The following is a 58075-nucleotide window of genomic DNA, read 5'->3' on the forward strand; positions in this document are numbered from 1 at the left end:
TGCAAGCTTCCACAGGGCTATCGCCACTCGCTTCTCAACTGTGAGGGCTGCTCTCATCTTGGTATTCTGGCGCTTCAGGGCAGGGGAAAGTAAGTCACAAAGTTCCATGAAAGTGCCCTTACGCATGCAAAAGTTTCGCAGCCACTGGGAATCGTCCCACACCTGCAGCACGATGCGGTCCCACCAGTCTGTGCTTGTTTCCCGGGCCCAGAATCGGCGTTCCATGGCATCAACTTGCCCCAGGAACACCATGATTTCCACATTGCTGGGGCCTGTGCCTTGTGAGAGGTCTATGTCCATGTCCATTTCCTCATCACTCTCGTGGCCGCGCTGCAATCGCCTCCTCGGCTGGTCCCGGTTTTGCTTTGGCATGTCCTGGCTCTGCATATACTCCAGGACAATGCGCGTGGTGTTCATAGTGCTCATAATTGCCGCGGTGATCTGAGCGGGCTCCATGATCCCAGTGCTAGCTATGGCGTCTGGTCTGAAAAAAGGCGCGAAACTAGTATCTGACGGACCAGGGGAAGGAGGGAGGGAGGGAGGGAGGGGCGAGTGACGACATGGCGTACAGGTACAGGGAATTAAAATCAAGAAAGGTGGCTGTGCATCAGGGAGAAACACAAACAACTGTCACACAGAATGGCCCCCCCAAAGATTGAACTCAAAAGCCTGGGTTTAGCAGGCCGTTGATTTGACGGAGGGAGGGGGGAAGCAAATGAATACAGAACAAATCTATTTTTTACATCTTAAGACGACGGTGCAGCATGACTGATAGCCCTCGGCATCTTCTGGGTGCTTGGCAGCAAATACTGGGCACTTGGCAGTAGCCTTCAGGCCTATTGCACGATCTGCTGCTCAGGGAAGACTCTGCTAATGTGCGATGATACAACAGGGCGCTTGGCAGAAAATGGCATACTACGACTAATAGCCATCATCGTCATTGTGAAGGCAGCAGGATGGGGGACTGGGGGACATACGGAGTTCCAGCCACTGCTGGACTGAGCATGTCTGCCCAGGTGCCCATGATTGACAGCCACTGCTGTACGACGAGGTCGGTTACCAGTCATAATAAACCATCTACTGACAAAAGGCAAAAGGCAAGGGCTGGTGCAATGCAGCCCTACGGCTGCCAGCACCCAGATCGCCAATGAAGGCTACCAGTCATGCTGCACCGTCTACCGCCAAAAGGCAGTTAGCTGCTGCTGCTGTGTAGCAATGCAGTCCCACGTCTGCCGGCACCCAGATGACATATGGTGACGGTGAGCTGAGCTGAGCGGGCTCCATGCTTGCCGTGGTATGTTGTCAGCACAGGTAACCCAGGTAAAAAGGCGCGAATCTATTGTCTGCCGTTGCTGTGACGGAGGGGGAGGGGCCTGACGACATGTACCCAGAACCCCCCGCGACACTGTTTTGAATCATTCGGGCATTGGGATCTCAACCCAGAATTCCAATGGGCGGCGGAGACTGCGGGAACTGTGGGATAGCTACCCATAGTGCAATGCTCCGGAAGTCGACACTAGCCTCGGTACTGTGGACACGGTCCGCCGACTAGAGCACTTAGAGCATTTTATGTGGGGACACACATAATCGGCTGTATACAACCGATTTCTATAAAACCGGCTTCTATTAATTCGACCTAATTTCGTAGTGTAGACATACCCAGAATGACTTACCTTGGACACCAGGTGGGTCAAGGAACTATCAACCCCCTACAGGCCAAAGTGGATGCTATCCAAATGTGGCCTGTCCCAAAGTCAAAGAAACAGGTCCAATCCTTCTTAGGCTTGGCCGGATATTACAGGCGATTTGTACTGCACTACAGCCAAATCGCTGCCCAACTGACAGACCTAACCAAAAAGAAACAGCCAAATGCAGTTCAGTGGACTGAAGAGTGTCAGAAGGCCTTTAACCAGCTTAAACCAACACTCATGTCTGACCCTGTGCTAAGGGCCCCAGACTTTGAAAAACCGTTCCTAGTAACCACAGATGTGTCCGAGGGGGGCGTAGGAGCAGTTTTAATGCAGGAAGGACCGCATCAAGAATTCCATCCTGTCGTGTTTCTCAGCAAAAAACTGTCTGAGAGGGAAAGCCACTGGTCAATCAGCGAAAAGGAATGTTACGCCATTGTATATGTGCTGGAGAAGCTACTCCCATATGTTTGGGGACAGCATTTCCACCTGCAAACCAGCCATGTTGCACTGAAGTGGCTTCATACCGTCAAGGACAATAACAAAAAACGTCTTCAGTGGAGTTTAGCTCTCCAAGATTTTGATTTTGAAATACAACACATTTCGGGAACTTCTAACAAAGTGGCTGATGCACTCTCCCGTGAAAGTTTCCCAGAATCAACTGGTTAAAATCGTCCTTGAAATGTGGAAAATATTGTTAGTTTTTATATAATCAGTAGTATATCTAGAGGTGCATGTGTGTTATTAATTCTGTTTTCTCCTAGAGCTCCAGGAAGAAATCACAGCCAGTGTGGAGCAGGCTGTCCAGCACTGTCTATGATTTGGGGGGCGTGTCATAAACATACAGCTAAGGGTAGCATAAAATCCCTCCTTACCTGTAAAGGGTTAAGAAGCTCAGATAACCTGGTTGGCACCTGACCAAAAGGACCAATAAGGGGAGAAGATACTTGTCAAATCTGTGGGGGAAGGTTTTTGTTTTTGTGTTCCTTTGTTCTCTCCGAGTCAGCAAGGAACCAGGGCAGGGAAAATACATCTCCCTAAGCCATATCTGAACTAAGCATCTACTATTGCAGAAATAGTAAGTAACAGCAAAGAAATGTGTTAGATTATCTTTTGTTGTCGCTTGTGAATTTTCCCTGTGCTAGGAGGGAGGTTTATCTCTGTTTTTGTAACTTTAAAAATTTGCCTAGAGGGGAAATCCTCTGTGTTTTTGAATCTTTTGTTATTCTGTAAAGTATTTACCATCCTGATTTTACAAAGGTGATTCTTTTACCTTTTCTTTAATTAAAATTCTTCTTTTGAGAACCTGATTGATTTTTTCATTGTTCTTAAGATCCAAGGGTTTGGGTCTGTGTTCACCTGTAGCAATTGGTGAGGATATTATTCTGAAGCCTCCCCAGGAAAGGGGGTGTAGGGCTTGGGGGAATATTTTGGGGGAATAGGACTCCAAGTGGTCCTTTCCCTGATTCTTTGTCTAAATCACTTGGTGGTGGCAGCATACTGTTCAAGGACAAGGTGGAATTTGTGCCTTGGGAAAGTTTTTAACCTAAACTGGTAAAAATAAGCTTAGGGAGGTCTTTCATGCGGGTCCCCACATCTGTACCCCAGCGTGGGGAAAGAACCCTGACAGACACCCCAAGAGAAATGATGTGAGGAGGGGACAGTGTGTCCCTCTTGCTAAGATGCTGAGGTTGGGCGCAGGCAAGAAGGGAGCCGGGGATGTTAGGAGACCTGGGCAGCCTTGAAGCCAGGCCAATCCCCATCACTGAGGCCAGACGGAGATAAGGAACCTGACAGACCAGCCAGTCACGCCCTCCCCATGTTCCGCCATGTCCTGTGTTGGGATGACAGAGAGTTTCTTTGCCCCACTCGCCCATCACTGCATCCCTCTTGTGACTAACCCCTGCGCCCCATGTTCACCACTGTGTAGGGTTTGGATATATTGTGTTCAAAGCATGCCTGGTGAGGGATCAATGGAAAAGTCATGATCTGATGAATATTGTGCCGTTGAAATACATGTAACACCAGTGCATGTAGAACGGTGAGATTTGAAGGTGTTTGTTGCTAGGCTGACCATATTCCAGGTGCCCCAAAACAGGACACTGATGGGGGGTAGGAGCTGGCAGGGGGGTAGAGTTAGGGGTGATGTAGGGGTACGGTGAGGGTACTCATGAGGTGAGGGTAGTGTTGGCTGCTGTCACAGTGGCAGGGCGGTGGCAACACCTGTCAGTCAGCACTGACCTGCGGGACCCACTCCCCAGGGCTGGGAGCCTGGGCCTGGGTGGGCGGGATCCAGCAGCAATCAATCAGCTGTGAATGCAGGGGAATGGACAAATCAGCTGTGGATGCAAGTGAATGGACTAATTGGGAAGCTGACCAATCAGGGCTATTTCTGAGCAGCAGTGCGTCTGCTCTGCAACTCCTACAGCCCCCCAGATATTTGCTGTTATGGGAAAACCCCACTCGGCAGGCTCAGAAAAGAGGATCTGTCGGGAAAAACCCAGACATATGTCAAAGTTTTTGTTACTGAAATATGTCATAGTTCTGGGGATTGTCCCACTCAAACTCCACAGAGACGACAAAGGACCAACCCTTGGAGTTAGAAAACTCTTATCTGGCCATCCATCACCAACAGAAAGGAGGGGGTAAACAAAGAAACAAAGAAATGTATAATTCACCTGAAGGATGCTTTGGAGCTCACACACACCTTGAAGTTGCCTGACCCCATGACTGTTGGTCCCTTACTGAAACTTAGTGATGTTTTTTGGTTGGCCCTCTCCCAGTACCAAAAGACAGGAAGGGCCAATAAGAAATAAAGACCCTGAGAGTAGTCCCCAGGGTCAATGGGGAGAGACCAAGGCTCTAGGTCAGCCTCGTTGACAGGACAGGCAGGCCAATGAAGGAGTCAGGTGCCCGTTCTCTGTGTGAGCTGGAGCTGCCTGCCAGAGAAGGGCAGAGCTAAGGGGAGAGCAGCAGCCTGAGCTGGGTTGGAGGCAGAGAAGCAGAAGCACTGAGGCAGAGGGAAGCTGGGTCTGGAGCAGTCCGGAGCTGGGTGCCATGAGCAGCTGTGGAGAGCGAGGGAAGACCTTGGGCAGTGTGGGATGACATCATGTTTTCCTTTCCCCTTTTTTCTTTTTTATTACTTGCTGTTTAATAAATTGTATTTGTTCTGAACTCTATGCAATCAGGGAAGCGTCCAGAGTGAAGAGAGCACCCCAGACTTGTGATATGAAACCCTAGCCTCTGTCCTGAGTGATCACAACAAGATTGGGGGTGAAGCCCCCTGAGAAATCCTGGGCCCAGCCTTGTTGAGGCTTCAGGGACTAGAGTCGAAGGGGAGTCCTGGAGGTCAGGCAGGCCTCCGGGTAAAAGGAGTGGGAGCGAGGACTCAGATCATTCTGCAATTCGATTCCATCGAGGTGGTGTATAAGCCAGTAATAGTAGGACCGTTCCCCTGCTTAACTCTGTGCATATTTATTGGTTTCTCCTAAAATTAATTAGGATTCTAGGGAAAGTGTCAGAGCGGGCACCAGCGGGAGTTGCTGGCCACACACTGAGGCCACAAAATTTGGACCTTAGAATCCCTGGGCTAGATGCTCATGATGGTCCCTTCTGACCTTAGACCCTGTGAGTGTAACAGGAGCCGGACACAGAGATGCTGTAGGTCGATGGGTTGATCGCTAGGACCCAGGAGATGCTGGGAGGCGGCTCTGCGGGGAGCGATCCCTGGGGTCAGTCCCGGCAGCAGGAAGCGACTCGCAGCCGCTGCGGTGACTCTGGCTCCCAGGCTCCTGGCGAGATCCCCGAGCCCCGGCGGCTGGTGCTGGGAGCCCGGAGCCCTGGCTGCAGCCGGGAGAGGGGAATCTCCAGCAGGGCCCTTCCCGCTGCTCCCCAGGAGCCTCTCCCAGGGCAGAGCCCCCAGCCTGGCCAGGCCCCTTCCCGGCCCGGCCCCTGCCCCTGCCCCTGCCCCAGGGGGGCCCCGCTCGGAGGGAAGGTAAGAGACCCCGCCCAGGGAGCGGTGTCCCCGGTCACACCCGGGCTGCAGCGGGAGGAGGATAAAGAGGGGCAGGGGGTGAGGGCAGGCGGGGAGCGGGATGGGGGCAGGAGGCGGGTGCTGGGGATGCGGGGGACAGGCTGGGATGGGGCGGGGGTGCACTGAAGGGAAGATGGGGCGATGCAGGGGGATCGGGGGGATTGTGGGGCTGAGGGGAGCGAGGCTGGAATGGGGGAAGATGTGAGTGGGGGGCACTGCGAGGGAAGGGGGGATGTGGGGAGGCTGGCGGGGGAAGGGGGGGAAGATGCCAAGGCAGCTTCTCCGCCCCATGGGACACGAGGGGGGAGGGGCGGAGAGAAGCTCTTCTCCTCCTGGAACTGGTCAAACCGGCTTTGGGAGGGATCAGGGGACAAACCCCTCAGGGAGCAGAAGCTACAAGGCAAAAACCCAGACCCCGCCCCCCCACGGCTCCCAGTGTGTTATTGTCAGACACACCCGTGCTGATGGGGTCTGTGTGTCCTCAGTGTTGGGGGCTGCCCGAGCCCTGGTCTGATTTCCGGGCAGGATTCCGATCTGAGTGTCAGACCGGAGTCACTGCTGGCTCTGGCAGGGGGGGAGTGCAGATGAGCCAATGGGATCAGCCTCTGTCTGCCTGTCCCTGGGGGCTGCCAGGGGAGTCCAGGGCAGCTCATTAATCAGGTGTTGCCACCAGAGGGCTCGTGCTGTTGCTAAGGGAGAGGGGTTTACACTGCAATGGGGGCAATCCCCCAAAGTGGCCCCTTTAGTTCTGCTCTTTTTCTAGTGTTTGGTTCAGAGATGCTGTTACTGGGAGGGTCTGAAGAGCCTGGGGGGAATCGGGGTGTGACATGGACTGAAGCCCCTTCTGTAACCTCCGCCATCGCCCCTCTCACTGGGACAGGCTGAGGAATAGGGGAGGAGGGCTAGCTCAGTAGTTGGAGCATTGGCGTGCTAAAGCGAGGGTTGTAAATTCAATTCTTGAGGGGGCCATTTAGGGATTTGGGGCAAAATCAGTACTTGGTCCTGCTAGTGAAGGCAGGGGACTGGACTCGGCTTGACTCAATGACCTTTCAAGGTCCCTTCCAGTTCTATGAGATAGGTATATCTCCATATATTTAAAAAAAAAAAGAATCACATCCACATTTCACTCCAGATCCGTCCCTCTTACGGGGAAGGGAAATGGCTGTGATGGAGACAGCTCAGGTAGGGGATTTTCAGGGAGGGGCTGGGCAGGGGAAGGGGACGGGGAGGGGGAGACAGGGTGTGATAAACCTGCTGTTTTTCTGAGTGGGCCCATTGGTGGCGGGGGAGGCGAGAGGGGACATTCCCCCATTTCTCAAACAGGATATAACCCCCCTCGGCAGGGCTGGGAACATTTTCCAGGCTCCCAGTGCTGGAGCCTGAACCCACTAGCCAGAGGCTGCTGTGAAATATGAAGGGAAGCTGTTGGGATTCCTGTCCCTGTCCCTGTCTCAGAGCTCTGCTTCCCGTATCAGCCTGTGGCTGGCAGGTGTGTGGGAAATGAGAAGACCCTGCCCTGCTCCGTGTGCTGGGGGGACAAGGAGCTCTCACCTTCTCCCCACCCCCTGAAGCCTCCTGGCTGCTCTGAGCAGGGTGGGGGTGGGATTCTGCTACTCTGGCCCTCCCAGAGCTTCACGGTTTTTTTCCTTTCCCATGACTAGTGGGATTGTGGCTGGGGCAGCAGGTTCTGAGTGGGGGACTCTTGTTGTTTCAGATGTCGGTGACCTTCGAGGAGGTGGCTGTGTATTTCACCCAGGGGCAGGGGGCTCTGCTGGACCCCGCTCAGAGAGCCCTCTACAGGGATGTCATGCAGGAGAACTATGAGACAGTGACCTCGCTGGGTAAAGGATTCCCATCCCCTCGGTTATTAGAAGCCGTGGGGTCTGCGTGTCTGAATCTGGTCAGGTTCTTCCCTGGTCAGTTACATCAGAGGCGAGTGGGTTCCATAATGCACAGCTGCCATGTGAGAGAGACTTGCATCTCCATGCCCTCTCCAGTGGGACATGGGTGTCAAAACCCAATGGACAAGTTAAACCATCCCCACCCCTCCAGCTTTCAAAGGGGCATAAATCCAGCATTGTCCTGTCTGTGTTGTTTCTCGGCTGCACACACAATCCCTCTTCCCCCTGCTCCTTGGGAATAGCTCCAGTGATGGGGAAGGCCCCGGGGTCTGCGGGTTTAGAAAGAGGCAGGGTTTTAAGTGCAGAGCTGTGTTTGCGTCAGCAAGGCCCCCAGAGCGCACAGATCCTGGGAACGCCTAGTGAGGGTGTAGTAATAATTCAACTCACCTCCCCAGACAACTTGCTCTGCGCGAGGGGGCTCAGTGACCATTTCCCCATCTTCTAGGATTCCACGTTCCTCCAGCAGAGCACAGGGACTGGTTCCACTCACGGAATGTCCTTAGTGACAAATACTCCACCAATGCTCCACGCACCCTGATCTGGACTCATTTCACCCTCTGCACAGGATTCCCCCTTCCCAAACCTGAGCTGATCGCCCGGCTGGAACGAGGGGAAGAGCCGTGGGTGCCGGATCTCCAGGCCTGCGAGGAAAGAAGGCTTCTGAGATGCAACCGCACAGGTGAGGACTGACACAGAAACCATCTGGGGAATGAAGGAAAAAGTAGAGAATCCCAAAATATGGTGTGAGTAACGCCCTCAGTTCTTCCTCATCTCACCCAGAGCAGGGCTATGGTCAGCAGATATCGCTCACACCATTCCACCCATACTGTTAGCTGCAGGAGTTTCCTTCCCATCTCTCCTTCCCTATGAGTGTTTGGGTGGGATGTGGAGGCAGAATCCAATTGCTCAGTCTTTGTGTTGGGTTTTCCCTCTGTGCTATTCCTCTTTCTCCCCAGCACAATGACTCCTGTCTGGATTGTCTCTCTCTCCCAGCAGGTGCTGAGCGAGGGAGTGAGAAGCAGGAGGGGAATCATCATAAGGAAGTTCCTGGAGAAGTGCAACCACAGGGGACCTTTGTGGGAAGAGCTGAAGGGAATTTTTTCCAGTGCTTGGAGCAGGCAGAAGCCTGGGGAAATTGGCACAGGTCAGAGAGGCTTCTGGGAAACCACCCAGGGAAGAAAGTGGATGAATCTATTAATGGTGGAGGAGGAGACGAAGACCCCAGAGCGCAGCAGACAAATTCCAAGGAAGATACACCCTGTCACTGCCTGCAGTGTGGGAAAGGATTCATTGTGAGAGCACAGCTTGTGACACATCAGACAATCCATACTGGAAAGAAACGCTTTCAATGCTTGGACCGTGGGGAAAGCTTCAATAAGCACTCAGATCTTAATAACCATGGGAGAAGCCACACTGGAGAGAAGCCCATTCAATGCCTTGAGTGCAGGAAATGTTTCAGGTCAAAATCAGCACTAAATTCACATGAGAAAAGCCACACAGGAGAGAGACCCCATAAGTGCTTAGACTGTGGGAAAAGCTTGAAGCGGAAGTCAGACCTTGTTAAACATCAGTCAATCCACACAGGAGAGAGATCCCATAAGTGCTTAGATTGTGGAAAAAGTTTCAGGCGGAAGTCAGACCTTGTTAAACATCAGGCAATCCACACAGGAGAGAGATCCCATAAGTGCTTGGACTGTGGGAAAAGTTTCACTTGGAGATCATCCCTTGTTAATCATCAGGCAATCCACACAGGAGAGAGACCCCATAAGTGCTTGGATTGTGGGAAAAGTTTCACATGGAGAACAGGCCTTGTTAAACATCAGGAAATCCACACAAGAGAGAGACCCCATAAGTGCTTGGACTGTGGGAAAAGTTTCACACGGAGGTCAAACCTTGTTAAACATCAGGTAATCCACAGAGGAGAGAGACCCCATAAGTGCTCTGACTGTGGGAAAAGTTTCATAAAGAGGTCACACCTTGTTAAACATCAGGCAATCCACACAGGAGAAAGACCCCACAAGTGCTTGGACTGTGGGAAAAGTTTCATACAGAGGTCACACCTTGTTAAACATCAGGCAATCCACAGAGGAGAGAGACCCCATAAGTGCTTGGACTGTGGGAAAAGTTTCACATGGAGAATAGGCCTTGTTGAACATCAGGCAATCCACACAGGAGAAAGACCGCACAAGTGCTTGGACTGTGGGAAAAGTTTCATACGGAGGTCAAAACTTGGTAAACATCAGGCAATCCATACAGGAGAGAGACCCCACAAGTGCTTGGACTGTGGGAAAGGTTTCATACAGAGGTCAGACCTTGTTAATCATCAGGCAATCCATACAGGAGAGAGACCCCATAAGTGCTTCGAGTGTGGGAAAGGTTTCATACGGAGGTCGGACCTCATGAAACATGGAAGAAGCCACACAAGATGTAAACCTCTGTGACACATGGCGAGAAAGTGTTAAGCAACTTGCGTGTAATTGACTCAGATTCAATCTTTAGACAGATATTTTAAAAGTGTCCCCACCTTAGATAATCTAGAGTTTGAAATGTAAATGTGTATTGTTAAAGACTTGGAAGAAGAGGGGTAACTGTAGTGGTCTCTGTTTAGCTGTATCTTGTTAGAGGTTAACAATTTATCCCAAAGGTTCCTGTATTCTGTTAATTTAGGGATCAATAATTCAGAGATTATACCCGTTTCCCATGCCACCTGCCCAATTCTAGCTCAGTCTCATTGAAATCACTGGGGGTAGGGCCTGAAGGATGGAGGGAATGTTTATAGCTGAAATCACCAAAATGTGTTTTGCATGGTTAATATTTATGGGATCTCTTCTGCTCTCCTGCTTGGACATTTTCTCTGGGTGTCTCGGAGAGAGAAAGGAGCAGGTGTTACCATCTTGACTACCAATCCCCACGGTGACTCTCTACACTAGCAATTCTCAAACTGTGGGGCAGGCCTCGTAAGGGAGACACAGGAATGTGTCAAGGGAGGCATGACCTCTGTGGGTTGTTGTTTTTTTAAAGAGCACTGGCTGTCGGCCCTGGGTGGCTGGGGCTCATGAAGAAGCACAGGCCTATCTGGGAGGTGGGGATAAATGCTCAGGCTCTCAAACCCAGGTGGAGCAGCAGCACAGAAGTAAGGGTGGCAATGGGGTGATAAGTCTTTTCATGTGGCCACCCCAACTTCTGTGCTGCTATTGGAGTCCTTCAGAGCTGGGCGCATCGCCAGCAACTACTCTGCCGTTAGAGCTGGGTGGCGATGTATGTGCTTGTGAGGGTGGGGGCATAAATGACCACAGACACATGGAAGGGGGGGCGATGAAACACATTTGAGAGCCACTGGTCTACACTATTATGATCACCACGTTTAGAAAATGATAAATGTACAAAGTATGTCTTGTGAGATATCATAGAAAAAGTCATCATCTGCTGAATATTATTGTCTGGTTAAAATGTGTCTCTCAAGATTCCCGCGCTTCCCTGCTCCGGCCGGGAGCATCGCAGAGCTGAATCCAGGGCCCCCCCCGCCATGGCCGGGAGTGCCATGGAACTGAAGCTGGCAGTTCCCCCCATCCCCGAAGCCGGGAGCAGCGGGCAGTCAGAAGGCGGTGTGGCCCCCCCATCCCCAAATCCCGGAGCAGTGGGGAGGCTGAAGCTGGGAGCTCCAACACCCTGCCCCATGAAGCTGTGAGTTGTACTGGGAGCCCCCCTGCCACTACACAGCCCGTAGGTACCCCCTGCCTGCACCCTGAGCATCCCCCCCGCCCATACACAGTCCTTAGCTACCCCACTGCCCGCACCCGAAGCGGTTTTCAAACTTTTTGAACTGAGTCCCCCCCTTTGAGTTATATTTTTTGGTTGCGTCCCCCCACTACCCAAACAGGTGGGTGGCCTCCTGAGTGAGTCAGGGGGTGGAGGTGCCGTGCCCTCCCTGGACCCTGTTATGTGGAACTGGCTTGAGCCCCGCCAGCCCTTGCCCCCCCCAAATAGAAGTAAAACTATGCCTATGCCCAAGGGTGTCCCCCTGGCCCAGAGCCTCACACTCTGCCGCCCCTCCCCCCCGCTTGGGCCCTGGTGTTTTTATAGGATGCAGAAGGGGGCGTCAGCAAGAAAAAGGTTGAGAACCCCTGACCTGAAGGACGGCTGGATGCTCACTTACGCCACAGACTGACTGTTGCCTGCCCCTCAGCTGGGGAGTGAGCTTCAAAGAGGAGAGTGGTATAAAAACATAAGCAAGAATTGTCTCCATTTTTACATCTCCCCCATCTTTACAGAAGGCAACAAGGTGGCTTTAAAGGCAACAAGGGCTTTGCACTGGGGAGGGCGGACCAAGGCTGGAAGGAAATCCAGCCTGGGTACTAAGAACTGTGAACTGCCTGCAACAGCGGGTGGGGTCGGAAATCCTGTTTGCTTCGCATCTTCCTTAGCTTGGTAAAATTTAAGATTTAAAATACGTGTTTTAATTTTATTTTTTTAATTAGTTCTGATCTTTTACATCTTTCTCCCTTGAAAACCCTGAAAACCCCCTTCCTCCAGTTAATAAACTGGTTTTAGTGTTTTGTCTGGGCTGTGTGTTTTCATTGAAGTGTTTGGGGGATTTGACTTGAGAGAACAAGGCTGTGGCCTAATCCGGCCCCTTTGTGGGGGTGACCAACTAACGATTGAGTTTGTCCAGCGCAGCGAACAGACTGAGCAGTCCAAGATGCACATTCCCGGGGTGCAAGGCTGGGAGTAGAAAACTGGCTGATGTTGCTGTGCCGTTTGGTACGTTCCTGAGTGTCTGGCTGGTCGCACTCAGTACAGTGCAGCCAGGAGTGACTGTGAAGGCTGGTGGCTGTGTGGGAGCAGAGCGTGGAGGGGTTTGTTGTTCACACAGGGAAGCAGTGTAAAACATGCCCTGGGATGGAGAATTAAGCAACTCAACAGTCCAGATTGTGGAGTCACTGCAGGCTCTGGCAGGGGGAGTGCGGATGGGCCAATGGGATCAGCCCCTGCCTGTCCCTGGGGGCTGCCGGGGCAGGACAGGGAGGCTCAGGCATTAGCTGCTGCCACCAGAGGGCTCCGGTTCTGGCTAAGGGAGAGGAGGAGGCCGGTTTGTGTGTCTCCCTGCTCATGATTTTACAGCCCTGGAGTGGAGCTCCCTGGGTCAGAAGCTGCTTCCTCCTGAAGTTTAAACTGGGAGCCCAGAGTGAGACGCTGCTTCTTATGTAGCGGGGTCTGTACCGGGCAGAGAACTGCATTCACACACACACACCCCCATGTGCCCAGCCCGGGTGGGGACTTTCACCATGCCTAGAACCAACCCCTGGGGCAGCCCCGGGCTCTGCTCACACCAGCCCCTGAGCCGGAGCCTGCAGGTGATGAGGAGACCTGGGGGAAAGGGCTGGGTCTGGGCAGGAAAGTGACTCTGCACAAAGTGCCCCTTTCAGGGACCTGCTGGTGAGTTTGTACCGGAGGGGGAGGGAGCTCCCCATGCCTGTGGGTCCCAGAGCTGCTGCCCTCAGTGACGCAGCCAGGCTCACCCTGGAGAGCAAACGCCCATGGGAACGGGACAGTCCCCAGTTCTCCCAGGCAGAGGGGGGAGGGAAAGAGACAGGAAATATGGTCAGGATTAGCCGGCGCATCTCTGTGACCCTGAACCGGGTTTCCAAGTATAAACACACCGTGAGCATCTTGCGTGTAAGGCTAAGATTTTGTCCTGGATGTTTTTAGTAAAATCAGGGACAGGTCATGGGCAATAAAGCTAAATTTGCGGAAGCCCGTGACCTGTCTGTGACATTTACTAATAATATCCAGGACAAAATGGGGAGGGAGAAGGCTCCAGCACCCATGGCTGCTGGGGCTCTGGGGTCCCATGGTGGCTGGGCAGCTGTGAGGTTTTGGTAGAGAGCTGCAGAGGCCCCATGCCACCCGTGGCTCAGAGCTGCAGAGGCCCCCGACACCGCTCATGACAGCTAGGAACTGCAGGACCCCTATGGCCTGCAACAGTTCAGAGCTCTGGTGGGCAGCCCTGGGCTGCAGCGGGTGGCAGGGGGACCCCGCAGCTCCTACCTGCCATGGTCTGAAGTCACAGAGGTCTCTGGAAGTCACAGATTTCATGACTTCTGCGAGCTCCACAGCAAAATTGTAGCCTTACTTATGTGCTCTGACCCTCTCTCATGAGCACAGTGATTGCTAGTCCCTGAGTTCCTCCTTTGGGGCCGGATTGTCTCGTTCTCAGATAGTCTCACGTTTTTCCAGGCCATGCTGAAAAGCATTTACTGTCTGTACAAAATGTGGTCTTTGGGCTTCTGTGCTATTTCAGGTGGATGCGGCAGGGCCGCCCAGAGGATTCAGGGGGCCTGGGGTCTTCGGCGGCAGGGGGCCCCCGCTGCTGAATTGCCGCCGAAGACCCGGCACTTCGGCGACAGGTCCCGGGGCGAAGGACCCCCCCGCCGCGGGTCTTCAGGGCACTTTGGCGGCAGGTCCCGGGGCGAAGGACCCCCCGCTGCGGGTCTTCAGGGCACTTCGGCGGCGGGTCCCGGGGCGGAAGGACCCCTCGCCGCCGAACTGCAGCCGAAGACCCGGAGCGGAAGAAGCTCCGGGGGCCTGGGCCCCGCGAGGGTTTTCCGGGGCCCACGGAGCGAGTGAAGGACCCTGCTCCAGAAGCCCCAAAAAACTCTCATGGGGGCCCCTGCGGGGCCCGGGGCCTGGGGCAAATTGCCCCACTTGCCCCCCCCTCTGGGAGGCCCTGGGATGCGGTGAGTCTGAGGGATTCCCTCCTTCCCCCTTCACCGTCATCCTCCACTCTTGACACTGTAACATCTATCCAAGCGATGGAGAGATTTATCCCATCCCCGTTCTACCCCTCCGCCTCCCAAGATGTAACTTACCACTGGGTCCCTGGTTCTACATGGTAAAGAATCACAGTTTTGATGTCTATGATCCTAAGTCAGACTCCGGAGGGCCTAGGAGTGGGTGGGGAAATCCCAATGAACCTCAAAGCACAGTTTGACCTTTCAGATCTCATGCTCTGTTTCCACTTACTGATAAAATTCCTTCCCGGCTTTTTCTAGGCTTAGTCCAGATCTTTTGTAGATGGGAAGGTTTCTCTTTCTTTCTTTTATTATAATGATGCTAAAACTTTTGCAACTAATACAACCGAATAATGAAGTGAGAAATGAAAGCAGTTTAGCCACTTCAGAAGAAAATGGGTCTGTTTATTTTCCTGATTTTTTTGAGTCTTGAAGGATGCTCAGAGATTTCACTTTATGAATGTGAAAGTGTTTTATAGCCCACCCTGGACTGTGGGTGTTTCTCCTTTCATGAAGGCCGTTAGGTCACATACTTTGATATTAGTTTAGTTTGACAGGATGTAGCTCAGATTTATTGCGGACTTCATGAGACAAGTGATCATTTGCCAGAATCGTCCTTTTTTAGATTTTATTTTATTTCAATCTTTATCTAACCCTTTGTCATGAGATTCTTTTGTGTGGTTTGAACAATGATACTGATCAGTATCTCTCAGCAGGAACACAGATGATGCAAACTAGATCGACACTCCAAGAGGCAGAGACTGAAACGGAAATGAAGTTACTGCCTGATCCCTGCAGTGATGTGAGATACTGCTGGGAGGGGGAGAAGGTGAAGGGGAACAGAGCTGGGAAACTGCTGGGTTTGCTCCTCAGAGCCAGACGGCTGAGGCTGAGAACTGTGAACTTGGTGCACCAGTTCCAGAAAGCAACTAGACTTGGCCTGTGTAGTGTGAAGCTGGACCTGAACTCTAAAGGCCCATGAACGACACCCCGAGAGAAATGATGTGAGGAGGAGGCAGCATCTCCCTATTGCTAAGACGCTGAGGTTGGGCACAGGCAAGAAGGGAGCTGGGGATGTTAGGAGACCTGGGCAGTCTTGAAGCCAGGCCGATCCCCATCACTGATGGCAGAGGGAAATGAGGAACCTGACAGCCCAGCTGGTCACGCCCTCCGCATGTACCGCAGAAACATGACAGAGTTTCTTTGCCCAACTCGCCCCACACTGCATCCCACTTGTGACTAACTGCTGCACCCCATGTTCACCACTGTGTAGGGTTTGGATATATTGAGTGCCAAGTGTGCCTGGTGAGGGATCATTGGAAAACTCATGATCTGCTGAATATTGTGCCGTTGAAATGCGTGTAACACCAGTGCATGTAGAATGGTGAGTTTTTAATGTATGTTTATTGCTAGGCTGACCATATTCCAGGTGCCCCAAAAGAGGACACTAAAGGGGGGTGGGAGCTGACGGGGGGTGTAGAGTTAGGGGTGCTGGGGGTGTTGCAGTGGGGGTACTCATGAGGTGAGGGCAGTGTCGGCTGCTGTCAGAGTGGCAGGGCAGTGGCAACAGCTGTCAGTCAGCGCTGACCTGCTGGACCCCCTCCCCAGGGCTGGAAGCCTGGGCCTGGCTGGGCGGGATCTGGCAGCAATCAATCAGCTGCGAATGCCGGGCAATTGACTAGTTGGGAAGCTGACTAATCAGGGTTGTTTCTGAGCTTCAGTGCTTGTGCTCTGCAAACACCCCTGGACATTTGCTGTTATGGGAAAACCTACTCGGCAGGCTCAATAAAGAGGATCTGTCCGGAAAAACCCAGACATATGGCAACGCTTTTCATTACTGAAATACGTCATAGTTCTGGGGATTGTCCCACTCAAACTCCTTAGGGACAACAAAGGACCGACCGTTGGTGTTAGAAAACTCTTATCTGGCTGTCCATCACCAGCAGGAAGAAGGGGGTAAACAAAGAAATTTATAATTCACCTGAAGTATGCTTTGGAGCTTACATACACCGTGAAGTTGCCTGACCCCATGACTGTTGGCCCCTTACTGAAACTGAGGGCACGTCTACACTGGCAAAGTTACAGCACCAGCAGTTATAGCGCCGCTCAGAGAGCGCCGAAAGAAAACCGCTGTTGTGTGTTCACACTGACAGCTGCCTGCGCAATAGCATGTTCACACTTGCAGCGCTTGCGGCGCTATTCGGAGTGGTGCACTCTGGGCAGCTATCCCACAGAGCGCCTCTTTCTCTTTTCCTGCTAAGACTTGTGGCAAGGCGGAAGGGGTCGCAGGGCATCCTGGGTCCTGTCCCAATGCCCTGTCATGCATTGCTTCCCATCCCAGCAATCCCTGTGCTTCCGTCCGCATTTGGCGCCATCTTTCAATGGTTTGTGTACTGCATGCCCTGCCCTGCCTCTTTCTGGCTGCAAGAATGGATCCTGAGCTGTTGACAATAATGCTGTTCGCACTGACCAACACGTCATGAGTGGCAGTGGAGTTATTCCTTAAACTACAAAGGCAAGAGGAGTGTGACATTGATCTTGCCACGCGTAGTAGCTACGACACGAGATTTCTTGTGGCATTTACGGAGGTGCTGACCACTGTGGAACACCGCTTTTGGGCTTGGGAAACAAACACTGAGTGGTGGGACCACATCATGATGCACGTCTGGGATGACGAGCAGTGGCTGCAGAACTTTTGCATGAGGAAAGTCACTTCATGGGACTGTGTGATGAGCTCGCCCCAGCCCTGCAGCACAAGGACATGAGAATGAGAGCTGCCCTGTCACTGGAGAAGCGCGTGGTGATTGCACTGTGGAAGCTGGCTACTCCAGACTGCTACTGATCGGTCATTAACCAGTTCGGAGTGGAAAAGTCGACCGTTGGACTCGTGTTGATGCAAGTTTGCAGGGCCATTAATCGCATCCTGATCAGAAGAACCGTGACTCTAGGCAACGTGCGTGACATTGTGGATGGCTTTGCACAAATGGGTTTCCCTAACTGCAAAGGGGCGATAGATGGCACGCACATTCCAATTCTGGCACCAGACCACCTAGCCACCAAGTACATTAATCGCAAAGGCTATTTCTCAATGGTTCTCCAGGCACTTGTGGATCACCGTGGGCGTTTCACAGACATTAATGCAGGCTGGTCCGGAAAGGTGCATGACGCACGCATCTTTCGGAACATTGGCCTGTTCAAGAAGCTGCAAGCAGGGACTTTCTTCCCGGACCAGAAGATCACCGTGAGGAAAGGTGAAATGCCTACTGTGATCCTGGGAGACCCTGCCTACCCCTTAATGCCATGGCTCATGAAGCCATACACGGGGCAACTTGACAGCAGCAAGGAGCGGTTCAACAACAGGCTGAGCAAGTGCAGAATGACTGTGGAGTGTGCATTCAGCCGTTTAAAAGCCCGCTGGTGATGCCTGTATGGGAAGCTGGACATGGCTGATGATAATATTTCCTATGTAAAACACAGCCAGTACTCACACACCTGACACTAACTGGCTGACCCCAGGCAAGCACACATAAGCCACAAGACCCCAAAAATATTGTGTAGCCACAGAAGCAGGGTAAATCACTGTTCCTGGACCCTGCTGTACACTGGGCACGTGGCTCTTGGGCACTTGGGAAGAGCCAGCACTGTAGGGTGGGCCTGATAATCATTCCTGTCCCCACACTTTCCATAGGAGGTGATCATTTTGGAAGATAACTCGCTGCTGATGGTGAGCAGGGAATCAAGGGAGGGTCTTCTCCAAGCCTGCAGCTTCTGCCCTGCCCCTATGCGGCTAACCTGTGTGTAGCTATGGTCCCCTCTCCCCCCGTGATGGCACAGTGGCGCGGGAAAGTTACCGTTAATGGGGCAAGAAACAAAGCAGCTCTGCCGAGAAACCTGCGGGAGCGGATTGCCCGGTATCTCCACGAGAGTTTCCTGGAGATCTCTGAGGGAGATTCCCGTGAAGTGAGGGAATGTATCAACAGCCTGTTCCACCGCTCAAACTAGGCATGAGGTGGGAGACAAGCCTGCTTTCTGCAACCCTCCTGCCTCCAACAACTCGCTTCAGCAATTCCCCAAATCAGATCCACTTACCAGGGGCCTCCTCTCCTGCTTGCGCTTCGCCAAGCTCCGACACCTGTGACTGGCTAGGCTCCTCCAGGGTAGAAAATGTTAAGCAGATAAAACTACACAGGATCTTTTCAGGGGACAAGGCAATATGCCACGTTGATTATGATAACACAATTTGATTTATAACCAATAGTTAATATCTAATACCTATATACACACACACACACAGCTGCTGTATAGTTACCAGTCCTGAACATAGCTTGAGTCCGTGGCTTGATTTTGCAGCTTGGATTCGTAGCTCATGGTGGCTAACTGGCCAGGAAAACCGGGCACAAGGAAGGGCTGAGTCTCTGTAGGGCAGGCACCGATGCCCTTCGATGTTGGCAGAAGAATGTTACCCAAAGTCTTCCATCTCACTCATCTATTTTATAGGCTTTAGTTTGAATCAAGGGTCTATAGGTCTTGCTGTGTCAGCAATCTGTGTGATTGATCACCCGTCAATTGCAGACGTAACTTTCAACCTAGGACCTGACTTTGATCTTGCTTCAATTGTACCTTTGTTCTTTTCTTTTAGGGTGGAGTCTTCTCACTTTGTCAGGGCTGTTGTCTGCATCTTCAGCTGTTGGTGTTTGCACTTCACTGTGTCAGGACAGGCTGGGGCTGGAGGTTGCGTCCATTATCCATGCATCCCTCATTCGCCCATCTGAACTAAGTTAATAAGGTTACTGCAGGGTTTTGCAAAATGGAGTAAGCATTTCAAAATGGAGTTTTGGTTACAATATGGAGTCTTAATAACAATAGTAATTTAAAACAAATAAACAAACAATTTCATTCTTCAGCTCTACAAAAACAGCTCCTGACTGCATGCATCTCTGGCCTCCGAGTCATCCTCTGCCTCTGGTTTCCCCTCCCCCTCTTTATCCAAGATTGCCTCCTCCTGGCTCGGTCCACTCTCGACTGGCAACGAAGCCAACGAAATATCCACAGGGGACTTCGCAGAGGAGGTGGGATCATGACTGAGTATCGTGTCCAGCCTTTGTAGAACCCGCAGCTCCTGGGCGCAGCTCTGGAGTGGTGGTTTGCCTCCCACGCCTTGTGGTAGGTGTTTCGCAGCTCCTGCACTCTGACCCTTCACTGCAATGTGTCTCTGTCGTGGCCGTTTTCTATCATGCATTTAGAAATCTGTCCATAGGTATCAAAATTCCAACGGCTGGAGCACAGCTGTGACTGCACTGCCTCCTCTCCCCAAATACCTATGAGGTTCATATGAGGCTCAGCAAGTGGGGAATCGCCTGGTGCATGGAGCAGGCGTGGCCACCTGGAAAGATGCACTTAGACCACTGCACGCATCACCGAGCAAACAGGATGGGGACTTTTAAATTTACAAAGGAATGTCTGGGGTGGGGCTGACGGTTGGTCATCTGAGGGCAGGGCAGTAAAGTTCAAACCAATGGCCAGAGAGGTGAGAACAGGCATTGTGGGACACCTCCCGGAGGCCAATCGCAGCGCTGTAATCACCACGGTGTCTACACTGGTGGCACCGCGGTGCTGTAGCCGCAGTGCAGAAAGCTCTACGCCTCTCATCGAGATGGTTTTTTTAGAGCGCTACAATTGTGCAGTTTCTGCGCACTAAGTGGCTTGCAGTGTGTGCACCTGGGGAGTTACAGCGCAGAAAGCTGCTTTACTGCGCAGAAACTTGCCAGTGTAGACGGGGCCTAAGTGGTGGTTTTTGGTTGGCCCTCTCCTAGTACCAAAAGGCAGGAAAGGGCAATGAGAAATAAAGACCTTGAGAGTAGTCCCCAGGGCGAATGGAGAGAGGCCAAGGCTCTAGGTCAGCCTCGTTGACAGGACAGGCAGGCAGGCCAATAAGGGAGGCAGGAGCCCGTCCTTTGTCTGAGCTGGAGCTGCCTGCCAGAGAAGGGCAGAGCTAAGGGGAGAGCAGCAGCCTGAACTGGGCTGGAGGCAGAGCAGCAGAAATGCTGAGGCAGAGGGTAGCTGGGGCTGGAGCAGTCTGGAGCTGGGTGGGGTGAGCAGCTGGGTAGAGCGAGGGGGAACCCTGGGCAGCGTGGGATGACATGTTTTCCTTTCCCCTTTCCAATTTTTTCCTTATTTTTTTTATTACTTGCTGTTTAATAAATCGTATTTGTTCTAAGTTCTATGCAATGCTGAGTGATGACATCAGGGAAGCGTCCGGAGTGAAGAGAGCCCCCCACACTGGGGATACGACACCCTAGCCTCTGTCCTGAGTGATCGCAACAAGATTGGGGGGATCCTCGAGGTCAGGCAGGCCTACGGGTAAAGGGAGTGGGAGCGAGGACTCAGATCCTTTTGCTATTTGATTCCATCAGGATGGTGTATGAGACAAAAAAGTTCCCCACAGTAGTAGGACTGTTCCCCCTGCTTACCTCCGTGCATCTTTATTAGTTTCTCTTAAAGTTAGTTAGGATTATAGGGGAAAGTGTCAGAGCGGCCACCAGTGAGAGCTGCTGGCCACACTTTGAGGCCACCACATTTGGTCCTGAGAATCCCTGGGCTAGATGCTCATGATGGGCCCTTCTGACCTTAGAGCCTGTGAGTGTAACAGGAGCCGGACACAGAGATGCTGCAGGGCGATGGGTTGATCGCTAGGACCCAGGAGCAGCTGGGAGGCGGCTCTGGGGGGGCGATCGTTGGGCTCAGGCCCGGCAGCAGGAAATGACTCGCAGCCGCTGCGGTGACTCTGGCTCCTGGCGAGATCCCCGAGCCCCGGCGGCTGGTGCTGGGAGCCCGGAGCCCTGGCTGCAGCCGGGAGAGGGGAATCTCCAGCAGGGCCCTTCCCGCTGCTCCCCAGGAGCCTCTCCCAGGGCAGAGCCCCCAGCCTGGCCAGGCCCCTTCCCGGCCCGGCCCCGGCCCCAGGGGGGCCCCGCTCGGAGGGAAGGTAAGAGAGATCCGCCCACCCCAGGGAGCGGTGTCACCCCCGGGCTGCAGGGGGAGGAGGATAAAGAGGTGCAGGGGGTGAGGGCAGGCGGGGGGAGCGGGATGGGGGCAGGAGGCGGGTGCTGGGGATGCGGGGGGGCAGGCTGGGATGGGGGCGGGGCTGCACTGAAGGGGAGATGGGGCGATGGGGGGGGATTGTGGGGCTGAGGGGAGTGAGGCTGGAATGGGGGAAGATGTGAGTGGGGGGCACTGCGAGGGAAGGGGGGATGTGGGGAGGCTGGCGGGGGAAGGGGGGGAGATGCCAAGGCAGCTTCTCCGCCCCATGGGACACGAGAGGGGAGGGGCGGAGAGAAGCTCTTCTCCTCCTGGAACTGGTCAAACCGGCTTTGGGAGGGATCAGGGGACAAACCCCTCAGGGCGCAGAAGCTACAAGGCAAAAACCCAGCCCCCCTCTCCCCCCCCCCCCCCACAGCTCCCAAGAAGTGGGTTGTAGCCCACGCAAGCTTATGCTCTAATAAATTTGTTAGTCTCTAAGGTGCCACAAGTACTCCTGTTCTTTTTGCGGATACAGACTAACACGGCTGCTACTCTGAAAGCTCCCAGTATGTTATTGTAACACACCCGTGCTGGTGGGGTCTGTGTGTCCTGAGTTTTGGGGGCAGCCCGGGGCCCTGGTCTGATTTCCCTGCAGGATTCAGATCTCAGTCAGACCGGAGTCACTGCTGGCTCTGGCAGGGGTGAGTGCAGATGGGCCAATGGGATCAGCCTCTGCCTGCCTGTCCCTGGGGGCTGCTGGGGGAGTCCAGGGCAGCTCATTCTTCAGGTGATGCCACCAGAGGGCTTCAGCTGTTGCTAAGGGAGAGGGGTTTACACTGCAATGGGGAGCAATCCCCCAAAGTGATTCTGCTCTTTTTCTAGCATTTGGCTCAGAGATGCTGTTACTGGGACGGTTACTGAAGAGTCTGGGGGGGAACCGGGGTGTGACATGGACTGAAGCCCCTTCTGTAACCTCCCCAATCGCCCCTACAGGCTAAGGAATCACGTCCACATTTCACTCCAGATTGGCCCGTCTGCCAGGAGACAGGGAAGGGTAATGTCTGTGATGGAGCCAGCTCAGGTAGGGGATTTTCAGGGAGCTGCTGGCCGGGTGGGAGGGAGAAGCAGGGAGGAGACAGGGTGTGATGAACCTGCTGATTTTCTGAGTAGGCCCATTGCTGGTGGGGGAGGGGACATTCCCCCATTTCTCAAACAGGATATAACCCCCCTCGGCAGGGCTGGGAACATTTTCCAGACTCCCAGTGCTGGAGCCTGAACCCACTAGCCTGAGGCTGCTGTGAAATACGAAGGGAAGCTGTTGGGATTCCTGTCCCTGTCCCCGGCTCAGAGCTCTGCTTCCTGTATCAGCCTGTGGCTGGCAGGCGTGTGGGAAATGAGAAGACCCTGCCCTGCTCCATGTGCTGGGGGGACAAGGAGCTCTCACCTTCTCCCCACCCCCTGAAGCCTCCTGGCTGCTCTGAGCAGTGTGCGGGTGGGATTCTGCTATTCTGGCTCTCCCAGGGCTTCCATTTCTTTATCCTTCCTCCCGTATGACTACTGGGATTGTAGCTGGGTCAGCAGATGCTGAGTGGGGGACTCTTGTTCTATCAGATGCCGGTGACCTTCGAGGAGGTGGCTGTGTATTTCACCCAGGGGCAGGGGGCTCTGCTGGACCCCGCTCAGAGAGCCCTCTACAGGGACGTCATGCAGGAGAACTATGAGACGGTGACCTCGCTGGGTAAGGGATTCCCATCCCCTCGGTTATTGGAAGCCGTGCGGTCTGCGTGTCTTTATTTGGTCATGTTCTTCCCTGGTCAATTAGAGTAGAGGCGAGTGGGTTCCATAATGCACAACTGCCGTGTGAGAGAGACTTGCATCTCCGTGCCCTCTCCGGTGGGACGCGGTGCCAAAACCTAATGGACAAGTTAAACCATCCCCACCCCTCCAGCTTTCAAAGGGGCATAAATCCAGCATTGTCCTGTGTGTTGTTTCTCGGCTGCAGAAAAAATCCCTGTTCACCTCCCTCCTTGGGACTAGCTCCAGCCATGGGGAGGGCTCTGGGCTCTGCAGGTTTAGAAAGAGGCAGGGGTTTAAGTCCAGAACTGTGTCAGAGTCAGCAAGGCCCCCAGAGCGCACAGATCCTGGGAACGCCTAGTGAGGGTGTAGTAATAATTCAACTCACCTCCCCAGACAACCTCCTCTGCGCAAGGGGGCTCAGTGACCATTTTCACATCCTCTTGGATTCCACGTTCCTCCAGCAGAGCACAGGGACAGGTTCCACTCACGGAATGTCCTTTCTGACAAATACTCCACCAATGCTCCATGCACCCTGATCTGGTCTGATTTCACCCTCTGCACAGGATTCCCCCTTCCCAAACCGGAGCTGATCTCCCTCCTGGAACGAGGGGAAGAGCCGTGGGTGCCCAATCTCCAGGCCTGCGAGGAAAGAGAGATCCTGAGTGGTGCCCACATAGGTGAGGACTGACACAGAAACCATTTGGGGAATGAAGGAAAAAGTTGAGAATACCAAAATATGGTGTGAGGAAGCACCCCCAGTTCTTCCTCATCTCAGCCAGCGCAGAGCTGTAGTCCGCAGATATCACTCTCGCCATTCCACCCAAGCCTCTTAGCTGCAGGAGTTTCCTTCCCGTCTCTCCTTCCCTGTGAGTATTTGGGTGGGATGTGGAGGCAGAATCCAATTGCTCAGTCTTTGTGTTGGGTTTTCCCTCAGTGCTATTCCTCTTTCTCCCCAGCACAATGACTCCTGTTCGGATTGTCTCTCTCTCCCAACAGGTGCTTTGCGAGGGAGTGAGAATGAGGAGGGGAATCATCATCAGGAAGCTCCTGGGGAAGTGGAACCACAGGGGACCTTTGTGGGAAGAGCTGAAGGGATTTTTTCCCAGTGCTGGGATGAGGGAGAATCTTGGGGAAAATGGCACAGGTCAGAGATGCTTCTGGGAAACCATCCATGGAAAAAAGTGGATGAATCTATTAACGGTTTGGGAGGAGACAAGGATCCCAGAGCTCAGCAGACAAATCCTGAGGAAGAGACACCCTGTCCCTGCCTGCAGTGTGGGAAAGGATTCATTGTGAGATCACAGCTTGTGACACATCAGACAATCCATACTGGAGAGAAACCCCTTCAATGCTTGGACCATGGGGAAACCTTCAGTAACCTCTCATATGTTAATAACCATGGGAGAAGCCACACTGGAGAGAAACCCATTCAATGCCTTGAGTGCGGGAAATATTTCAGTTCAAAGTCAGCACTAATTTCACATGAGAAAGGCCACACAGGAGAGAGACCCCACAAGTGTTTGGACTGTGGGAAAAGTTTCCTACGAAGGTCAAACCTTGTTAATCATCAGGCAATCCACACAGGAGAGAGACCTCACAAGTGCTTGGACTGTGGGAAAAGTTTCATACAGAGGTCAAACCTTGTTAATCATCAGACAATCCATACAGGAGAGAGACCCCACAAGTGCTTGGACTGTGGGAAAAGTTTCACTTGGAGAGCATCCCTTCTTAATCATCAGGCAATCCATACAGGAGAGAGACCCCATAAATGCTTGGACTGTGGGAAAAGTTTCACTTGGCGATCATCCCTTGTTAATCATCAGGCAATCCACACTGGAGAGAGACCCCATCAGTGCTTGGACTGTGGGAAAAGTTTCATACGGAGGTCAGACGTTGCTAAACATCAGGTAATCCACACGGGAGAGAGACCCCACAGGTGCTTGGACTGTGGGAAAAGTTTCACTTGGAGATTATCCCTTGTTAATCATCAGGCAATCCACACAGGAGAGAGACCCCATCAGTGCTTGGACTGTGGGAAAAGTTTCATACGGAGGTTAGACCTTGCTAAACATCAGGTAATCCACACAGGAGAGTGACCCTATAAGTGCTTGGACTGTGGGAAAAATTTCACACTGAGATCACACTTCATTAAACATGGGAGAATCCACACAGGATCTAAACTTCTGTGTTTCATGGCAAGAAAGGGTAAAGCAGTTTGCATGTAATTGACTCAGATTCAACCTTTAGAGAGAGATTTTAAAAGTGTGTCCATCTTAGATAAGCTAGAGTTTGAAATGTAAACATGTATTATTAAAGACTTGGAAGAAGGGGGGTAACTGTAGTGGTCTATGTTTAGCTATATCTTGTTAGAGGTTAACAATTTATCCCAAGGGTTCCTGTATTGTGTTAATTCAGGGATCAATAATTCAGAGATTATACCCATTGCCCCTGCCACCTGCCCAATTCTAGCTCCGTCTCATTGAAATAGCTGGGGTTAGGGGCTGAAGGATGGAGGGAATGTTTATAGCTGAAATCACCAAAATGTGTTTTGCAAGGTTAGTGTTAATCGGATCTGTTCCGCTCTCCTGCTCGGACATTTTCTCTGAGGATCCCGGATACAGAAATGAGTAGGTGTTACCATCTTGGCTACCAATCCTAAGGGTGACAAAACTAGGAATTCTCAAACTGGGGGGCAGGCCTCCCATGGGAGGCACAGGAATGTGTCAAGAGAGGTGTGACCTCTGTGGGTTGTTTGGTTTTTTTTTAAAGAGCACTGGCTGTTAGCTCCAGGTGGTTGGGACTTGTGAAGAAGGAGGGATAGCTCTGTGGTTTGAGCATTGGTCTGTCTAACCCAGGGTTGTGAGTTCAATCCTTGAGAGGGTCATTTAGGGAGCTGGGTCAAAAATCTGTCTGTGGGTTGGACTAGATGACTTTCTGAGGTCCCTTTGCACCCTGATAGTCTATTCTATGACAGGCCTAGCTGGGAGGTGGGAATAGATGTTCATGCTCTTCACCTGAAGTTGGAGAAGTAAGGGTGTCAATGGGGTGATAAGTTTGCTGTGAACAGTGATATTGGTGAATATCACTTTTCACGTGGCCACCCTAACTTCTGTGCTGCTATTGGAGACCTTCAGAGCTGGGTGCCTCACCAGCAACTACTCTGCCTTTAGAGCTGGGTTCCGATATATGTGCTTGTGAGGGTGGGGGCGTAAATGACCAAAGACATAAAGAAGGGATGGGGGCGGAGGGAGGGCTGATGAAACACATTTGAGAACCACTTGGGCACCACGTTTACAAAATGATAAATCTTCTCCAAAGTATGTCTTGTGAGGTATCATAGGAAAAGTCAGCGTCTGCTGAATATTATTGTCCCGTTGAAATGTGTCTATCAGCACTGTCCATGGAGCTCTGAGAGTTTGCTGTATGTTTGTTACATGCTGTAAAGCTGGAAAACGCCCACAGATGAGCTCCTCAGAGACAATGGTACCTGCACACCAGCTAGGTGCTACGTGGCCAGTAATTGCTCAGCCGGCCATTCACCAGCTGTGGAGCTGGGAACAAGAGAGTTACAATTCACCGGAAGGACGGCTGGACGCTCACTTAGGCCAGAGACTGATTGTCGCCTGCCCCTCGGCTGGGGGGTGAACCTCAAAGAGGAGAGTGGTATAAAAGCACAAGGGAGAATTGCCTCCATTTTTACCTCTCCTCTCCCATCTTTACAGAAGTCAACAATATGCCTTGAAAGGCAACAGGGGCCTTGGAGTGGGGAGGGCAGACCAAGGCTGGAAGGAAATTCAGCCTGGGTACTAAGAACTGTGAACTGCCTGCAACAGCGGGTGCGGTGGGAAATCCTATTTGCTTTGTATCTGCCTTAGTTTGGTAAAATTTAGGATTTAAAATGCATTTTTAATTTTATTTTTTTAACCCATTCTGACCTTTTACATCTTTCTCCCTTGTAATCCCTGAAAACCCCCTTGTTCCAGTTTAGTGTTTTGTCTGGACTGTGTGTTTTCATTGAAGTGTTTGGGGGATTTGACTTGAGAGAACAAGGCTGTGGCCTAATCAGGCCCCGTTGTGGGGATGACAGACTGAGCAGTCCAAGATGCACATTCCCGGGCTGCAAGGCTGGGAGTAGAAAACTGGCTGATGTTGCTGTGTCGATTGGTAAGTTCATGAGTGTCTGGCTAGTTGCACTCAGTACAGTGCAACCAGGAGTGACTTTGAAGGCTGGTGGCTGTGTGGGAGCAGAGCGTGGAGGGGTTTGTTGTTCACACAGGGCAGCAGTGTAAAAGATGCCCTGGGATAGAGAATTAAGCAGTTCAACAGTCCAGATTGTACCCTGGGCTATGTCTCACACCGACTGTGTCCTGGGACCCAGTTTGGCACCGTTGGGCTTTCATCATCCTGATCCTGAAAGGCAAGCTGAGCAGGGCAAACCAGAGAAGGGGAACCAGCCGACATCCTCAACTGCTTCGGCTTCGGCTAAATCCTGAACTCCCCCTGTGATGTGACACTTGGAATTCTGCTTTCAGCCTTCCCCTCATGCGTCTGTTTCCTTCCCACGCGTCTAAACTATTATGCCACCCTCCCTCCCCCTTTCTACTCTCTCACCTACAAATCTGGCCCAGCCAGCTGAGACAACCAGACTTTTGCACCAGTGCCGGTAGCCTGTGACCAGGGAGGCAGGTTAGAGCAAGGCCTTAGCCAGCCCAATGCGGAGAGAAGTTTGCCACAGACGGGCTGATCAGCCAGTTGCCCGAGCCCAGGCTTGTCCTGCAGGGAGGCTGCAAGCGAGACTGAATGCTGACAGGAGAAGTTTCTACAGAGGACTGGGAGAAGCTGCCTGAGCCCAAGGGAGCTGGGTCCCCAGGGGGCAGGGTCTGGGGCAGGGGGCTGCAATGTGATGGGTTTATCGCTAGGACCCAGGAGCAGCTGGGAGGCGGCTCTGGGGGGAGCAATCCCTGGTGTCAGTCCTGGCGGCAGGAAGTGACTCGCAGCCGCTGCGGTGACTCTGGCTCCTGGCGAGATCCCCGAGCCCCGGCGGCTGGTGCTGGGAGCCCGGAGCCCTGGCTGCAGCCGGGAGAGGGGAATCTCCAGCAGGGCCCTTCCCGCTGCTCCCCAGGAGCCTCTCCCAGGGCCGAGCCCCCAGCCTGGCCAGGGCCCCTTGCAGGTGTAGTGTATTAAACTGCTCCGCGTAGGAATGTGCTACCGGTAGCAGTTACTGATACATAATGGATTGTAAGAAACTGCTATTGTAGTAAACTGCTACCTGATGTAGCAAATGCCTACAGGTAGCAGTTTCTTGCACTATAGTGTATGTGAAATTGCTACATGTAGAAATGTGCTTTCTGTAGCGTTATTTATAGGTATCGATTGGAAGAAAGAGCTTTTGTAAAAAGATGTTACTTCCCTCATAGGTCATGTTTTCTAGACCTTTTTTTTCTCTTCTCTGGACTCTCTCCAATTTGTCCACATCTTTCCTGAAATGTGGTGCGCAGAACTGGACACAATATGCCAGATGAGGCCTAATCAGCGCAGAACAGAGCGGATATCCCAGAGTGATGTTCTGGTTTTTTTGCCTAGATCCCTTTCCAGAATATTCGTATTCAGCTTGTGGTCCAGATCCCTTTCCGCAGTCATTTCCCATTTTGTGTGCGTGCAGCTTGTTATCATTCACAAACTTTATAATTGTACTCTGTATGCCATGATCTCAATCATTGATTCAGATTTGGAATAGAAACGTATCCGGAACTGATCCCTGGAGAACCCCACTCGTTCTGCCCTTTCAGCCTGACTCAGCCCTTTTAGCCTGTGAAGCACTGATAACTACTGTCGGAACTGTTTTCCAACTAGTTTTGCACCCATCTTATTTTAGCTCCATCTAGGTTGCATTTCCATAGTTTGTTTATGAGAAGGTCATGGGAGACAGTATCAAAAGCCTTACTAAAGGCAAGATAGACCAGTCCTACAGATAGCATTTTCACACACACATACACACACACACACACGAAATTGCAATCTGTAGGGATGTGCTACCTGTAACACTGCTATATATGTGTAGCAATTTGCAACCTGTAGCAGAGAGATAGTGAATCCTTACCATTAGCAGTTCCTGAGAGCTGCGAAGGGCCGTACCTGTGGACGCTCAGGTAAACAGTATCTCGTGACCAGCTAGTGGCTTTCCCTTACAAGCCGCAACGCAGTTTGAAAACCCCTGGCCCAGCACAATAAGCAAACCTACCCTGCTATTTTCATTAGGAGCAAAAGAAACTAATGCTAAATACTGCAGCTGACAGAATGCAATGTAAACAGGTATCACACAGATCTCTCTTGTTAGAAGAGATTTCTGCTAAACTCTGCACATGCCCAGCCCAATCACACTCCCTACCTTCATCTGGCTTCTCTCACTCAGCACAAAATGAAATACACACAAGATGGCATTTGGAAAGATGAGAGTTTCAGCTGATTAACCTGCCAGATAATAGCTGCTGCTGCTGGAAATATAGTGGGGGAATATACCAGAGAGATTACACTGATCAGGCCTTTTGAGAATTTACCAGGGAAATCCAGAAATTGTATAATTCGGGATTCTGAAGAAAAGTACAGGGAAATGAGAGCCAGGATTTCCACTGACTTGCTGTGTAACCTTTGGCAAGTTACATCACCTTGTGTGCCTCCAGTTTGTCCTCTCAACTTTCCCCTGCCCTGTTAACTCAAGAGTAAATAGGCCAGCTACAATTCTGATTTCAGCAGCGGATCTTTTCACCCCTCTGGATCTATCACCAGGTGTTAGATAGAAGTTGGTGTGCTTCCCACCTCTTTTGTGTGGTGTAGTGTACAAAAGAGATAGAGAAATGATTTTTGCAAACAAACATTCCATTCCTACATGGAAACTATTGACATGCTTGATAAATGGAAGTGTGTCAACAAATTCTCTAAAAACAACTGTGTGGTAAGCAACACCTTTGAGAAACCATTCTCTGTCTTCATCAGCCTCCGTAACCATGTCATCAAAATCACCTGGATGACCGCTTGAACCTCTTGACACTACACACTCCTCCTCTTCCGTGTGTGTGACCTCCACTTGGCTGTTGTGAGGCTTGTTAGATACATTGCCTCCCATTTCTCCTACCTCTGAGGTTTTCACAGTGTCATCCACAGCACTTTCCTTTTCCATGTTTCTCTGTGATATGTTTTCCTCACCTAATTTTGGAGGCTCTTTAAATACTTTTAGTTGGGAGATACTGTACAACTTTGCTAAACCTTTCCCTAACTTGTTTTCTAATTTAACTCTTTTGCCCTCTACAGCGGCAGTTTTGTATGGTCCGACGTAGGTAGGTTGTAGCTGCCCTCCCTTTCTTGTTTTCCTTCTCGTATTCAGTAACATGACAGTGTCACCAACCTTGAATGTTATTTCCCCATGTTTACAAGTCTTCGTTTTGGCGTACTGTATTTGTTGCTTTTCTTGTGCTTTTGAAATATTACTAATAGCCAGTTTAGTTTCAGCATCACGTCTAGCTTCAATTTTCATGATGTACTCTTTGTAGTATTCTTCATCAGATTCCTCAAAATCTGTTGGCTTTGGAAACAAATGGAGAAGGAGTTGTGTTTGTGAAAAGAACAATCGCAGAATAACATATGCACCTGAAAGCTGAAGGACACTTACCGTGTAGTTGTCTGAGACTTGGTCTGGGAATCTTGCCTCAAAGCCGTACAGTAGTCGATAGGGTGACAATTTGGTTGTCATGTTTGGTTTTGTTCTCAAAGAAAATACGTCACCAAGAAATTCATCACAATTAGTCGCACTGTCATCAACCAACTTACGCAATGCTCTGTAAAAAATGGGGATGGATTATTTGTGGGGGAAGGGGAAAGGACTGTCTTTACTGAGAGAAATTGTATGCAATCGAAAAGGCGTAAAGAGGCCATCCTAGTGCAGTGGGATAATTCCTTTTACTTGAAATAAAAGACAAGTTGAGTTTCAATGTACTAAACATTTGAAGCAATTTGTAGCTTCTGTCATAGTGCAGTCTCCTTTCTATTAATATTGTAATTTTTCTCTGCCCTAAAATTACCTTTTGATGGACTTGTTTGTGTTTTCAGCTAGTCCATTGGTTTGTGGATGGTATGGGTTGGTGAAGCTACATTGTATTCCCAATTTTTTGCACATCTCTAGGTTAAGCTGAAAGGAAAAAAACGTATGCCATAAACTTTCCTTTGGACAGGTTTGGTGTGTAACCCTAACCCTAACCCTCTCCCCTGATACCTTACATGGCATGCTTTATATGTAAGATCACAATTATATGAAAATGAGGGATATGGGGTACACTTTCCCAAGGTATAGAATGTCACACATTCATTTTCTGATATAGCTGTACACCTACTCTTAAAAGTTTTCTAATAAATCACTGTTTAAAAATGTATAGTGTGTATCTTCTAGAAATGAAACTTATATCTAACTCTGAGTTGTGAAGAATATGTATTAAGGCTATAACAACCAACAAGAATGCACTTTTATCTAGAAAACCATGATTAAATCGAGTCTTCCTGACTAATGATTTAAATCATGATTTAAATCAATTTGATTTAAATCAAATCCACCATGGTTTAGGGTCAGTGTCACAGCCTTTATGTACATGTTTATTACTCAAGAAATCTTAAGTGACACTTTCGCTGTATGACAAGATGCTTAGTCACCATCCTCAAAATACCCATTAGACAAACACTTGATACCAAACACATTTTTGGAGAACAGAGAACCAACCTCACATTCCTATATTTTCAGGACTGTTTAAAAAACATTTTGCAAGTGGAATTTCATGGCTATTGCATGAAAAACCCTTAATGAAAGTCTGAACATTTAAAAAGAAATCTTTATTAGTCCCTTTCCACTGCATAGTAGGTCATACAGTCTATTAATAAAAAAAAATTGAAAGCAAACAAAACATTGAGAGTAGTGAAAAACATTATAAATAGTATATGAAATACTGAATTCCTTTGGAAAGCAAGATCATAGGCAGAAAAATCTACCATTGTGCTTTATACAGACTTCCACTTCTGTCACTGTTACCTCTTTGCTCCTTATGTGTGTGTATCACCACAAAAATTACACTCAGAACTGTGGTACTCACGTGTCACCTCACTGCACTCTCATTTAATTTTTGAGACATTTTCTTTAGCCTTTGTCTTCACTGTTAAAACTTAACTTGTCTTGTGTTGTTTTCATTAGTTTTATTAGCAGTGAGATAAAGGCCTATGTCTGCATAATGGGGACACAAGATATATTATACACACTTGGATATTCTTCAGTGGTTGATAATGTCAGATCCTTCTCATTCTCAGTATGCTGAGCTGAGCTGAAGTGTCTGTCTTCCCATCATCCAGATTGCTGGGACAGTCACTTCTCACTGGTCAGTCTTTGTACCTCAGGTGTTTCCGGTTCTTGTAGGCTGTCATTGTCCACCTTTTCTTTCTTCCCCCCAGTTTCTGGAAAGCTCTTGTGCTGTGACCTGGGTCAAACAGCAGCCACTGTGTACAGGTATTTGATCTTGGTCAAGTAGTCCCCATTGTATACCACTATCGTTCAGAGGTTCCTATTGCACACAGTTCCTGGGATAATCTTTATGTCTTTGTGCATTCCTTCAATAAGCCACTAACGTTGTCTGGCCTCATCCAACAGAGCACATGTGAAATACAGAGACATGGTCAATATTTCTAGCCTCGGATACAAACGTTACATGCATAGAGGTTGGATAAACACAGTCAATAGGTCTTAAGTTTTGCAATGATACCCCACATCAGCCATCTTGGATAAAGTATATATTAGCTATGTCATATCCAGATCATAAGCATATTTTCATAAAGAATGTAGAGGATAATGTCACACCCCACATGTACGTTTGCTGATCTGCAAATAGTAAAGGAGCATGCATCTTTGGGTGCAAACGCTCATGACAATAGTGCAGAGCCATGCAAGCTCCATGATTCTGTGTGAGATGGCAGACAGTGAGGTGGGCCAGGCAGGTTTGTGGGTTTAGAAAAAAAAGGTGTAAACATTATGTATACGTTTATGTATGGGATACATATAAAATTAGTGGATAGTTAACAATGCATTATAAGAAGTTGGATCCCATGGCCACAACCACCCTGTCTGACCTGTTTGGTACCCAGCATACACTGCCAAACCAAAGCTTCCCAAAATACAGTAGGATATCTATTCATGGTGCACCTCACTCTGAATCTATACAAGTGCTTCCGGTGAGTACCCTGACTGCTGAGACAAGGAGGCCAGGAGGCATGCACACAAGTGACATAGTAACCGTAAAAACAAGAAGAAGTCCGGTGGCACCTTAAAGACTAACAGATAAGGTGCCACCGGACTCCTTGTTGTTTTTGTGGATACAGACTAACACGGCTACCTCCTGATACTTGACATAGTAACCGTAGTGACTCTATGCTGACATAACTTGAGTTAGCCACACTTAAAGTGTAGATATGGCCTTAGGTCTATTAAATGTTCGGGAGAAGTAACAGGAAAGTATGAGGGTAGACTAAGATTCATTCAGGTGTTTAGTCTCAAGGCATTGGAACTGGTCTTACTGCACCCACCCTACAGGCTCAGGAACAAAGAGGCACATAAAAAAATATATCATTTATTTATTAAAATGTCTTGACTCGAGGGTCTATAACTCATTATTTTAGAATTCTTGTGGTTGTAAAAGTATCTTGGGGTTGTAGGTGTGTGTTCATTATATTTTGAAAGGCAAAACCATGAATGGGTTGAACAAAGAACTAGATCAGTCCCTCAGGATAAGTAGATTGGCTATTAGCCAAGATAATCGGGTGCAGGCCCATGCTCTGCATGTCCCTAAACTGTCCTTTGACTCAGTGGTGAGCTGGAGCCGGTTCGCACCGGTTCGCGGGAACCGGTTTTTTAAATTTAGAAGCCCTTTTAGAACCGGTTGTCCAGCGTGGGACAACTGGTTCTAAAAGGGCCTTTAAATTTAACAAACGCTCCCTGCCGCGGCCCCAGCTCACCTCAGCTCTGCCTCCACCTCCTCCCATGAATGCTCCGCCCTGCTTCTCCTCCCCCCCTGCTTCCCGCGAATCAGCTGTTCGCGCGGGAAGCCTGGGAGAGCTGAGAAGCAAGCAGGCTTCCTGCTCAGGCCCAGGAAGACAGAGCTGGGGGAGGGGGAGCGAGGAGGGCCATGTGCCCAGGCCGGTCTCCGGCCGCGGCTCTGCCCGGCCCCGCGTCCCCGACCACCCGGCTCCGGGCATGGCGGCGGCCCGGCCCCGCGGCTCTGGCCGCGGCCCTCCCCGGCTGCGGCCATGCCCTGCCCCGCGTTCCCGGCCGCCTGGCTCCGGCTGCGTCCCCGGCGCCCGGCTCCTGATGCAGCGTGATGCGGCCAGGCTCCGGCAGCGCGGGTCCGGGCGCGGCAGTGGCCCCGCATCCCCAGCTCCGGCCGCGGCCCTCCCCGGCCGCCCATCTTTGGCCGCTGCCCTCCCCGGCTCCGGCCACCCTCCCCGGCTCCGGCCACAGCCCCCTGGGCCAGCCTGGCCCCATGGCTCCGGCCGCCCGGCTCCTGCTGTGGTGCGACGCGGCTGGGCTCCGGCAGCGCGGGTCCGGGCGCGGCGGTGGCCCCGCATCCCGGCTCCGGACGCGGCCCTCCCTGGCCGCCCGTCTTTGGCCACGGCCCTCCCCAGCTCCGGCCGCCTGGCTCCCGCTGCGTCCTCTGGTCCCGCGTCCCCAGGCTCCCGGCTCCGTCCGCAGCCGGACTGTAGCGCCACCAGCCACTCCAGGCAGCGCGGTAAGGAGGCAGGGAGGGGGTGTTGGAGAGAGGGCAGGGGAGTTCGGGGGGTGGTGGGGAGGTGGAGAGGGGTTGGGGCAGTCAGAGGGCAGGGAACAGGGGGATTGAATAGGGGCAAGGGTCCCAGGAGGGCAGTCAGGAAGGAGCAGGGGTTGGATGGGGTGGTGGAAGGCAGTCAGGGGCAGGGGTTCCAGGGGCAGTCAGGGGATAGAGAGAAGGGGTGGTTGGATGGGGCAGGGGTCCCTGGGGTGGGGGTGGGGGCGTCAAGGAACACGGGGGGTTGGATGGAGCAGGAGTCCCGGGGGGTGGGCCATGACCCCCTCGTGGGGTTAGGAGGGAACCGGTTGTTACGATTTTGGCAGCTCATCACTGCTTTGACTGCCAGATGATGGGAGTGGACAATGGGATGGTTCACTGAGTCATTGCCTGGTCTGATCATTCCCTTAGAAGCACCTGGCCTTGGCCACTGTCACAAGACAGGATACTAGATTAGGCGGACTATTGGGCTGACCCACGATGGCAGTTCTAATTTTCTGCAAAAATTATAATCGATTTTTTTCCAGGGAGAAAGACGTTCTAGGAGATAGTATACTGCCTTTATTGAATATTTGAGAATCAAGTTGTACACAATGGCATGCGGAAAAACACTAAGGGCTAGACTGAGAGGCAAAATAACAGTTGCAAAAATGCAATCCCCATTGGTGGATTGACTCAAAACAAAGTTTTGACACTAGGCCAGAAATTCAGTCACCTCTAAAATGAGAAGAAAAAATTAAATTTAAAAATTCAGGGAATTCAGGGAATCCCAGCAGCAGATAAGACAATTTGGGAAACTGCTCGGAGACTCTATGCAGTCAGATACAGTGATAAGGGATTCTTTGTTTCTGAGGGGATATGTGTAAAATGTTTGACTGAATTAATTCTCAGGGATTATCTATACTGGCAAGTTAAAGTGCTCTAGCTTGCTGGCTCAGGGATGTGAAAAATCAGCCCCTGGAGCGCAGCAAGTTTGAGCGCTTTAAAGCGCTAGTGTGGACAGGGTTGGATCCCAGTGCTTGGAGCTAATCCCGTTGTTGAGGTGGATTACCAGGAGCACTGGCGCCTGTGGCCAGGGCCGGCTTTAGGAAGTGCGGGGCCCGATTCGACGGGACCCCGGCAGAGATGACTCACCCGGCGGCGCTCCGGGTCTTCCGCGGCACTGAAGGACCCGCCACCGAAGACCCGGTAGGGAACCACCCGGTGAGTACATCCCCCGCCCCATCCGACCCCCACCCATGTCCTGCCCCTGACTGCCCCCCTCAGAAACCGCAACCCATCAACCCCCCACCCCCCGCTCCTTGTCCCCTGACCACTCCTTCCCAAGACCCCCCACCCTAACTGCCCCCCAGGACCCCACCCCCTACCCAACTCGCCCTGCTCCCTGTCCCGACTGCCCTGACCCCATCCACCACCACCCCGACAGACCCCCGGAACTTCCACGCCTACCCGAACCCCCCCTTCCGCATCCCCTGACCGCCCCCCAAAAACCTCTGCCTGATCCAACCCCCCCACCCACTCCCTGTCCCCGGGACTCCCTGTCCCTGCCTTATCCAACTCCTCCCTCCCCACCCCGGTCTCTTACAATGCCGCTTACCCCCACCGGAGCCGGGCTGGGCCCGGGGCCGCACCGCCCGGCCCGAGCCGCGCCACCCGGAGCCATGCCGCTGGGCCGGAGCCGCTGGGCCGGAGCCGGACTGGGCCGCGCCGCGCCTCCGTGGAGCCCTCCTCGCACCCCCCCGCCCCAGCTTACCTGCCCTGCTTGTTTCCAGGCTTCCCCCCGAACATCTGATTAGCAGGAAGCAGGGGAGGAGAAGGGGGGCGGAGCGTTCAGGGGAGGAGGGGGAGGTGAGCTGGGGCCGGGGTGGAGAGCTGCCGGAGCTTGGGAACCGGCTCCAGCTCACCATTGGGCGCGGGGCCCAATTGAGGAGAATTGGGTGAATCGGCCTAAAGCTGGCCCTGCCCGCGGCAGCGCTTTGAAAGTTGTAGTGTAGACATAGCCACAGTAGGTTAGATCAGACAAAGAGGAGCTGCATTGACAAGGCATTGGGATGCCTGTGCCTTTAAGAACCCAGCTCTGGGAAGCCAGTGCTGAGAGGTGCTGTCTGTGAGAAAGGAAATAAAAAAAACTGCTTTGCCCCCCACCATTTTTGCAAGCACGGGTGTCTCAATCCCACTGGGGTAACTGTTACCCACTGTGCCCCGCCTGTGCCGGGTTTTGCCCTCTGTCACCCTCTGCCAGCACCTCACCCCGAGCTTAACTCCTGCTCCTCCCCCCCAGCCCTGATTTTGCCCTTTACCCCCTCTCCTAATGCTGCCTCCAGCTGCTTGACCCCCCTGACCAGTCAATTTCTGCCCCCTGCTCAGACCCTGGCCACCCCCCTGCTCCAATTCGCCCCTTTTTACCCCCTGTAAAAAGCAGTCAGCAGATTTTTACGGTTAATAAGGGCAGGGTGAAGAGCAGTGGCTTCAGCAGATGTTACTGAGCATGCTCAGTTCGTGTGACCATACAAAAAAGCCACTTTGCTCAAATAAAAAAGCCTCTCGCCCGCCAACAAACTATTTTGCCAAGCAGTGGTATCTCAGTCCCACTGGGGTAACTGCTGCCCCCTCTGCCCCGTCTGTGCTGGGTTTTGCCCTCTGACACCCTCTGCCAGCGCCTCACTCCTGGTCTTAACTCCAACTCCTCCCCCCCCTTCCTGATTTTCCCTTTAGCCCCTTTCCTACTCAGGGCTGCCCGGGGGGGGGGGGGGGGGGGGCAGGTGGGGCAATTTGCCCCAGGCCCTGGGCCCCGCAGGGGCCCCCACGAGAGTTTTCAGGGGCCCCCACAAGACTTTTTGGCAGGTCTTCAGTGCCGCCGAACACACCCGGAGCAAAGACCCGGAGCTTCTTCCGCTCCGGGTCTTCGGCGGCGAGGGTTCCTTCCGCTCCGGGTCTTCGGCGACAGTTCGGCGGCGAGGGTTCCTTCCGCTCCGGGTCTTCGGCGGCAGTTCGGCGGCGAGGGTTCCTTCCGCTCCGGGTCTTCGGCGGCAGTTCGGCGGCGAGGGTTCCTTCCGCTCCGGGTCTTCGGCGGCAGTTCGGCGGCGAGGGTTCCTTCCGCTCCGGGTCTTCGGCGACAGTTCGGCGGCGAGGGTTCCTTCCGCTCCGGGTCTTCGGCGGCAGTTCGGCGGCGAGGGTTCCTTCCGCTCCGGGTCTTCGGCGGCAGTTCGGCGGCGAGGGTTCCTTCCGCTCCGGGTCTTCGGCGGCAGTTCGGTGGCGAGGGTTCCTTCCGCTCCGGGTCTTTGGCGGCAATTCGGCGGCGAGGGTTCCTTCCGCTCCGGCTCTTCGGCGGCAGTTCGGCGGCAAGAGTTCCTTCCGCTCTGGCTCTTCGGCGGCGAGGGTTCCTTCCGCTCCGGGTCTTCGGCGGCAGTTCGGCGGCGAGGGTTCCTTCGCTCTGAGTCTTTGGCGGCAGTTCGGCGGCGAGGGTTCCTTCGCTCCGAGTCTTCGGCGGCAGTTCGGCGGCGAGGGTTCCTTCCGCTCCGGGTCTTTGGCGGCAATTTGGTGGCGAGGGTTCCTTCCGCTCCGGGTCTTCGGCGGCAGTTCGGCGGCGAGGGTTCCTTCCGCTCCGGGTCTTTGGCGGCAATTCGGTGGCGAGAGTTCCTTCTGCTCCGGGTCTTCGGCGGCAGTTCGGCGGCGAGAGTTCCTTCCGCTCCGGGTCTTCGGCGGCAGTTCGGCGGCGAGGGTTCCTTCCGCTCCGGGTCTTCGGCGGCAATTCGGCGGCGAGGGTTCCTTCCGCTCCGGCTCTTCGGCGGCAGTTCGGCGGCAAGAGTTCCTTCCGCTCTGGCTCTTCGGCGGCGAGGGTTCCTTCCGCTCCGGGTCTTCGGCGGCAGTTCGGCGGCGAGGGTTCCTTCGCTCTGAGTCTTTGGCGGCAGTTCGGCGGCGAGGGTTCCTTCGCTCCGAGTCTTCGGCGGCAGTTCGGCGGCGAGGGTTCCTTCCGCTCCGGGTCTTTGGCGGCAATTTGGTGGCGAGGGTTCCTTCCGCTCCGGGTCTTCGGCGGCAGTTCGGCGGCGAGGGTTCCTTCCGCTCCGGGTCTTCGGCGGCAATTTGGTGGCGAGGGTTCCTTCCGCTCCGGGTCTTCGGCGGCAGTTCGGCGGCGAGGGTTCCTTCCGCTCCGGGTCTTCGGCGGCAATTTGGTGGCGAGGGTTCCTTCCGCTCCGGGTCTTCGGCGGCAGTTCGGCGGCGAGGGTTCCTTCCGCTCCGGGTCTTCGGCGGCAATTTGGTGGCGAGGGTTCCTTCCGCTCCGGGTCTTCGGCGACAGGTCCTTCATTTGCTCCGGGACCCGCTGCCGAAGTGCCCCAAAGACCCGGAGCGGAAGGACCCCGGGCCCCCTGAATCTTCTGGGCGGCCCTGTTCCTACTGCTGCCTCCAGCTGCTTGACCCCCCAGATCAGTAAATTTCCTCCCCCTGCTCAGAGCCTGGTCACCCCCCTGCTCCGATTCGCCCCTTTGCCACTTTTTAACCCCTGTCAAAAGCAAAACGCAGAATCTTACGGCTAATAAGGGCAGGGTGAAGGGCAGTGGCTTCAGCAGATGTACTGAGCATGCTCAGTACACCGTAAGTAGCACATTGCTACGGAGAGCGCTTTAATACACTACACGGGCCTGGGCCCCGCTCGGAGGGAAGGTAAGAGAGACCCGCCCCCCGTCACCCCCGGGCTGCAGGGGGAGGTTTGGCCCCTGGCTGCGATTCTCGCCCTGGGCCCGGGAAAGCTGCCGCCAGCTCCCGTTGGGGGGCGGGGGAGAGTCCGCGCCGTGCTGGGGCAGCCACAGGGAGGGCAGAGCGGGAGGCGGCGTAAACGGGGCAGGGATGTGGGGGGAGACACAGAAAGTGGGTGAAGGGCTTGTAGGAGACAGGATGGGGGGCAGGTCGATGGGGGGATCAGGCTTCAGGGGGGAATGATGGGGCTGATGGGAACGAGGCTGGAATGGAGGGAAAGGGGGTGTGTGGGGAGGGGAGGCCGGGGGGAGACTGTGAGAGCAAGAGGAGACCGGCTGGGGAAGGGAGGACCAGGGGGCAGGGAGCATTGGGGGTGGGCGGCTGGGGACTATCCCTACAGGGCTCAGAAACTACAAGGCAAATATCCAGATGTCCCCCCACACCACCTTCCCTGCCGCCCCCATGTGCTAATGACCCACCCATGCTGGTGGGGTCTGTCTCTCCTGAGTGTGTGGGCTGCCCACGGCCCTGGTCTGATTTCCGGGCAGGATTCAGATCTCAGCCACACCGGAGTCACTGCTGGTTCTGGGCCAATGGGATCAGCCTCTGCCTGCCTGTCCCTGGGGGCTGCAGGGGCAGGACAGGGAGGCTCAGGCATTAGCTGCTGCCACCAAAGGGCTCCGATTATGGGTAAGGGAGAGGAGAAGGGGGGCCCGTGTCTCTCCCTGCTCATGTTATTACAGCCCTGGAGTTCAGTTCCCTGGGTCAGAAATTGCTGCCCCCTGAATTTTGACGTGAAACCCAGACTGAGCCACTGCTTCTTATGCAGCGGGGTCTGTGTGTGTGTGGGGGAAACCTGCATTCACCCCCCTCTGTGCCCAGCCCCGGGAGGGGAGGGGAGGGGGAACAGGTTCCAGTGGCTGGAACCAGCCCCTGGGGCAGCCCCGGGCTCTGCCCACACCAGCCCCTGAGCCGGAGCCTGCAGGTGACTGGGAGAGACCTGGGGGAAAGGGCTGGGGCTGGGCATGAAAATGACGCTGCACAAAGGGCCCCTTTCAGGGACCAGCTGGGGAGTTTGTACTGGACGGGAAGGGGGTTCCCCGTGTGTCAGCGGGTCCCAGAGCTGCTGCCCTCACAAACTCAGTCAGGATCAAACCCCTCTTAGCAGTGGCAGTGGGTGATCTAGCTAGTAAGTGCAAAGGCCCACGACACTGAGGCAGTCACCAGTTCTCCCAGGGTGAGGGAAGAAGATAAAAAGGGGGAGCGGAGAGACTGAAAGGGGCAGCAGGAGCAGGAAGTGGAGAGGGAGGTTCCCAGCTCCCAGCCCTGCCCGGATCCATTCCCTGCACCCCCTGGGCAGACTGACTCTCCTGGGAACAAGGGGCCGAGCTGAGACAGGAGAAGCCAGTTGCTGACTTTGCTGAAGCACTGCACTACTTTGGGGGGGGGAGAGGGAGTTAGAGGGGCTGACAGTACAGTGCCAGGGGGAATCCCCCAAAGTGGCTCCTTCGGTTCTGCTCTTTTGCCAGCATTTGGCTCAGAGACGCTGTTACTGGGAGGGTTTAATGGTGCCCCGGTGGGTTCAGTTCAGGCAGGGGGGGCCTGGCCTGGGTGGTAATAAACTAAGTGGGTTTCTTGCCAGCGTGGTAGAGTCCAAAGTGTCTGTCTGCAGGGAGAGAGCCTGGGCGGAATCGGGGTGTGACAGGGACTGAAGCCCCTTCTGTAACCTCCCTCATCGCCCCGACAGGCTGAGGAATCACGTCCACATTTCACTCCAGATCGTCCCGTCGTGCAGGAGACAGGGCAGGGAAATGGCTATGATGGAGCCAGCTCAGGTAGGGGATCTTCAGGGAGGGGCTGGGCAGGGGGAGGGAGAGGCAGGGAGGAGACAGGGTGCAATAAACATGCTGAGCAGGCCTACTGGCGGTGGGGAGGGGGGAACATTCCCCCATTTCTCAAATATGAAACAACCCCCCGGACAGGGCTGGAAAAACTGACCAGCCTCCCAATGCTGGAGCCTGACCCCACTGGCCCAAGGCTGCTGTGAAATACGAAGGGAAGCTGTTGGGATTCCTGTCCCTGTCCCCAGCTCAGAGCTCGGCTTCCTGTGCCAGCCTATGGATGGGAGGTGTGTGGTAAATGAGAAGATGCTGCCCTTCTCCAGCTGCTGTGGTGGGGCAAGGAGCTCTCACCTTCTCCCACCCCATGAAGCCTCCTGGCTGCTCTGAGCAGAGTGCGGGTGGGAATCTGCTTCTCCGGCCCTCCCAGAGCTTCCGAGATTGTTTTCTTTTTCTTTCTTCCTTTCCCGTGGCTGTGGCAGCAGGTGCTGAGTGGGGGACTCTTGTTGTTTCAGATGCCGGTGACCTTCGAGGAGGTGGCTGTGTATTTCACCCAGGGGCAGGGGGCTCTGCTGGACCCCGCTCAGAGAGCCCTCTACAGGGACGTCATGCAGGAGAACTACGAGGCAGTGACCTCGCTGGGTAAGCGATTCCCATCCCTTCAGTTAGTCGAAGCCGTGCAGCGCTTTAACAGGACAGTGTGGTCGCACGCCAGCACTGGGACAGAGCTGGTAAACCACCTCCATGAGCAAGTTTCAGCGCAGTAACTTACACTACTAAGGCCTTGTCTACAGTAGCATCTCATAAGTGTGCATCTGTACACACTGTGTGGCTAGTGCTGTTGTGTTGTTAATTTCGGGCACACCACATACATTCCTATTTAGAGATGTTTTCAAGACTTGGGCTTGCTTTAATTGGAGCTCCACACTTCTTATTCCTTGCTTCAATAATGTACCAAAAATGTTGTCACATGTGCCTGTGTAGCCCTCAAAATCTTACCCAAGGCTGACATTTTCCCTTGTAATGCCTGAATATCAGATGATTTAAAACTCCAGTTCCAGCACCAATGCCACCTACAATGTATTCTCTTATACCTCTTTTATTTTGTATAGTCCCGTCTCCCCATGGTTGTCGCCAAGCTTGTAATAGAGGTAAGGCATATGGCATACACTGCAGATGTTGTGCACTCATGTTTATTTGAGTTCTTTCCAACCGGATTGTTTGGTCCACAATAGTTGGGGCTTCAATTATTTCTCCCCTTCTATATGGGTGTTCATCTGCCATAATTTTTGGTGCAATCTTATATCCCTGAAAATATCCTCCCTCATTAATTTTCCTAAAGCAACTCAATCTTCTCATTATGGAAGAATCCACCATCATATCATATTCCCATAATTTGAGAGCCATTGACTCATTCCATCCCACATGAATATTAGCCACTTCTTGTTCAGGAGTCACGTCTAAGGTGACTACATCAAATCCCAAACTCCAAAGGGTACAATTCAGAGTGCTCACGTTCAGATTATTTTCATCATAACTAAATCTAAACATTAGTCAACCTTCCTCTCTTAGTATGAACAAATATCTCCATTGCTCTTCCAAATTGGTGGTAGGTATTTCCATCTCACATTTTTTCCATCTTCCCACCGTATTTTAAATTTTACCTCAAAAGGTTTCTCTTCACATATGGTTTTGTTTGGTCCTTTTTTTCCCATTGTGTCCCACGAGTAGTCAAATGTGTTATCTCCTTTGCTCCATACCTCCATCCTAGAGGTGCTCCCATATGTATATCCACCTACCCCTAAATTCCCCCAAATATTCAAAAAATATATTAGTGAGAAAAAAAGGTGGGGGGAGTGAGTGAGAGCATGCAGGGAGATACCGCACAGTGTTATTGTAACAATGTTTAGAACACCGTTTAAGACAGAGGTGGGCAAACTGCGGCCCGCGGGACCGTCCTGCCTGGCCCCCGAGCTCCTGGCACAGGAGGCTAGCCCCTGGCCCCACCCCTGCTGTTTCCCCTCCCCCGCAGCCTCAGCTCACTCGCTCCGCCGCTGGCGCAATGCTCTGGGTGGTGGGGCTGTGAGCTCCTGGGGCAACGCAGCTGCAGAGCCCGGCCTGACCCGGTGCTCTGTGCTGGGCGGTGGCGTGGCCCGTCTCCAGCCGGTGGCGCAGCTGTAGCGCCGCCAGCCACCGGTACTCCAGGCAGTGCGGTAAGGGGGCAGGGAGAAGGGTGGAGGTTGGATAGAGGGCAGGGGAGTTCGGTGTGGTGGTCAGGGGGCGGGGGTATGGATAGGGGGCAGGGTGGTCGGGGGAGGAACAAGGGGTTGAATGGGGGCAGGGGTTCCGGGGGGGCAGTCAGGAAGGAGGGGGGGTTGGATGGGGCAGCAGGGGGCAGTCGGGGGCAGTCAGGGGACAGGGAGAAGGGGTGGTTGGATGGGGCGGGGGTCCCAGAGGGACCGTTAGGGAACGGGGGGGTTGGATGGGGCAGGAGTCCTGGGGGAGGCAGATAGGAGGTGAGGGCCGGGCCACGACCCCCTCCGCTAACCGGCCCTCCATACAATTTACGAAACCCGATGCGGCCCTCAGGCCAGAAAGTTTGCCCGCCCCTGGTTTAAGAAGAGAAGTAAAGGGGTGGAGGAGGAGGCAGCCAAGTGGACTAAAGTTAAGCCCCTTCTCTGTTAGAAAAGCAGATTATTGCATTTGGGACATGCCCTTGGATGCAGTGGAACCCGATGTAACAATTGACACTTTAGAAAATATGTTTGAGAAATACGTACAGCTGTGCAGGCCTAATGCGAGTAAAAAGCAAGCGGCCGTAGTGTGGCTGTTGTGGTAGGCTGCAAAGAAGGCAATTGTGCATAGGGGGGAAATCTGTGCGGAGATACAGACATTACAAGAGAATTCTAAAACTCGCCAAGAAAATTTGGAGCGGGAAGTGAGGCCGGCACAGCTAATGCAAACTCAAATAGAACAAATGGGGAAACAAAATAGGGAATTGGAAAAGAAAATGGTGGATTGGGAAAAGATTCAGGCAGACAAAGATCAATTGGAAAATCAAGTGGTAGGGATGAAACAGTTAATTTGAGAACTGACTGAGGAAGAGGGGACTGCAAGCGCTTCTCACAGTTGGTGCCCGAAAACCATAGCAACCTGGAGGAACCAGGTGAGAAGGAGGGAACTGCAAGTGGCGTCTGTATGTCAAACAGAGAATGGAGATTTGGATTTGGATTTTAATGGAGATATCCAGTATGGAGAGGATTCGGAGGACCAGCGTGGGGGTCAAGAGAAAAGGGAACTTACCGTATGTACTCGTTCATAAGCCGAATTTTTTTAGTCAAAAAGGGAAGCACCGGAGACGGGGGGTCGGCTTATGAACGGGTATAGAGAGGGAGAGGTGGGACAACAGAGGGAGCAAGGAGAGGCAGCACAGCCAGAAGGGAAGAGGCGGGGCCAGAGTCTCTCTGCTTCTGGCCACGCCTCTCTCCCCCCAACCTCTGAAGCAGCTCCAGCCAGGCCAGAGACATCCTCCCCTGGCCCTCCCTAGATAAGGTGGGAAGAGATGGGATGGGGAGAGTGTGGGGGTCCCGGGCTAGGGGTGGGGTCATGCGGGGGGTGGTCACAGGGTTACTCCCTTGACCCCCAGCTTCTCTTTCCCCACAAATTTCCCCACCAGTTGCTGTCCTGGCCCGTCAGGGTAAGCAGCTGGCGCGCCGGGATGCTTTGCTTACTTAGGTTTACCTCCGTGCCTGCCGACGCTCGAGGTAAACAAACCATCTCGGCCCACCAGTGGCTTATCCTGATGTCCCGGGAGCCAAAGTTTGCTCACCCCTGAATTATAGGGTCGGCTTATGAATGGGTCATAAAAATTTTCGGTTTTTACTTATCCACCTTGGGGGGATCGGCTTATAAACGAACCAGCTTATGATCGAGTATATACGGTAATTGGCCTTGAGATGGGCTTTATCCTAAACTGAGGGAAGAAATACAAAATTGGCCGGGAGAGCCTAAGCCAGAAAAGTCTGTAGCAGTGTTAGAACGGAGATCAACTATTAACGATGCAGCGGGAGAAATACAGTCAGAAGAGACATGAGTAATTCTGGCGAGTTTGTCAGATTTACAGTTGAGGGCGAAGTCATTAGGCCCAGTGAATACGAATAATCTAGCTACGTGGCTGGTACAGTGGGCAGAGTTAGGAGGAATGGAGAATTTAAATATGAGCAAATGTTATAAATTGATCAGGGCAGCTGCCACTGGAGAGAGTAGACAAGCAGTAGATTGAGCGAAAAATGCTTTGGAGAGGCAGCCAGAAGCATGCTGGCTGGTGCCACAATTTATTGTGCTGTTAGGGAAAGAGAGAGGTCAAAGACCGTTGAAGGAGTTATCCAGTGCAGATTACATGAAGCCTGAGGATTCGCCCAGGGATTACCTGTTAAAGAGAATAACATTGGGGTTATTGGCTGGCGAAATGCAACCGGTGACTAACTCCACGGCAGAGATTGCCAGACATATCACAGCGGATTCTTTGATGGCCGTTGATTTGAATCAGAGAGAATTTTGGAATGATGTGTTTGAAGGATTGGACAGGAATTTAGTAGCAAAGTCTACTAATTTGGTGAAGCAAGCAGCCCAGGATGAGGGGTTAACTGTTATGGATTCACTGGATAACGTGCCAACGAATGATGAAAGGTGGAAGCCAGGTAGAAGGATTGAAACCCAGAGTAGCTTTTGTTGAAGCAATAACATTCAGATGAGAGTGCTTATAGATCAGGACACCGAGAGAGAGGAAGGGGCCGTGGTAGAGGAGAAGACGCACCACCACAAGGAGGTAGAAGGTGGAATAATCAAAATGAGCCCCAGAAGGGAGAAGATGTGATTTGAAATATTGCTTGGAGGTATTTGAAATTGAGGGGAGTAAATAGGGATAAGCGGAATGGGAGATGATGTACTGATGAATTGATCAAAGCAATGCAAAGGATGGAAGAAGAAATGTCTAAGGAGCAGAAAAGAGTTGCAGCTGTGAAAGCTGAGGATTCCTAGGAACCTATTTTATAGGGAAGCCCCGATGACCAGTTGCTCCCACTGGAAATGGGTCCCCAGGAGTGAGCAATGGTCACGAGATGAAGATGGGACTCGAATGGGAGACCTAGAACAACTGTCGTTGTGGGAGACAATGGACCCAAAGACGCCCTATTGCATAGTGGGGCTGGTGTAAATATTGTAAATAGAAATTGTGATTTGACTCGATATGTGTCTGAGATCATTACAGCAGCCTCCTTTGCTGGGGAAGGACTGGCAGGAAAGATGTATCGTTCAGTAGAAATAACTATTATACCCAGCGAGAGAATAGGAGGTTTTTGTTGTAAAGAACAAATGCTTCAGATAAATCAGGCGACTTAGCCAATGATATTAGGAACTCCTTGTTTGGAGAGGAATCAGTTGGTTTTGGATTTAACTCATGGAGTTCTGTGGCGTGTGCCCGACTGGACAGTAGACGCTCTGACAGCAGGACACATGCCAAGAATATGTGCTGCAGAAGCAATGGAGGAGATTACACTGAATCCACGAGATGTGTGGGTAAAAGAGTTTCCCAATGTATGGACCAAGAATAAAGCAGAATGTGGTAAAATCAAAGCGTGTGTTAAAATCGCAGGGGATGACGTGCTACCACAGAGACAATATAACTATCCCGTGCAGGCAGAGGCAGGAATTGAGAAAATAGTTGAATCACTGGAACAACAGGGAGTGATTGGAAAAGGGAATTCTGCACACAATTGCCCAATTTGGCTGGTAGTAAAAAGCTTCAGGAGATTAGAGACTGACCGTGGATATTAGACAAATTAATAAAGCTACCCCTGCCATGGCACCAATAGTAGCAGATTTGCCTCAAGTCATTACAAGAATATAGGGGGCCTCTAAATGGTTCTCTGTCATAGATTTGGCAAAAAAAAATTTCGCCATCCCGATTCTTGGGCCCGCTTTGTGTTTACCTTCACGGGACAACGGTACTTATTCAAAAGAATTCCCCAGGGCCTGCGCTGTGCTCCAGCTATTGTACACCAACATGTGGTGCAGATGCCGGATTAATTCTCCAAAGAGGATCGGGAGAATGTCACCTCATATGTAGATGACATATTAGTTTGGGGAGACACTGAGGAGGTGCTGACTGAGCGGACTAAAAGTGTGTTGAGACTTATTCAGGGAACGGGTTTTAAGGCTATTCGAGAGAAAGCCCAATTAGTGCAAAAGAGGGTGAATTATTTGGGGGTGACCCTAAGGGAGCAAGGAATTCAGGTAGATCAACAAAAGGTGACATCATTGCTGAAATTACCCAGACCAGAGAATTCTCATGCATTGAGAGTAATGTTAGGAGGGTTTAACTATCTAAGAAAGCACATTTGGAATTTCACCATTATAACTAGACCCTTGTGGTGTTTATTGAAAAAGAAAGTAGAATGGGAGTGGGGGCGTGAACAAGAAAAAGCTTTTTGTGACTTAAAACAGGCTTTGGTACAAGCCCCAGCATTGAAATTCTCTGAGATGAACAAGCCGTAGGTGGCCGGCAACCCAACAGGGATTAGCATCAGTGTTGATGCAGGAAACTGATAAAGGAAAGTTAATAGCGGTGGTGCACCCATCTAGAAGATTAACCCCTATGGAGCAGCAGTTTGGAATTTGTGAAAGAGAATGTTTAGCTGCTGTGTGGGCCATTGAAGCTTTTGCTTTTGACTACTGGCACAGCCCCTGTTGTAATAGAGATACCTCACTCTCCCCTGACGTACATCTGATCAGGAAAACTACAGGAGAAAATTTCAAATACCAGAATGGCCCAAAGGGCTTTGATGTTAACTAGCAGAGATGTTACCTATGAGAATAACAAACAAGCAAGGATGTTACCATATGTCCTCCTGACAGAAGGAGAAGAGCATGAATGCCCACTTCCAGAAACTGAACCAAAGTTAATAGAAGAAGCACCCCCGGTAGATGAAGTGTTATGCCTTGGAGAAAAAGAGGTTTGGTTCACAGATGGTCGTTCTTACCATGAAAGGCGTAAGCAATATATGGGTGATGCTGCTGTGCGAGCTAATGGGGAGACTCTCTGGATCCATGGGCAGGACTTCAGCTCAGGTAGCAGAGATCAGAGCTCTTAGGCCATGTCTACACTGGCGCGTTACAGCGCAGTAACTTGCTCGCTCGGGTGTGAAAAATCACCCTTCCTCAAGTGCAGCAAGTTTGCGCTCTGTAACGCGCCAGTGTAGACAGGCTCCCAACGCTCAGAGCTATTCCCCTCGTCTTTAAGGTTTTTAGTGTAGACTTAGCCTTTGTGATCTGCTTAAACAGAAAAAATAATGTTGCACTTTGCCTTTATGTCTATATGGATTCAGACTTTGTGGTACAGGGACTGTTACCCTGGATTTGGATTTGGAAAAAGAACCATTGGGAAACAGCTGAGGGGGAAAATTTGGCCCAAAAGGAAAATTGGAAATTTATCTTTGATTGGTTGAAAGAACACCTGGGAAAATTAAAGGTAAGACATACTAAAAGTCATCCAAAGGGAGAAGGGGATGAAAAATATCAGAAAGATAAAGTGGCTGCTTTAGCTAAATTAGCAAATAAAGGAACCTTTGGGGGTTATGGTAATTACTAGCGCTCACGCCATGAAACAGGAGGCTGAACCTAAAGATGGGAAACCTCGAGTATGAAAGGGGGTTATTCAGTGAATAAGAAAACAGGAGAGGTAAAGTGAGTACCTGATAAACTTCAAAGAGAAGAGATCATTAACCTGTGTCACTCTATGGCCCACCGAGGAATAGAAAATACTCTCTTTAAGGTAAAAACAGATTGGAATGTGATCTAAGGTGCGAGAGGACGTAGAAAATTTGGTTAAAAATTGCATAAGATATGCAGCAGTTTAAAATAGACCACCGAATTTGGGACCCCTGTGGAACCAAAGACTTGTAGAGCCGTGGAGTAGAATACAGGTTGATTATATTAAGACCCAAAGGGGCCATCAGTATTTATTAGTGATAGTAAAAAGAATGAGTATTTGTGGCACCTTAGTCCTATAACATATTACATGGATATATGGGTTATATATGTACATATCCCAACATACCCTGCGTCTCCCAAGGGGGCTCAGTGACCCTTTTCCCATCAACTGGAATTGAATTATCCCTCAGCACGGGGACAGGTTCCACTCATGGAATACCCTTTGTGACAAATACTCTCTCAATACTCCATGCAGCCTGATCTGGTCTGATTTCACCCCGTGTATAGGATTTCCCATTCCCAAACCTGACCTGATCGCACAGCTGGAACGAGGGGAAGAGCCGTGGGTGCCCGATCTACAGGCCGGCGAGGAAAGAGAGGTCCTGAGATGCACCCGCACAGGTGAGAATGGACACAGAAACCATCTGGGGAATGAAGGAAAAAGTTGAGAATCCCCAAAATATGGTGTAAGTAAGAGCCCACAGTTCTTCCTCATGTCAACAAAGGGAGGGCTGCAGTCAGCAGATATCGCTCACTGTTTTCCACCCACCCTGTTAGCTGCAGGAGTTTCCTTCACAGCTTTCTTCCCTGTGAGTGTTTGGGAGGGATCTGGAAGCAGAATCCAATTGCTGATTCTTTGCAACTTTCCTGTGTTGGGTATTCCCTCTGTGCTATTCCTCTTTCTCCCCAGCACAACAACTCCTGTCTGAATTGTCTCTCTCTCCCAGCAGGTGCTGAGATAGTCAGTGAGAAGGAGAAAGGGAATCATCATGAGGAAGATCCTGGGGATGTGGAACCACAGCGCACATTTATGGGAAGAGCTGAAGGGAATTTTTCCCAGTGCTGGGAACAGAGAGAAGCTTGTGGAAATTGGCACAGGTCAGAGAGGCTGATGGGAAACCACCCAGGGAAGAAAGTGGATGAATCTATTAACTGTGGGGGAGGAGACAAGGATCCCACAGCCCAGCGGACAAATCCCAAGGAAGAGAAACCCTACCACTGCCTCCAGTGTGGGAAAGGATTCATTGTGAGACCACACCATGTTACAAATCAGACAATCCATACTGGAGAGAAACCCCTTCAATACTTGGTCCCTGGGAAAATCTTCAATATCTGCTCAGACTTTAATAACCAAGGGAAAAGCCACATAGGAGAGAAATCCTATCAATGCCTCGAGTGCGGGAACTGTTTGAATTCAGCACTAATTACACATCAGATAAACCACACAGGAGAGAGATCCCTTAAGTGCTTAGACTGTGGAAAAAGTTTCATACGGAGGTCAGATCTTGTTAATCATCAGGCAATCCACACAGGAAACAGACCCCATAAGTGCTTAGACTGTGGAAAGAGTTTCACACAGCGATCATATCTTGTAATACATCAGAGGATCCACACAGGAGAGAGACCCCATAAGTGCTTAGACTGTGGGAAAAGTTACATACAGAGTTCAGACCTTGCTAAACATCAGGCAATCCACACAGGAGAGAGACCCCATAAGTGCTTAGACTGTGGGAAAAGTTACATATGGAGGTCAGAGCTTGTTAGACATCAGGCAATCCACACAGGAGAGAGACCCCATAAGTGCTTAGACTGTGGAAAGAGTTTCACACAGCGATCATATCTTTTAACACATCAGAGGATCCACACAGGAGAGAGACCCCATAAGTGCTTGGACTGTGGGAAAAGTTTCATATGGAGGTCAGAGCTTGTTAAACATCAGGCAATCCACACAGGAGAGAGACCCCATAAGTGCTTAGACTGTGGGAAAAGTTACACACGGCGGTCAGACCTTGTTAGGCATCAGGCATTCCACACAGGAGAGAGACCCCATAAGTGCTTAGACTGTGGAAAAAGCTTCATACGGAGGTCACTCCTTGTTAGACATCAGGCAATCCACACAGGAGAGAAATCCCATGAACGTGTGGACTATGGGAAAGGTTTCATACAGCGGTCAGACCTTGTTACACGTCAGGCAATCCACATAGGAGAGAGACCCCATAAGTGCTTAGACTGTGGGAGAAGTTTCAGAAACACATCAGCCCTTGGTAAACATCAGGCATTCCACACAGGAGAGAGACCCCATAAGTGCTTAGACTGTGGGAAAAGTTACATAAGGAGGTCAGAGCTTGTTAGACATCAGGCAATCCACACAGGAGAGAGACCCCATAAGTGCTTAGACTGTGGAAAGAGTTTCACACAGCGATCATATCTTGTAACACATCATAGGATCCACACAGGAGAGAGACCCCATAAGTGCTTGGACTGTGGGAAAAGTTTCATATGTAGGTCAGACCTTGTTAAACATCAGGCCACCCACACAGGAGAGAGACCTCATAAGTGCTTACACTGTGGGAAAAGTTACACACGCCGGTCAGACCTTGTTAGACATCAGGCAATCCACACAAGAGAGAAATCCCATAAATATGTGGACTGTGGAAAAAGTTCCATACGGAGGTCAGACCTTCTTAAACATCAGGCCACCCACACAGGAGAGAGATCCCACAAGTGTTTAGTCTGTGGAAAAGGTTTCATATGTAGGTCACACCTTGTTAGACATCAGAGAATCCACACAGGAGAGAGACCCCACAAGTGATTGGACCGTGGGGAAATTCACGCAGATATCACACCTCATTATATATGAGAGAATCCACACAGGATCTAAACTTCTCTGACACAGACAGAAAGTGGTAAGGAAATTGCATGTAAATGACCTAGATTCAACCTTTAGAAACATGTTAGAAAAGTGTGTCCTCCTTAGATAAACTAGAGCTTCGAGAGGTAAACGTGTATTGTTAAAGACATGGAAGAAGATGGTAACTGTAGTGGTCTTTTGCTGTATCTTGTTAGAGGTTAACAATGGAAATAAACGGTTCCTGTCTAGGGCTGTATTCTGTGAATTCAGAGATTAAAAGGGAATATTAACATTTAGATAAAACTTGGTTGTAATAATGTCATTGTTTGTCTCCTGAAAGTTTGTGGTAAACTGTCTATGAACTGCTTTATGGAGAATCACCTCATGTTAATCCATGTAATTCATTACCAGTGATGTTTAGGAAATAGAAGGTTACTTCAAAAGCCTGTTGTTCAGCCAAGGACTGTGAGCTGTCGAGACGCTGCAAAAATGATCCGTTCTTCTCTGATCTGCCGAAGCGTTATTCGGGGGGGGGGGGGGGGGAGTGTGAGTCGGAAGACGGAGATCTCCAGTCCCATCTGGACCGCCCTGACATTGAAATTGGACATTGGACTAGAACTTGATGAAATGATTCTGTAAAGGACTCTTTGCAATTCTAAAGCATCATCTCTACAGTGAAACTGACCTAAGGACTCTGCACGTCTGTATGTATAATGATCGTTCAACCAACTCTCTCTCTTTTCTTCTTTTAATAAATCTTAGTTGAGTTAATAAGAATTGGCTGTAAGTGTGTATTTGGGTAAGATCTGAAGAATTCCTTAACTTGGTGGATAATGTATAGGATCCTTTGCGATTGGTGGAACTTTTTAATGTGATGAATAAGAATTTCAGTTAGCCCATTTAAACATGATGGGGATATCTGGGAAGGAGCCCAAGGCTGGGTTGCTCTAAGGGAGCTGTTCTTTTTCCCTCTGTGTAGCAGTAAGGTACTGTAGAAGCTGTTTTGTTGCTGGCTTGGAGAATCTAAGTATTGGAATATCCACCAGTTTTGAGGATTGTCGGCCCCATTCTTTGTCGTTTGCCCTAATTGCGCAATCTCAGTGTGGCCCCCTAGGACCCTGGTCACAACTTCATAAATGCCTGGCCTGTGGGGAAAGTTTCATTCAGCCATCGTATCTCCCTAGCCCCAGCTGATGGGGGGGGATGCCCTGCATTTCCCCAGCCCACGGTGTTGGGGGAAAAAATCCCCTGTGGCTCTGCAGCTGCTTCGGCTGGCGGGGAAACACCCCTGCAGCTCGCAAGCTGCCACCAACAGAGGGTGGCGGGGAGTCCGCCAATGATCCCCAGTCCTCGTGGGCCCACGGCTCCCCACTCTTCCTGGGCACTGGGGAATGCCCCGCAGTTCCCCACTACCCATGGGCCTTGTGGGATCCCTCAGTTCCCCAGTCCCCATGAGTGCCTGGGACCTCTGGAGTTCCCAAGGGCCCGTGGATGCGGGGGGAATCCTGAGGTGTTAGGGAATTTCCCCGGGGGCAGGGAGGAAATGGCTCCCCAGTCCCCACGAGTGTGTGGGCGGGAATCCCCTGTTGCTCCTGTCAAAGTCAGACTCAGGACTCACAATTTGTCAGACCACTCTGTTTGTTAGCAAAAGCGCTCTGCTAATACACCCAGATAATGTGAGTGCCATGCAAGGCCCAAACTTATTTATACAGATAAAAAGGGCACGAACTTAACAAAATGACAAAGGGAACAGAGCTGATAAGTTTACCTGGGGCTAGACACACATATCTTATTTCCTTATTCACTCTTACCGATCTCCTGTTAATGTCCCACCATCAGCTTAAGTGGACCCATTGTTCAATACCTTAATGTTTCTTTTCCTGTCAACTTTATCTCAACATTCCTCATTCCTGCTTAAAGGAACATACAGCATTTCTTTAATCCATTCTACTTTTACACTCCCCAGGGCTTTGGGGAATTCCCTGCAGCTCCTCAGGCCCTGCAGATGGGGGAGGAATCCCCCCCTAAACCTCTCCAGAGGCAACGGGGTCGGGAATCCCCCTCGGGAAAATCTGTCCCCAGCTCCCCAGCGCAAGGTGCGGGGAGGAAATCTTTTGAAGCTCCCTATTCCCCACGGGTGTGGGGGAATCCAGTCTCTGCGGGCATTGGGGATCCCCCTGCGGCTCTCCTGACCCCACAGACAAGAGTGGAGTGTCTCTTGCGGCTGCCCAGTGTCTGCGGGCCTTGCATTATCCCCTGTGGCTCTGCAGTCTCCGATGAGCAGGAGGAATACCCCGCGGCTCCCCAGTTCCTGCGGGCGGGGGAGAAATCCCCCACACCTCCCCAGCCACCAAGTCTGAGGTGGGAAATGCCCCACAGCTCCCCAGCTGCTGCGGGCAGAGGGGATCCCCCCAAGGCTCTGCACTCCCCACTCGCAGCAAGTGGAGGAAATACCCCGCAGCTCTGCAGTCTCCACGGTTCAGGGGGACCCTGGGAGCTCCCTGGCCGCTGCAGCTCCCAGCTTGGGGAGGAATCCCCCAGAGTTCCCCGGGTGGTGGGGAATCCCCCTCACTGCCCAGTGCCTGTAAGGGTGGGGGACCCCTGCAGCTCTGGGCATGGGGGAATGCCCTATGACTCCCCAGCCACCACCGGCAGGGGCATTGTCCTGCAGCTCCCCAGTCTCCACGGGATCTCCCGGAGCTCCCCAGGGCCCATGGATGAGGGGGACCCACGGAGCTCGCTAGGCACCACAGGTGGCGGGGTAACCCCTGCAGCTCCCCAGCCTGGGGGGAATTCCTGCAGATCCCCAGCCCCAGCAGATTGGGAACTCCCACAGCTCCCCAGTCACTGCCAGTGTGGGCTAGCCCCAGAGCTCTTCAGTCCCCCAGGATGAGGGGGACCCCTGGTGCTCCCTAGTCCTTGCAGGCAGCGGGGTAACCCCCACAGTTCCCCAGCCTAGGGAAAGAAATCCCCCAGAGGTCCCCAGTCCTCTGGAGGTGGGGGATCTCCCACAGCTCACCCTGCTGTAAACATCTGTTCTCACTTTCAGGTGACATTGTAAATAAGAAGCGGGCAGCATTATCTCCCATAAATATAAACAAACTTGTTTCTCTAAGGCTAGGTCTACATTAAGGGGGGGGGGTCGATTTAAGATACGCAAATTCAGCTATGCGAATAGCGTAGCGGAATTCGGCGTATCCTATTCGACTTACCCCCCTGTGAGGACGGCGGCAAATCGACCGCCGCGGCTCCTCCGTCGACGGCGCTTACTCCTCATGACGAGGTGGGAGTAAGCGAGTTGATTCGGGGATCGATTTATCCGTCTAGATGAGATGCGATAAATTGATCCCCGAGAGATCGATTTCTACCCGCCGACCCAGGCGGGTAGTGTAGACTAGCCCTAAGTGATTGCCTGAACAAGAAGTAGGACTGAGTGAACTTCTTGGCTCTAAAGTTGTACATTGTTTTGTTTTTCAGTGCAGTTATATAATAACAAAAAATCTACATTTGTAAGTTGCTCTTTCATGATAAAGAGATTGCACTACTGTCCTTGTATGAGGTGAACTGAAAAATACTATTTCTTTTATCATTGCCGGCAGAGACTGGATTCCCCCACACAAGTGAGGTATAGAGAGCTTCAAAGGATCTCCTCCCTGCACCTTGCGCTGGGGGCGGATTCCCAAGGGGGATTCCCGACCCCCTGGCCTCTGGGGAGGTTTAGGGGGGATTTTCCTCCATCTGCAGGGCCTGGGGAGCCACAGGGAATTTCCCAAAGCACGGGAGGAGGGGGGGAGGCTGGGGAGCCGCAGGGGATTCCACCCTCCCTCACTCGCAGGCAGTGGCGTAGCCAGGTTCTAACATCAGGGGGAGCGAACACATAAAAAAAGGCACCACCCGATATATCAAATTACTAATTACATACTTTTAAATTTGTTATATATATTTATTTGTACTTACAATAAAAACACAAGAATGATCCAGCCATGGAAGGGTTTGCACAGCCGGCATTTCGCAGGAGAACTTTAGATTATACTTAAATATACTTTAGATTCTAGAAAGTAAATGACAGATTACAGTAGTTTATAATTGTCACAGGTTTAAAAAAAATACTGGCTATTTTTTCCAGTTACTAATTTAATTTTAAAAATCAATCAATGAAATGCACTTTATTTATAATAGACCGTAATACTCAAGTCACCAAAAAGGCATGACAAATACAAGTTTTATGAGAATTGGTGAGCAAAGATCTCAGCTCTTCAGGGTTGGACAAAGCAGTAATTTCCCTTAAAGTAGCTTTAATTCATGGGGTTTTTTTTTTTAAACAAAAGACATCTCTATGACACAGGTTGGCAGTCTAACATTTTTGAAACACTGAGTACTGAAAGTTAGGGTTTTTAACCAATTAAAAAAAACAACAACAACACACACACACACACACTCTCTCTCTCTCTCTCTCTCTCTCTCTCTCTCTCTGCAAGGGTTTAAAAAAATTGCTTGAGCCCTGGCACCTTTCATTACGAATTAAACACCGATCTAGTGACATTTATTATTCTTTTTAGAGCCTCACCTCGTAGAGGCCTGTGAGAATCTCAGCTTTCATTAACAACAAATACAAGATACTAGCCCTCATGGGAGAGGGGCAACGCTGGAAAACAGGAACCCTAAAAGCTCAAAAACCAAAAGGCAAATAAAAAACCCCAATTGTATTATATTTTAAAAATCTCGTGATTTTTAAGCCAATCTCGGGATATTTGGGGGCTTGCCTCATGATTTTTTGAGCACTAGTAAGGGAATCACCTGCTTTTCAAGGCCATCCAGGATATATGTCTATGAAAAATCAAGGACAAAAGTTATTGTTGGGAGACCTGGCACCATAAGACGTTGTGTGGTAAGTCACAGGCACTGCTCGGAAACCAGGAAAGGTGAAATCCTGCCCCTTCCCCTATTGAAGTCAAGGGCAAACCCCGCATTGATCAGCACAGACAGAGACAGGCTCCCCCCAAGAGCTGGAGCTGGTCAAACACTTGATGGGCAGCAGCGTCCTAATGCACCACCTCGGTGCAGGACTTTGGGCCCCAAAGGGCGCCCCTTAATACAGGCCAGGTGGCCTGGGGACGGAGTCAGCCCAGCTCCCCTCCCCGCTGACCCTTCCTGTGGCCCCGCCAGCCCTGCGCAGATCAGAACCGAGCGCCGGGGGAGCTGTTTCCAGCGGGAACAGGCCAGGGGAACGTGCTCGGGCGGCGGCAGGGAGGCTGCGGCGTGGGGTGGGGAGTGCAGGGCTTGCAGGGACCCGAGCTGCCCCGGTCCCGGCTGAGCGTCTGAAGCCCCGCCAGGCAGAGGCTGCAGGGGGAGTGGGGGAGCAGGCGGCGCAGAGGCTGCAGGGCGAGGAGGAGCAGGGCGGGCAGGAAGGGGGTGACCGTGCAGATGCTGCAGGGTGAGACCCTCAACAACCTGCAGCGGTGGCGAGCTGCCTCCAAGAGCCTACTGCTCCTCAGCCCCCCTCCTCCCCGCCACGCTGGGGGCTGCGCTGCCGCCCCTTCCCCTCCCGGCAGAGCCCACCCCTGCCGGGGCTCGGCTTAGCGAGCCGGGCAGCTGCAGGCGGGCAGGAGCCTCCTCCTCCTAGCCGGGGAGCCAGGCAACCAGCCGACTGCCTGCAGCCCCGGAGCGAGTGAGCGAGCCGGGCTGGGGATGCAGGAGGGCGGTGCGGAGCGGAGAGCCAGCCGGCGGCCGCATGAAAAACCCAGCTCCGGACTCCGAGTCCGGAAGCCCAGTGCTGGCTGTGCAGAAAGGCGCCGCTTTTAGAAAATGTCCTCAGGGGGAGCGGCTGCGCCCCCTGCTCCCCCCCTAGCTA

At 51.9% G+C, this 58075-nt stretch overlaps 2 protein-coding genes across 2 annotated transcripts; both read left to right on the forward strand.

Moving 5' to 3' along the window:
* Window positions 1-7528: 7528 nt before the first annotated feature.
* Window positions 7529-10063, forward strand: LOC135888214 (zinc finger protein 391-like). Its single transcript, XM_065416023.1, has 4 exons — window positions 7529-7562; window positions 8068-8301; window positions 8619-8766; window positions 9250-10063. Exons 1-4 carry the CDS (start codon window positions 7529-7531, stop codon window positions 10061-10063), a joined length of 1230 nt encoding a protein of 409 aa, XP_065272095.1.
* Window positions 10064-18238: 8175 nt separating this feature from the next.
* Window positions 18239-55277, forward strand: LOC135888215 (zinc finger protein 436-like). The gene is made up of 8 exons (XM_065416024.1): window positions 18239-18373; window positions 19405-19482; window positions 23042-23168; window positions 23791-23904; window positions 49881-49994; window positions 50324-51529; window positions 54495-54585; window positions 55274-55277. The coding sequence occupies exons 1-8, from the start codon at window positions 18239-18241 to the stop codon at window positions 55275-55277; spliced, it is 1869 nt and encodes a 622-aa protein (XP_065272096.1).
* The last annotated feature ends 2798 nt before the right edge of the window (window positions 55278-58075 follow it).

This window comes from Emys orbicularis, chromosome 13 (genome assembly GCF_028017835.1).
Source record: "Emys orbicularis isolate rEmyOrb1 chromosome 13, rEmyOrb1.hap1, whole genome shotgun sequence".
NCBI classification, from domain to species: Eukaryota; Metazoa; Chordata; order Testudines; family Emydidae; genus Emys; species Emys orbicularis.

Coding starts and splice junctions, on each gene's coding strand:
- LOC135888214 (XM_065416023.1), top strand. CDS start 7,529: ATGCAGGAGAACTATGAGACAGTGACCTCGCTGG. Junction 7,563..8,067: donor TGAGACAGTGACCTCGCTGG/GTAAAGGATTCC, acceptor CCCATCTTCTAG/GATTCCACGTTCCTCCAGCA. Junction 8,302..8,618: donor TCTGAGATGCAACCGCACAG/GTGAGGACTGAC, acceptor CTCTCCCAGCAG/GTGCTGAGCGAGGGAGTGAG.
- LOC135888215 (XM_065416024.1), top strand. CDS start 18,239: ATGGCACAGTGGCGCGGGAAAGTTACCGTTAATGGGGCAAGAAACAAA. Junction 23,905..49,880: donor CCTGAGTGGTGCCCACATAG/GTGAGGACTGAC, acceptor CCCCGTGTATAG/GATTTCCCATTCCCAAACCT. Junction 49,995..50,323: donor CCTGAGATGCACCCGCACAG/GTGAGAATGGAC, acceptor CTCTCCCAGCAG/GTGCTGAGATAGTCAGTGAG.